We start from the raw sequence: 67,500 nt of genomic DNA on the forward strand, positions 1-67,500 counted from the left end.
ACAGGGTCGCAAGAAGCGTGTGGAAAAACCAAGGCACAAAATAACTGCCCATGAACTGAGAAAAGTCAAGCGTGCAGCTGCCAAGATGCCACTTGCCACCAGTTTGGCCATATTTCAGAGCTGCAACATCACTGGAGTGCCCAAAAGCACAAGGTGGCAATACTCAGAGACATGGCCAAGCTAAGAAAGGCTGAAAGACGACCACCACTGAACAAGACACACAAGCTGAAACGTCAAGACTGGGCCAAGAAATATCTCAAGACTGGTTTTTCTAAGGTTTTATGGACTGATGAAATGAGAGTGAGTCTTGATGGGCCAGATGGATGGGCCCGTGGCTGGATTGGTAAAGGGCAGAGAGCTCCAGTCCGACTCAGACGCCAGCAAGGTGGAGGTGGAGTGCTGGTTTGGGCTGGTATCATCAAAGATGAGCTTGTGGGGCCTTTTCGGGTTGAGGATGGAGTCAAGCTCAACTCCCAGTCCTACTGCCAGTTTCTGGAAGACACCTTCTTCAAGCAGTGGTACAGGAAGAAGTCTGCATCCTTCAAGAAAAACATGATTTTCATGCAGGACAATGCTCCATCACACGCGTCCAAGTACTCCACAGCGTGGCTGGCAAGAAAGGGTATAAAAGAAGAAAAACTAATGGCATGGCCTCCTTGTTCACCTGATCTGAACCCCATTGAGAACCTGTGGTCCATCATCAAATGTGAGATTTACAAGGAGGGAAAACAGTACACCTCTCTGAACAGTGTCTGGGAGGCTGTGGTTGCTGCTGCACGCAATGTTGATGGTGAACAGATCAAAACACTGACAGGATCCATGGATGGCAGGCTTTTGAGTGTCCTTGCAAAGAAAGGTGGCTATATTGGTCACTGATTTGTTTTTGTTTTGTTTCTGAATGTCAGAAATGTATATTTGTGAATGTGGAGATGTTATATTGGTTTCACTGGTAAAAATAAATAAATGGTAAATGGCCTGCATTTGTATAGCGCTTTTCTAATCCATAGGACCCCAAAGTGCTTTACACTACATTCAGTCATTCACCCATTCACACACAGGCAATAGCAAGCTACATTGTAGCCACAGCTGCCCTGGGGCGCACTGACAGAGGCGAGGCTGCCGGACACAGGTGCCACCGGGCCCTCTGACCACCACCAGTAGGCAAACATGGGGTTAGTATCTTGCCCAAGGATATTTGGCATGCAGCCAGGGTGCAGCCTGGGATCGAACCACCGACCTTCTGATTAGTGGCTGACCTGCTCTGCCACCTGAGCTACAGCCACCACAAATAATTGAAATGGGTATATATTTGTATTTTGTTAAGTTGCCTAATAATTATGCACAGTAATAGTCACCTGCACACACAGATATCCCCCTAAAATAGCTAAAACTAAAAACTACTTCCAAAAACATTCAGCTTTGATATTAATGAGTTTTTTTGGGTTCATTGAGAACATGGTTGTTGTTCAATAATAAAATTATTCCTCAAAAACACAACTTGCCCTAATAATTCTGCACTCCCTGTATAACGGTCTGTCTCTCTGTGTTGGCCCTGCGATAGACCTGTCCACCCCGCCTCTGGACTGCTGGGATAGGCTCCACCCACCAGGCAGAGTGACTACAATACCCCATCAGCCTTTTACGGCTGAGAGCTCATCAAGAATGATAAAAAAATAATAAAATCATGCCCATATACTTCACTGTAAATTTACTATTGTTATCATTTATACACAAATAGTCTTCACAGTCTCCTTTTACATCGACAGTCTTGCTGCCTTACGTTTTTGAGGTTGAGATTACCAAAATATGAAAAAAAAATACTATAATACAAAATGCACTGAGAAATATTTCATATTTTATACTTAAATTAGCCATTATTACTTATGTGAGGCAGTATCAGTTTATACTGTAATAAGCATAAGAGGTGAACATGCTATGCTTCAACACATCTGTGAATCATTCAGAAAAATGGAAGAAAATGTTGATGAAAGACTGATATTTATTCTGGTTCTTTAAAAAAAGATGATTTCCTTTAAAAAAGAAAAGAAAACAAACAAAATAACAACAACAAAAAACAATGCCCCTAAGAGTAAAAGTAATGGGGGTTACAGCCAATTCAGGGACTCGTATCAAAGACTTTAAGCATTGAAAATGTATTCACAGAATTAAAATAACATCTGGTTATAATATTATGAGTAAGGGTGTACAACTGTTTTTAATTTTTATTACTTATATTAAAAACTGAGCTTGAACAAAAATGACTGGACATGGCATTTCAGGATATTTGTGCTTAAAAACCCAAACAAAAGTATAGTTGATTTCTAAGGTAAATTGGGGATTAAGATTGTAAGACAAGCTTTTAGAAATAATGTGATAATATATTTTCATACAAAATACACTCGGTTCTTTTTTGGGCACTCAAATGGCACAGGATACTTGGAAAGACCTGCAACAACAACAATGGCTGTTAGGTGTGACAGAGGTGCACCTTAGACAAACTCAAATTCTGTCAACAGCACACTATGTTGTCAAAATATCACAACAGAGTCCACTGATACTACTACCAAAACTATGTTCATATAATAATATTCTTTGTGAAGAATAAACATAGATGACAGGTCAGAAAGATTGTAGGGAACAAGAAAGCAACAATTAAAAGAGCATGACAAGAAGTGTGAATGTGTCCTTGGAAAAAACCCCAGAAACTTTAAGTTTTACAAATAAATTTATGACTAGTTGTGTTTTTCATACACAAATCCATCTTATCCTAATTCAGATATTGTTTTTAAGAAAACGCACCCTCTGCTGTGGCTCTAATGTATGAAAACCTGTCAAAAACACACATATTTGTGTGTGAAAGGTTGAGATGAAAAACTATTATCTCATAATAAAAATCTTAAATCAATAGTCTGGATGACTTGTTACCTTTAAATATTTGTAGGTAAATACAATCACAGTTTTAATTGTAATTTTAGATAAAATACATTGATGTTCCTTTTAATTACAGGGGAATTACGCGTTAGTTGTGGGCTGTATTATAAAGTGTTGCCATGTTTTTACCTTCTGTGATAAGTAGACTGATTTTACATGTACTGAAATGTACTATATAATTGTCATTGTCATCTGAATGAACCATAACTAAACTCATGAAATAAAAGCATTAAAGTAGATCAAAACAATGTATGTAGAGTGATGTGAATCTCTTTCAGTTTTTCCTCCAACTTCTCTGCTAGCCTCAAGATTTAAAACATTAAAAGAGACAGATGTCTTACAGAAATAAAAATCCAGAATCACTTATGACATTCACAAAATCAAAGTCAAATGTCACCAAAGACCAAATAAAAACAACTGAAAAGGATTGAGACCAAATCGGATGTTTTCTTTGTTTTAAACAGCACTTCCTCTGGTAAGACCTGTTTGTGTCCAGGCTTCTGCAGTTACTACCTGGTCAGCAACTCTGAAACATTAAAAAAAGAGAGCAAAGGTTTGACAATAAACAATAACCAATGAACATAATATAATTTCTACATTTTAAAATCGTAATATTGCTTGTAAAACTCCTCACACTAAAGAATACCAATGGCTATAATTAGTTTAAATGTTGAATTGCAGATTCCCCTAAAATGGACTCATTGCAGCCTCTCAGCTGATCATCATACTTTGAGTTAAAATAATTGTTAACATTGTTAAGAGCAAAAATTCTTTATTTTTTGTAAAATTTTTAATATTTAATGTAATACCATTGATAACATATTAGGAGTTACCCAGTAAGGGACACTTCATCATCTGGAGTGCCTGGAAGTTCATCATAACGTTTCTTCACCATATCAAGCTCTGTTGAAACATCTGAAAAACAAATTTGAATTTTTATGAATCAGTAATTTATAAGTTAATTTGAAAAACAGATAAATAGTTACACAGACGAAGTTATCAGGTGCAAGATTGCAAAGATAAAGAGAAAAGGACGGAAGCATTATCAAGCACTTGGAACCGATGTAATTACAGCAAACTGTCCTGTTTACCTGGGAGTGAGCTCCCATCAGTCTTGAATGAACATTCAAAGGATTCCTTCATAGTAGTCTCCAGAATCTCAAGGATGTCTCTCTAATTTAAAAAAAAAAAATTGTATTCACTTATCACAGATCAAATATTGTATTAAAGTCATATTAAATTACATTTAGAAATTTCTCAGACTTCATTTAAAACATAAATGGAAACATAACTTTTTGTATAAGTCTATTCCAGTTAAACACAGAAAAAGCCTTCAGGTGAGCTATAACAAAATACGGTCATAATATTTCTTCATAAAACAGGACAAACCCTTAAACTGCGTAACTTCTCCAACATGGTATTTTTTGCCTGCTCAAACATGTCCTTTTTTGAGTGCACATGGTTCTTAATAGTCTCCCTCATGTTGTACAGCGTGTCTTTTCCACTAAATTCTGCAGCCTCTACAATAAGACAGAAAACTCCAATCAGATTTCTCTTGCTGAATAATGATAAATATAAATATGTGTTTTAGTGCCAAGTTGTGAATAATATTATCTCTTACTCTTGTAGCCTTCTTCCATAATGTTCACAATTGTCTCTGTCAGACTGCTGTAGACTTTTTTCTTCTGTTCCCGGATCATTCTGTTCAGTTTTGCCTTAATTTTTTCTTCCTTAGAGACAAAACATGAAATACAGATGAACGTCGTTTTAAATTACATCAAGCTATAAAACTAATTTTTCATTTTTTCCTTTTACTGTACTTTACTGTTTGAATTGATGTATAGGAAAGTTTCATCTCTTACCTCTGTCTTGAGAAATCTGAGCTGCAGTTCAGTATTTTTGTACTTTTCAATCAGAGAATCAGTGTTAAGAGAAAAAGTCTTGATGACTCCGTTGAATGCTCCACATTCTGAGTCATTTCTAAAACATGTAAACATTGTGGTTATTAATGGCAGAGTTGGCAAGTTTATATTTGAAAATTGTGATATGTTATAAATTACATATCTTGAATAATATTATGTGACTGTTTAGAACTTGTCTTTTCTTACGGGAAGGTCTTTCTGAATTTTTCATCAATGCTGTCGGTCAGACATGAAGCCAGCATCATGTTAAGGTTAATTAGGGTCTTGTTCTTTGGTTTGTGGACGCCACCATTCTTAACAACACACTTCAGTACCCTGTGAAAAGCACCACCCCTCTTTCCCTAAAGCAAAAAAGAAAACAGAATTATTTAAATACATATTACTGTTAAATATGTAATTTTTTTGTAACTAGATTTAAAATACATACGTGATACAAGAAGTTCTTGAGTTTTTCTCCGTATGAACGTTTGGATTTCTCAACGCCATCATTAAGACATTTTTCAAAGGCCGTAATGGTCTCTTCCATTTCTTTGTTGATATTTGCAAGTTGAAGGATCATGTTTCTCTCAAGTTCTGAACACACCTCACCTTTTTTATCATCCTGAAAAATATTTGAAGGAATAAAACTATAAAAAAAAAAATACTTATTATTTCTTATAGATCTATAAACTCCACTTGGCTTTAAGTCACTCTACTGTAAGTAAAACAGAACGGCAAAAATACATGAATCAATTGATCACTTAATAACCTATAAATTAATACATAAAAAAACATAATAAGAAACACAAAGACATTTGATAAATCCCAACACGTAAGAGAATGTTGTTGTGTATCTTTTACTTGAACTTACCACTCCTCCGGAGTTGGCTCCTTGAATCAAAGCAAGAATCCCATAAGCTCCACTCACATAGTTTACTATCTCAGAGTGACAGTCATTGAGATCTTGCAAAAATCCCTGAAGTTTGGGTATTTCTGTTAAGAAGAAATTTCAGTGCCACAGTTTGAAATTACGTACTATAATTCAAATTAAATAATTCTTCTTTCAGTCAGAGCAAACTAAAACAACATGTGCATCAAGACTTCACCTACCAGTCTCTTCTGGACTTAGATGTTTCCCTTTTAGGAACTCTTTGGAGCTCACTGTGAACACTTTGAAACTGTCGTCAGTGAAGTGTTTCTGCGGAAAAATGATTTAATTTTAAAGCATCTTTGCAACTGTGGAGAGTCTGTATTATTTTCTGTCAGCCTATAAAACTCACATTAATCTTGCTTCGCTTGTTGAATTCTTTCCTTACTCCATCCTTGGCTTGCTGGTTTGTCATTACTATTCCATCATGGATATGAGCTCGTGAACTACAAGAAATGAGCATATCTGTACTGTTACCGTCATCACTATTATCATCACCATCACCATCATTAATTTGGGGCAGGCTGGGCGGTTTTGATTTATTCTTGGCCTTTAGGTGAAAATGTGGGAACCAAGCAGAGCTTTGCCTGACTTTTGCACACCTGTAACTCTTTGTTAACACATAGATTGTATTTAAAGACTGGCTGTGGCAATGTTTCTCTGCCTGATGGTGCTGGTACTCCAGTTTGTTGCCTTCTATTTTTAAATGTCTGGTCTGGTTAATATCCTCTCATACTTGCTAACTTGGGTTGTCAGAGCCTCACACCAAAATACTTACCTATTCACTACAGTCTTTCCTTCCAGCCAGTCATTGAGTACTCTCTCCCAAACCACCACCTTAGGGTGGTGCTCTCCACTAAATCACCAGTTCATTGTATACATTTGTTTCATTGGAAATAAACCTATTGAGCTTCAGTTGTGCGAGTCTGCTTTGCGGGTCCAGTCATTTATGATTATATGGCTTTATTTGCTTAATGTATTTATTTTGACTGTTTAAAAAAAACAAACTCGCAAATATGGGAGTTTGCATGGAAAATGTACTTACAGATCATCAGAATCATCAAGAAGATCAGACTTGGTGCAGATAAAGTGAATTTGCTGACATTCGCCACCATTTCCAATCAGACTACTGACACTTTCCAGGATCTCCCAGGCCTCTTTCTCTGATGCTGGTCGATTACTTTCAGTCACAATCCACACAGTAGAACAATCTCCAACTATCTGAAAGGAGAATAACATGTCTCAGTGCTTAATAGAAACATGACTGTTTACAGACAACACAGTATAAGCAAAGAGCAGTAAATGTGAATTACCCCTTTCCACATCTGATCTCTGCTCTTGTTACAGTCGCCATTTCCAGGAAGGTCCACAAGTGTGACATGCTGGAGAAGAGACTTGTTTGGCACCCTGACAGTCACACACTTCACTAGTGGCCAAAACCACTTTTTTCCTTCATTGCCTTCTCCTTGTTTTGAATCACTTCTTGTGTACTTGACACATTTTGCAGAAAGTTCATTAGCCTGCAATAAATAATAAAAGCAGTGCAGTTTAATTTTAATCCTACAGTTTAAGTGCTTTACAAAAACCATTAAAAAGTCCGTGACATAAAAAAAACTTAAAGAAATTGGATCACTAAAAAAAAAATATATATATATTTTTTTAATCATTTTATTTTTTGCTTTTATATTAAACACAGCATGCTTATACAGATTCAACTGAGGACAATTACTACATTTAGCATTTGTGAACTTATAAGTAAAAAAGAAAAAGGAGAAAAAAAGAGGAAGAAAAAATTATAACAACATTAACTAAATAAAGAGTAAAATAAAATAAGAAAATTCGCGCAGAGCGTGAGGCATGAATTATGATCAGTTAATTAAGAATTCTAGAAATGGCTACCAAATCGTACAAAAACTCGCCAGTTTCCCCTTTCTATCAAATATTATCTGTTCCACCCTGGCCACAGACACCGTCTCATTAAGCCACCTTTTAAAACACGGGGCCGAAGAAGACCGCCACTGTAAAAGAATAAGTTTCTTTGCAGTCAGCATTGTAATTATCTGTTTTTGTGAAAAGGAAAAAAGATTTGATTGATGCAAATGATCCAATTATAGCCAGTGTACCATCAAGTGGTACTTTTTTCCTAAATTGGTTTGAAAACCACGTAAAAATCTGGCTCCAAAAAGCTCTAAAGACAGGGAAATGCCAAAATAGATGTGCAAGGGAACCTTCGTCAATTTTCGATTTAAATGATCAGATTGTGTCATGTACAAGCTTCCCCTTGCGTTATATTGGATCAAGACTGAGGAGAAATTCAGGTCATGTGAAACCCTTTTTAAAACAATCAACCATTTGATAGTTTTGAGAAAGTCTCTAATTATCATTCAAAACCAAAATGAAAATAGATTTTTGAATTATTTAAAAGTTTTTATTCTCTATTTAAATAACACTTACTACACTCTTGTTCTCAACAGCAGAAACTACTTCATGTGGGAATTTTGCATAGTTTTCAACCACTTTGCTCAGCAGTTAATTTCTAAAGAGTGATTTAAAAAGGGTAGTGTTACGTTCCCCTAAAAGGGTCCAGGCGGTGAGGGGGAAGCAACAAAAAGTGTCCAGGTCAGAAAAAGGAGTCAAGGAGGCAAAAGGGTTAAGTTAAAGAGTTTTATTAAAGTAGCTCAACTAAAAGAGACGGACAAGCCGCTATCACCATTTAAGAAAAACAAACAAAACTCAGGCGTTGGTCAATAAAGTAAAACGTAAGCCAAAAAGAGAGCAGCTCACTAGCTGAAAACCACCAAAACACAGCTCACTAGCGGCAAACACCACAAACTCTCAGCTCACTAGCTGTAACCACACTACTGGCACTCTGGCCCAGAGCTCACCTTTCCCTGGGCTTAAATACTTTTAATTACTGATGTGAGTCAGCTGTGTAACAGGGAAAGGTGGCACCTCAGGCAGAAGAGGTGGTGGGACACACCCACACAGGCACCTTCAGGAGGAGGCCCTGCTAAGGCCGTAACAGGTAGTTAGGTTAGAACAGGGAACTGATCACTGTTGTGTGAAGAGGTAAAGGTTCTTAGACAGACAGACAGACCACTGGATCTGTTTTTGGTGTTTTGTGTTTTTTGGACTTTTGGATCTATGCTGCATTCTGTTTTCAGAAGTGAGATGTGTTTCCAATTTGTAATCTTTTGTCAATTTGGTCAGTTCCCTTTTGTGTCCAAGATGTCCTAGTTTCACCTGTGTCCCCTTCCCAGCATCCCCAGTGTGTCCCCCTGTCTGTTATAGTAGTAATATGAGTTTGTCTTACTGATTCACATCTCAAAATCTTTCGCCTGGATTGGAGAAATTCTGGAATTTCTCTGAAATATTTGTTCTCCATGAGGTTTTCAGAGGACTTTTCTTTCCATTCTTCTCCATAAAGTGCTGACAGCTTTTCAACAGCATCACGATAATCATCATCGTCTTCCTTGTCCTGATCTTCATTATTGTCAAGAAACTGACAAAATGACCACAACTCATCTTTCCACTCCTACAAAAATAGATGACAAGCCATTTATTGGAGGCATGTACCCAGCCTTAAGCTCCAAGAACTGCACTATAACAAATGATTTAGTTTTAAGTACAAATCAAACTTTGAGAATTCATTTTACCTCCTTTGTGATGAACTCAATTTCTGCCTCATACTTTGTGCTACGTGTGTTGGCTTCCACTTTGATCATGACTGAGGTGCAGGCATTGATGCGTCCTGAGGGTAAAAGATTCTTCTCTTCAATGATGGCATTTATCAAAGAGCTCTTTCCAGCCCCAGTTTTACCAATGACACCAACCAGCTCCCTCTTGTCTGTCTCCAAATCACTGATCTTTTTCCTGTTGAACAAGATTTTAAAGATGGGTTAATTGATTCAGTCATGAAAACATTTTTAAGCATGCTTCAAAAGGTTTAAAAGAGAGTTTTGTTATTTTTAATAGTAATCACTACTAGGCATTTCAGTTTTATAGACTCGCTCCACTAATTGTTTACTGTATGTTGTTTTGATCTACACCTTCTTTTTTGTGTCAGCTAAAGTGAAAATGTTTCCTTCAAGAGTTGGTAGATACCGGGAACAGGAAAAAAAATGTAGCTAAGTCACCAAAACTTCCTAAAAATATCAGTCTTTGTTGGTCTTAACTTGGAAAGTTTTAGTTTACTACCGAATCATTCCGTCATCTATAATTGTGCGGCTGTAAGTCAAAAGTATGATGTAAAAATAACTAAACAAAGAACCAACACGTCAAACAGACTGACACAAGAAACTAACTGGTGACTATTGAACCAAAAGGGTTCATGTTCATGATGGCACTGTTGTCTCACACCACCATTTGGTTGGGGGCCTTTTTGTTTTGAGTTTACGTGTTCTCTCTGTGTTTGCCTCTGTTCTCTCCAGGTACTTTGGCTTTCTCCAACAGTCCAAAGACGTGCAGTTAGTGCATTTAGGTTAATAAATTTTAAATCCTCATCAATGTAGTTACTCATTCCTGTGACTGTATCTTGGTGTAACCAGTGTGACTTCCATAAAGTTTGTTTGGACTGAATCATTTTAATTGTTGTGATCATGTGAATATACTGCTTATTTTTGCGTGTGTCAAGACTCTTGAAAAGGGACCATCTTCTCTGTGTGACTCAATTACACATAACTAGCAGTTTTTGAGGATGTTTTACAGATATTTTCTGCATTTTTGGTTTCTTCAAACACAATCTCTCTTTGATCTGTTTGTGAAACTGTCACATGATCAGGAGTGGAACCAGGCCCATACATTACAAAATATGAAAAAACTTAATACTCACTTTAAGAAATCACTGAGTTTGTCTTGGTCATTTAGTCTGGCATGTACAAATGTCATGATGCTTTTCACATCAGACAGTATGATTGATTCTGTGGACAAAGAAAGGAAAAAACTATTTAAAACAAATACTGTATTTTCGCAACTATAAGGCGCACATAAAAAAGCCTTAGATTTTCTTTAAAAAGTGCGGCGCGCCCTATAGTGCAGTGCGCCCTGTGTGTTGTAAGGACGACGTAGTAGAGAACACCATGAGAACGCTAGAGGGTGAAGTGTGGGCGTTGATCGTATATACACCGGGACAATTGCACATACCTGTATAAAAGGACAGGTATGTGCATTATGTGGAACATCGTTGTTTTAACAACCCTGAAAATGGCAAAGAGACACGCATATGAAGCACAGTTTAAACTGAAGGCCATCAGCTACGCGGAGGAACATGGAAATCGAGCAGCCGCGAGAGAATTTAAGATTAATGAATCGATGGTTCGCAAGTGGAGGAAGCTGGAAAACAAGCTCCGACAGGTCAAGAAGACGCAGCAGAGTTTCCGCGGACATAAGGCGAAGTGGCCCGAGTTGGAGGAAAGACTCGAGCGTTGGATCATCGAGCAAAGAACGAGCGGGAGAAGCGTTTCGACGGTCACCATTCGGCTAAAAGCAGTTTCGCTAGCAGAAGAAATGAAAATTGAACATTTCCGAGGAGGTCCGTCTTGGTGCTTTCGTTTCATGAAACGGTGCCATTTTTCCATCCGGACCAGGACTACGGTAGCGCAGCAACTTCCAGCAGATTATAATGAAAAGCTGGCCATCTTCCGCTCCTACTGCAGCAAACACATCGCCGACAAACACATCCAGCCCAGCCACATCACTAACATGGACGAGGTGCCGCTCACTTTCGACATCCCGGTGAGTCACACTGTGGAGAAGAAGGGGACCAGCACGGTAGCGATACGCACAACGGGGCACGAAAAGTCTTCTTTTACTGTTGTGCTTGGCTGCCATGCTAATGTACAGAAACTGCCACCTATGGTGATTTTTAAGCGAAAGACTTTGCCTAAAGAGAAGTTTCCAGCAGGAATCATCATTAAGGCAAATGAAAAGGGCTGGATGGATGAGGAAATGATGAAAGACTGGCTGAGGGAGGTGTATGTAAGGAGACCAGGTGGTTTTTTCCACGCATCACCATCGCTGTTGATCTGTGACTCTATGCGTGCCCATCTCACAGCCGATGTGAAAAAACAAGTGAAACAAATGAACTGTGAGCTTGCTGTCATTCCGGGAGGCCTGACAAAGGAACTCCAACCGCTGGACATCGGTGTGAACCGGCCGTTCAAAGTAAGGCTGCGAGCGGCCTGGGAGCGATGGATGACCGATGGAGACCACAGTTTCACCAAGAGTGGAAGGCAGCGCCGGGCGAGTTACGCCACAATTTGCGAATGGATTGTAGATGCTTGGGCTAACATGTCTGCTGGCACTGTTGTTCGAGCTTTCGCAAAAGCCGGCATCATTTCCGAGGAGCCGCACGGCACGGAAAGTGACTCTGACAGTGAAGAAAGAAACCTGGCATGTTTGATGGAGATTTAGCGCAGCTGTTCAATTCAGACACAGAGGATGAGGACTTCCATGGGTTTGATTGATGACAATTACCGGTAATAAAAATGTGAGTTCCAAACTCAGTTTTGCTCCCGCTTTATTTTTAAACACGCATAATTGTATGCGCCCTATAATCAGGTGCGCCTTATGTGTGTGTTAAATACAGTAATGGCACACATAACTGAGACTGCGCCTTTTAGTAAGGTGCGTCTTATAGTCGTGAAAATACGGTATTTAGTCTGGCATGTACAAATGTCATGATGCTTTTCACATCAGACAGTATGACTGGTTCTGTTGGCATAAATGTAAAGAACTATTTAGAAGGAATTATAGACTAGAATAACCAGAAAATGTAAATTCTCATGTTTAACAAGAAAGCAAACCTGCGTGAATTAGAGAATATCAGGACCATAATGTGACCACTTACCAATCAACCCTAATATACCATGCAACATGTGACTGTTAAATTTTGACAAAAGCCCAAAGAAAAAGTAACTTCTAGCATCAAAGATGTTGGACAAATTGTGCTGCACAAAGGTTTAACCCTTAAACTGTGACACTGTTTAGTAAGAAACCTAAATACCTTCAGATCCTGGCATAGACAGACGTTGTCGCTTAGCTGGTGACTGCAACCTGATGGTGTCACTTTGAAGGTCTGATTTTCTCTTTCCTGATTGGATAAAAACAACAACAAAAAATAAGAACAAAAAAATGGTTTTCTCTCAGCACTTAAAGTTATTCTTAGTAAAGTTATGTAGATTGCAAAAAATATTTGTGCCTTTAAAACACAGAATAATATGAGATGCAATAAATACGATGCATGTGTCTCACCTGTATCACTTGTGGATGGCAAGACCTGAGGATGAATATGAGTTATACAGGAAATTATTACTATTTGCATTGGCATTGCTCTTTAACAAATTTTAAAGGACACTAACATATAAGTTTTACAATCAACAAACTTAAATGCAGTTATTTTTTATTAACCAGCAGACTGATGAAAAATAAATTACAATAACCTTCTTCTTACTAAATATCAGTGATCCGACGAGATAGTTGTTTTACATAATTAAGTCCCAGTCCCAATGGAGCTTTACTTTGTCTCAGGCAGTTGGCTCATATGTCTGAAATTCAGTATAATCCTTACCTGAACCACATCAGCTGCTTCTTCATGCTCCTGTTCACACTGCAGATAAAAAGTGCAAAGCAGTGTTTAATATTAACCTCTTAAACATGTATTAAAATTGTATTTGTCGTATGGACATTCAATCTGAAGGAAAAAAATGTTTTAAACTGACTTGAAAAGAAATGACTGTTTCCTGATTTGAGTTTTGTTCTTCCTGCCACAATCAAAACAACTCAAATTATATTAGTTAAGAATTAATAAAATTACTCTACAAATAATTACTGCCAGTGAGATGCTGTCAAACACCAGTGGGTCGCTGGTGTTCGCTCTCTGCGGTAAACTATCACTTCTTGTTCCAACACACAGTGATGCTTTTATGTAGCTTATCTGCGTAGCCAATTTAATTAAAAACTTATAACTTACGTCAAGGTGTAATCTTCACACAGTCTGTGTATTCACTCACAGTATTCACTCACTTTGTCTTCAGGGGTTCACTAGCTTAGCTTGGCCATAGCCAACTCATTAGCAGCATGGCCTTTTCACCTGTCCCTCCTGCACTTTCCTGCTCATTGTGTCAGATGTTTAGTTACTCCTCAGCCTCCTTCAGCAATAATGATACTTGCAAAAAATGTAGCCTATCTGCAGCTCTGGAGGCCAGGATCACAGAATTGTAGACTCTGCTTCGAAACCTTAAAAATCCCATAGTTATCCAGGCCTCTTTAGCCCGTGCAGCTAAAGGTAGCGTAGGTCCCGTTAGCTCCCTCTGGGAGATTGTCCTGAGCGGTAGTGATGTTCGATTTGTGAACGAATCGTTCAATACTCGAGAATCACTTTACTGACTCGTGAATCATGATTCACAATCCCAACTGACTCACTGACTCATCCCTGTTGCTGTTAGCAAGCTAATTCCATTAGTAGAAATATATCTAGCTTATAATTAAAATTGTGTGGGGAAAAAACAACAGCCAGTTTCTTAACAAAATCATTTCTGCTCTGAACTGGAAGAAAAAACCTTGAGTAGAAACCTCACATCAAGAAAATAGCTCCTTGGTTCACTGTAGCATCGCTCAGCTAACATGCTAACAGCACATTTGAGTTACTCACCCCCTCCATTCCTGTGCTGAATCATAGCATAAGCGAAACACTCAGGACTCACTAATCCCATTCCTTGCTGCTGAATCGTAGCACTGAATGGTAAAGCTCTGAATGGTTTAGGACCAAAATACATCAGTGACCTCCTGACCCAGTATGAACCTTCCAGATCCCTCAGGTCATCTGGATCCGGTCTTTTATCAGTTCCCAGAGTCAGAACCAGACACGGAGAAGCTGCATTCAGCTTTTCTGCTCCTTATATCTGGAACAAACTCCCAGAAAGCCTCAGATCAGCTGAAACACTCAGTTTATTTAAATCCAGGTTGAAGACTCACCTATTCTCAGCTGCATTTGAATAAAGCACCAAATCCACACTTTTAAGCTTAAATTTCAAAACTTACATTAACTACAGATTTTATCTACTGTTCTGGTTTTATCTGTTTTGATTTTATATACTGTTTTGTTTGTTTGTTTGTTAAGTGGGTTTAGAGCTCTGGGTAGCTCCCCAGCTGGGTCTAGACTGGGTCTAGAGAGTATTTTAAATTCAGGGAATTTAAAATAGAAAGTAGCTCGTCCACAGAAGGACTGGTAGCTCCCCTTACGATAAGGGTTCAGATTGCGCGAACAGGTGTGAATGAATGTGTGTGTTTAGTTAGTTTGTTTGCTTGTTTTAATCAATTTTAAATCATGCTTTTTATTTGTTTTTGTTTCTAATGTCTCTGTAAAGCACTTTGAATCACCTTGTTGTTGAATTGTGCTATACAAATAAATTTGCCTTGCCTTGCCTACCCAGATAGCAAGGAGACATTGAACAGATGTTGATTTTCCATCTGAACCATCAGAATCGTCAGGATTGAAATGTCAACACAAAACCAATGTTGAAACAACATTGAAATACTGATGAAACCTGACACTGACACTGAAATAACATTGATTCACTGTTGTTCTGTCATCGTTGATTGTTGATCTATTTATAGTTGACAAGGTGACAACAATCACGTTGAAAAATCATCAATTTATGGTTGAGCGGGAAATTAAAGCTGCTACCACTTGGACTATTCCTCAGCACCCCTATCACATTGGTATGTCCCTCCAGGTAACCATTGTCTTGTACAGTAGAGCGGGACATTAGATTTACTCTCAGCGGAATTGACCGGAGAAGGCATCAGTTCATGGACTGCACTGGCCTGCACCACGATTAGTATAAGGTAAGAATGAATTACTTTTGTTCTATTCGTTATTTCCATGGTTGCATTTGAATAACAGTAAAAAAAACAAAAACAAAACTTGTTAATGTAAAGTTTCGGATAAAATGTGGGAGCCCGAAATTGTGTCTACTTTCATCTTACAATCCGGCAACAAATAAATTGCACTGCGAACAAAGTCTATCAACAAAGAAAACATTTTCGTTTCATACTTTTCCATTATATTCCCTTATAAAGCTAGCTTTAACGCTTCGAGGGTTCCTTTGTTCTTGCCGTCGCCTCGGCGCTTGACCCAGACTTTCGCTCTGTAGTTGCTTTTTAGCGTAGTACTACAAACAATTGTAAATCTGTGATATATGATTGATAAACGTAAAGGTAACTGTATAAATGTGTTCAATGACTTTGTTACTTTTAATGATTGGTGAGCACCCGCTTCGATTCGCACTCAATTCAAACTTTACGCTGCACGCTCACCTACCTTGCGTTTGCACCTTTTGTCCACACGTAAACTGAGATTTTTAAAGACGCCTGCCAGGGCGGATATTTTCGAAAACTCCGTTTTAGCATTTACGTGTGGACGAGGAAGACGGAGAAAACGCAGCGTCGAAGGTGTGCGCCTATTTTGATGCCACACTGCGCCAAGTTTTTGTCTCGGTGCCATGAATTCCTACAATGGCAGACTTAGACAAAATACTGTTAATTTTATTATCTTCAGTGTTTAAATGCTTACATATACACACGCAGTTGTATGTTTAAAAAAAAAAAAAGAGTTTGTTTTATCGGGTTTGCTTGTAATTGTTGCCTATATACATTTTAAGCTATTATTTATTATTTAGTTCAAGCAATAGATCAAGTTTTGTAGTGACTATGAAATATATTGTAATTATCTGTTTCCTGTTTATCCTAGACAGGGCAAAAAAGGACTCCAAATTTAAAAAAAAGATAAAAATGAAAGACTGGTGCATTGTGCAGTTCAGCACTGGTGGTACAGAAATAGTCCCTAGTTCATGGATAAATGGGGAGAAATTGTCATGGCCTCCATATCTTCCGTGAGACACATTCAGGATCCACGCCACAGTAAAGAGGAGAGTTCATCCTGGTGCAACATGGCTCACCTATGCACCAGTCCGACTTCTAATAAGCCATGGTGGGTATCATCTGGATTGGTGTTGTATAAATGTAACAATAACAAGTTTTTCGTGTCCTAATTTATGTCTGGCCATACATTGTGTTTGTACTTCCAGACACATTTCACGAAGCAGAACCCAGTCTTCAGAAATATCTAAGTGAACACTGTGATACGTCTGACCTTCAGTCCGAAGCTGAAACTCAGACCAGTCATAAAAGAAAGCACAAGTAAAACTTTTTTTATTTCACAAACATATCTTTGATTGCTAAGAATTTATGATCTTGTCTTTTATACATATCTGTGGTGCTTCCATACTGCAATATCACCACATAATATAGTCCAAAAAGTGGAAGCTTGTAAACTTTTTATAAATGCAAAGCCGTGTACACTTGTGCACTTCAAAAATTCCTTGTATACTGTACCTTCTTGCACATCTCCGTTTCCTGTGTGTGTTGTTATAAATCAAACTGTAACTTTAGGAAATAATATTCCAAAAGCACATTTGTAATTATTTTTGACCGTTTTCAACTTTTTTTCTTTAGACCAAATCCCCTGTACACATATAGTGACTCAGAGGATGAGCAGCCCACAAAAAAACGGTTTCCCCAGCCCCCTCGAGTGAAAATACCAGGTAATAAAATACTGTCTGGTGTCTTTGTACATATCTGTGTGTGACACAAGGAAACTTTTGACAAGTTGTCTGTATTCTTAAATACTTAAAAAAAAATTATCTTTTTCTGTCAGACCTGACGAGAGCTGTTAACGAACTCCGTGAGGAGGTCAGAGCCATCCGCAATACCGGCTGCAATGAATCGGTAGATGCTGGGGTACTGCCTCTGGATTTGCCCTTGCACAACATTGAGGAGCTAAACAATGCAGAGGCAGCTCTTCAATCACAAGAGGCAAACAAGGCAATGGTAAGTATATAAAGGTTATGTACACTTTGTAACTATAAAGTGTAATAGCTGTCAGATGTGATTTAAATACATAACAACGGCCTGTTGATTAAACACACAAGCACTTGCATACACATTAAAGACATGAGACACGCTAATTCCATCTCTTAAAATGTGTCTATAGGTGAGATGCTTTGCCTTGATTGGAGGGACCACACTGGAGGTGCGAGTACGCCGTGTAATGGCTTATGCCATTACAAACGAGCTGGCCTCGGTACTAAACTGGGCAGGGAAAAAAACCAAGGACCAGACAAAGCAAAAAAGGGCATTTAAAGATACAGCGCTCTGCAAATGCATATTTGGTAAGTTTTACCGTTTTTTTGCTATATTACTTTGTCCTTCTTAATAACAAGACTTTCATGTCCGGTTAATCTGGAGATGGAGTCTTTGGTCTTTGGCTCGGGTTGTAGTTTGTACAGCCCGAGGACCCCATGTTTATTTTGTTTTAAAGACAGTTAACAAGAGCTTATTCATGTGCTCTAATTCACTTTTTGTGTGTGTGTGTGTGTGTGTGTGTGTGTGTGTGTGTGTGTGTGTGTGTGTGTGTGTATTTTTGTCCTAGATGGCCTGACGCAGCAGTTGGGAGCAAACTCTATGTCCGAGTTTGTCTTTGCACAAGCAGTGCAGAAATGGCTCCGATACGCCCCAGATCGTTTGGGTGGTGCAGGACTCACATCATGCATCCCCATCCCAGAGTAAAAAATTACAAACTTCTGTGAAACATATAAATGTAAATAGGAAACTGTCTTTTAATAAAGTATTTAGCAAACAAAACATGCCTATTGACCTTTTTTTGTTTAGTTTTTTCTCTGTTACATCACATGCAATGCTTTCTTATTTTAGGATATTAATATTGACATGATACATTGTGAGACATTTGTTTTTTGTTTTTTTTTAAAGGGTGTCCAATTTGAGGAATAAGTACAATTATGTGTTTAGGTGGTTTAAGTATTGATGGAAACATGCAGTAGTTTAGTGTTGGTTAAAATACCTATAAAGAGAGGTAGATTTCCAGTCATGATTTAACTGTTGTTTTAATAAAAAGCAACTGTGCGAAAGAGGTGGAAAATCAACACCATAGCTCAACAGTGTTTCAATATCAGAATCTGACATTGTTTCAATGTCAACAGTATTAGAATATATAACGTTGAATCAATGTCAGGTTTCAACATTGATTCAACATCAAAACCTGACGTTGTTTCAACGTTAAAGGGTGCAAGAGTGACGTTAGGTCAACGTCACACTTCAAAGTTGATTCAATGACATCACCTGATATTGACTCAACATTGTTTCAATGTTTCCTTGCTATCTGGGTAGAGTAAGCGAATCACTCAGGACTCACCCCCTCCCTCCTGGCTCACAGCTCAAACGAGTTGAACGAATCACTGACTCACTCACCCCCTCCCTTCCTGTGCTGAATCGTAGCATAGAGGAATCACTCACTCACCCCCTCCCTCCCGATTCGCAGCTTCTTTTTCTTCTTGGTTAGCAACCAACATTAAGGTACATTAGCGCTCGTGCTTCATAAGACACACTCACCCCTCCCTCTCGGTTATCAGCTGTTGAAACTCAGAGCGTGTTACCTTGGAAGAGTCACCTTCACTGAAGACGAAGTCCGATAGTCTGACTGACGCAGTATAACATTCAGTCTACACTTTGTTTTTTTGAAAAGATCATAAGCAGACTTAAGGAAAAAATATATGAACTCAGTTCCACCACTATTAAAAAAATAAAAATGCTCAGACTCGCATTCTGCTGCTGCAATAATGTAAGTTAAATAATTAGAAATTCGCTATTTCACTAAATTATTTAGATAAGAAAATATATATGTGACATGTTTGAGGAAAATACTACTAATAAAAAAAACAGAAAATTCTAAAGGTGTTTTTGTTTTTTTCCACGTGTATGGGGCAAGGGGGCAGTACTACGGTGTTGTTTGCCGGCAGTGCGAGTTAATGATACGAGGAAAAATGGATAGTCGTCGAAGAAGCGATATTTGGATGCATTTTCAAATGAAAAGTGCAACACACGCACAATGCAACATTTGCAAGACAGTTTTGTCTTTTCGAGGGGGAAGTACATCAAATATGAGAAGACATCTCAGTAGCAAGCACCACACAGTTATGCTACAACAACAGCACAGTCAAAACCCAGCTACTAGCATTGGAAAACCTAGCGGCCAGCAGCAGGAGCAACAATCTTCAAAAGCAGCATTATCAACAGCGGTCACATCACCTGTTTATTCCAGCAGCACATCAACAAGTACTCAGCAAGAAAATACAAGCACACACACAGCAGGGCAAGGACAACAATCAGCAAAAAGAATACAGAGGCAGTCTTACATGGGAGCATTTGTGTCAAGGCCCATGATGCCACTTCAGCAGAGCAAGGTTGACCAGGCTCTGGTTAAAATGATTGCCCAAGATTTTCAGCCCTTTTCAATCGTTGATGACAGAGGATTTAGGGAATTCACCAAGGCACTTGATCCTTCATATGTTCTTCCCAGTAGAAGTACAGTATCCAGACAGCTGATGCCCGATTTGTTTCAGAAGATAAGAGCTGATGTTCAGGAAAAAATCAAGACAGCACCTGCTGTGTGCTTAACAACTGACTGCTGGACCTCCAGCACATCAACAAGTTACATGTCTGTTACATGCCACTATGTGGCCGAGTTTAAGCTGCAGTCAAACTTGTTGGACTGTTTTGAATTAAAAGACAACCATACATCTGAAAACCTGGCTAGAGAGCTGGAAAGGATTGCAACTGAATGGGCCATTATGGAAAAGATAGTTGCATGTGTAAGTGATAGTGCAGCCAATGTCAAGAAGGCTGTGGGTGACATTCTGCACTGGAACCATCTAAATTGTTTTGCACACATTTTGAATTTAATTGTCAGAAAGGGAATCCAGCAGTCTCAAATTCAAGAAATTATTAGAAAGGTAAAAGCAATAACTGAATATACACGCCGCAGCACAGTGGCTTCTGCTAAACTGAGAGAGACACAGCAGCAGATGGGAGAGCCCCAACTACGACTGAAGCAAGATGTGCCAACCAGGTGGAATTCCACTTATTACATGCTGAAGCGGATTGCGGAAGTGAAGGATCCCCTCATTTCCACCCTGGCCTTGGTAAATCCACAGCTGCAAACCCTGTCACTTGAAGAGTGGGAGATGGTCAAGAAAACCTGTGAGGTCCTGCAGCCTTTTGAGGAAGTGACTGTGAAACTGAGTGCCAAAAGGTATGTTAAAATAGTGTCATAATACATGTATATATTTCATGTTGTGTCATTACATTTGCCTAAACACATTTTTCAATTCTTTCCCAGATAATAGCATTTAAGATGTTTCTTACAACAGCTTATAATTAAATGTAAACTGTAAAATGGTTTTATATGACAATGTATGCTTAATGCACTGCACTGCAGGGGCTGTAACTGCATTAAAACACATGGAACTATAGTCTTTCCTTTATTTCTCCTCAACAGGTTTGTTACTGGATCAAAAGCCATTTTAATGGCAAGAGGGCTGCAGAGGATTACTGCACATAGACAGAGAAGTCCTTCCATCTATCAGCCAATCTGCAACATGGTAGACATCCTCATGGCAGAAATTGTCAAACGGCTGGGGGGAATCGAACAAGTGAGCCTGCTTGCAGATGCTACACTTTTGGATCCCAGGTTCAAGAAGCATGTATTTTTACATGATAGACATGCAGAAGATGCTGTAACAAGAGTTGTGGGAGCTGCATCAAGGTCCTTAAGACCACTGCCACTGGCAACACCCAGCACAGAGGAAGGAGAGGGTGTCCCACAGGCCAGTACTTCCACTGAGACAGTGCCTGTGATTTGGGCCGATTTTGAGGAGCGGGTTGCATCACTGAGGCCAGGAGTCCAAAACCCCTTCACAGAGGCAATGCTGGAGATTAAAGGATTCCTGTCAGAGCCACTCCTACCCCGAACATCTGACCCCCTGGAGTGGTGGAAGTCCCATACCACTGTCTTCAAAAAAACCTGCGATATTATGAAGACGAGACTCTGCATAGTGGCAACTTCCGTTCCATCAGAGCGGATCTTTTCAAAGGCAGGACAAATAATTACAGACAGGAGGAACCGTCTCAGCCCTGGAAAAGTTGGGGAGCTTATTTTCCTCAATGCCAATCTGTAAGGGACAATTAATTTTGAAGTGGACTAGTACTTTTGAACACAGTAATCTGTGAATTTTATTCATTTTTATTTATATTTTTGATTTTGATTTTGTTGATTCACATTTCATTTTGTATCTGTCAGAAATTTCATTGATATTCTATTGAAATAAAAATAAATGTTCCCTTTACAAATCTTTATTTTTTTGCTCTTTTTTGCTCTATAAAAGAGTTGTTTTTCTTTTTCAATCACTCATCTTAGCAATAGGGTTTACATGAAAAGACAAACAAATTAAGTTTGCATGAAAATGTACATTTTTTGCACACTCCTAGCAACTGACTCAGTGACTCAAATGACTCAAAACACCCGATTCATTTTGGTGAGTGACTCATTCAAACTCGATTAAGTAAAAGGAATCAAATTTACCATCACTATTAGTGATATAGTGGTTGGTGGTTGTAAGGATTTTAAGTCATAGACTGGTCTCTAGGCTTTTGTGACTGGGGCTTTACTTTGACTCAGGTCACTTTAGCGCAGTGGTTCCCAAACCTTTTTTGCTAGGCCCCCTTTGTTTTATTAGAAAAATGGTTGTGAATTAAAAATCAAGAATGTGGCATACTGTTTGTCCGTGATGTGAAGAGCCCAGTGCGTGCTCCCGACGCAGGGAAAACCAATTCTGCAGAGGAGACCTACCTTGGCACTTGTGCAGTCGAAGCCAAAGGGATGATATGCATCACCATATTTTCTAGTCTTTGGCTTGAAAGGTTGGTTTGGAAACATATTTGGTGATGCTTCATCTCCTGCTTTGCATTTGTGTGGATGCCCCGTCAAAAACCTGTCCATTATGCGTTCTATTTTTTTTCCTTTTCATACCGTAGTGTCAAGTGCGCCAATTGGTTGAACGATGCACAGTGACTCCATCTGATGCAAGATGATGTTGTAGGTCTTTGGTGCTGGTCTGACAAATGGTGGACTATGACTGTTCTCACCATTTGTCGCTTCTGTCTATCCGAGATTTTTCTTGGTCTGCCACTTAATTTGAACTGAGCCTGTGGTCTTCCATTTTCTCAACATGTTCCTAACTGTGGAAACAGACAGCTTAAATCTCTGAGACAGCTTTCTGTATCCTTCCCCTAAACCATGATGGTGAACAGTCTTTGTTTTCAGGTCATTTAAGAGTTGTTTTGAGACCCCCATGTTGCTACTCTTCAGAGAAAATTAAAAGAGGAGGGAAACTTACAATTGACCCCCTTAAATGCTCTTTCTCATTATTGGATTCACCTGTGTATATAGGTCAGGGGTCACTGAGCTCACCAAGCCAATTTGACTTCCAATAATTAGTTCTAAAGGTTTTGGAATCAATAAAATGACAACAGCGCCCAAATTTATGTACCTGCCTGATTTTGTTTAAACAATTATTGCACACTTTCTGTAAATCCAATAAACTTCATTTCACTTCTCAAATATCACTGTGTGTGTCTCCTATATGATATATTTAACTGACATTTTTTATTGTAACAACCAACGATTTATACAGGAAAATAATGACTATTAACAAGGTTGCCCAAAGTTTTGCATCCCACTGTATGAATGAAGGAAAGCATGCTGGTTCATTATCTGAATTTCAGTAATTCCTACCTGATCGAAATCAGCTGTTTCTTTATAGTTTTGTTTGCAGAGTAGGTAAAGCTAAGTGCAAAGCTATGTAAAATGTTTACTTAAAAATGTAACTTGCAGTACAGATACTGAAGAGGAGTGTCATGAAACAGTTTTTTATACTTACTTGACCAGAAGTATTGACTGATTCCTTTTGTGGTTGAGTTGTATTTGGCTCTTCCTAACACAATAAAAATATTGCAAATCCAAATCAGCATAAAAGTTAAAGAATTTTTCTGAATAATGCTATCAATGTGTGGGAAGGTGTGGTTTTTGCGGTGTTGTGGTGTGTGCAGGGAGGGGGGCACAATAGGATATTCATGAATGTCCCCACACTAGTGATGTGATTTGGTATCCATCTGATACCTTGTAAACACAGGCCCAGTATCAAAGATTCTGATACAGATACTGATGCTTTTTAATAATTAAGGTGGATGAATCATCAAATTGCTAAGTCTGAATGAATTTTCATGACCTGTTAGTGTTTTGGGAGGTTTTTTTCTTTGGATTATTAATTAAAACCAGGCAAGGACAGAAATAATAAAATGATAAGGCTGTAGCACATCTAGTTGTAGCTTAAATATAGTAACTTTACAGTATCCCTTTTACAGTTAACACAAATGGATAATTGTACTCAAACAAATCCGAGTCGAAATCGGGATATTTGCTTCGATTACAGTAAATGTTGCTATGACACTTGAAAGCATCAGCATTTACACAGACAGCCAGGTTGCCTCTTTGATGAATTCGGGAGTAACAAAGAAACAGAAACTAGTATCCCAAAAAGTTGATTCTGTTCATCTGGACTGTTTTCAGTGGGAGGAATGTTTTGTCACTCATCCAAGTGACTTCTTCAGTCTCAGCTGACTGCAGGTTTCAGCTTCTGATCGTTACGGAGGCGAAGTTAATTGGATCCGCTCTCCCCACCAAGCAAATTCACCTGATCCGGGGAAAACAAATTCTGTCGGGGATAACTACCTTGTCACTGAATTTAAGCTATTATAAATGACTTGTTGACTTAAAATTGGTCAATCATATCTTTTACAAAGAATATCAATTTAGAGATCATTCCTATCACAAAGTAGTAGTGCTGAGATTTCCGGCTCTTTTTAGAGAACCAGCTCTTTTGGCTCCCAACCGGCTCTTCAGGTTGTTTTGTTGCTTTTAATTAATTTATTATTAACAACAATATAAAATTATGCACGAAAGGAATTACTAATGTAAAAAAACAAAACAGAAGTGGTTTTATTTATATATGTTTATATATAAATATATACAGTGGCCTCTAGAGACAAAGCATGTACAAACTCCAAAACACATTTCTAGCGTTAACTGAACTTCAAAAACAGAGCTACCTAGATCACTTAAATTACGCAATTGAAAGCATACGTGTAATTTTTGTGTATTTATACACAAGCACTCATATATATTCAAATAATTAAAAAAAAATGTTCATTTACCTTTTACTACCACACACCAAATCCAGTTGTTGGTACTTGCTGGTTTGTGTAGCCACTAGGTAACAAAAGCTCAACACTGCGCGTTTTGGAGTTTGTACATGCTTCGGGGTTTGTATGTGCTTTGTCTCTAGCAGCCACCGTAAATATACTTTTATTCATTCACTCCACATAAAATGTAATAAATAAATCATATAATACAAAAACCAGCTATTTACATTTCAACTTGGGCCTGCATGAATAAACTTTCTGAATCCTTTATCATCCGCAACTGAAAATAGTTGTGGATTATTACTATACTTTTCTAATGTGACATTGTTGTCCATGGCTCTTTTTCTCTGTCTCCCTCCTGCTCTGTTCCTGTGCTACTGAGAGTGTAACTACCACCCCTCCCCTCTCTTCCCAGCGCAAAGCACAAGGCTCGCGTGCGGAGTGAAGCCTATTTAATCTCAAAAAGCTCCTAAAACAGTCAGTGATCACTGTTGACCTCCCTCGGCTTTTATTACCGCTAATCATTTATTTAAGCTCAGTTTTTAAAACCTTGGGATGTAACTACAGCCCAGCTCATGCAGCAGTATATGAATGACTAACCTCGTATTGTGGATGGATTATCTCAGTTGTTCTCCTGACTGAACTTCTTTATTCTAAAGAAACCCCAAACAAACAACAAAAAAACCTTGGTATGTGCCACTTGATTTAACTCTCTGGTATCTGCATTAATTTCAACACTTTCTGTAGCATTTCTAACTCTACACATCTAAATTCAAATCACTTGGATGAGTGACAAAACGTTTCTCCCACTGAAAACGCTACATTCAGATGAACAGAATCCACCTAACTTCTTGCTAACTTCTAACTCCGTTTAATGTCATAAATTCCGTTTTCATGGATGCCTGGATGTAAACTCAATTGTTACACCTGGTAGAGCAGAACGCTGATCTTTTTATTAAAGATGAAAGACTTTAGACAGTTTTTCAACTCTCAGTAATGCCATAGTGATCGTTTGATATATGGACTTGCAGTGGAGTTTAGGCCCAGACACGGCTAGTGATGTCAGACTTAACGACCGGATAAGGAGCCGGCTCGCATTGTTCACTTCCGTTCGCGACTGACACATCACTACAAAATAGCTGTTGCAATCAATTTTTGGCAAAGTAACTGGTATATAACCGGGATTTTTTTCTTCAAGAGAGAGCTAGTCAAGAGTGCAGCAGAAATAACAAATATAACAGCACCTTTCTATAAACAAAAAGAAATGGATTGATGAAAATATGAGTACAAATACACATAACAAGATACTTAGAAAGCAGACCATTTCTTTATTTGATGTACAACCCCTTTGACTAAAGTCTATTTAATAATATAATTAAAAATATTAGATGTTAAAAAAACAAACAAACATCGAAAGTCACTCTTTGGGAGACACTTACCTCCCCTGGCATCAATATTTCTTCCATGCGGTGATGATGGTCTTCTGGGGAGAGTTCCAGCCCGTCCAGAGGGGGCGGATTCGCAGCGGCCCCAAACTGAGCCAAAAAGTTTTGTAGCACCTGCGTCTGCCGCTCAGTCAGGGCCTGCAGGTCTTGCAGATGACGTTGGTGCTCTGCCGCCTGCTCCTGCTGAAAGGCCGCTATGCTGGCCATCATTTGAGCTAGTGCCTGAGCTGGCTGGAGGTTCTGCGGGTTTGACATGTCGTAGCGGGAAGCTGGGCACCACTGTATCACTCTGTTCCTGATCTCCGTTATGACGCACACACACAAGGAGACAGTTCTGTGTCAGGTTTCAGTAATTCTTTTCATTCAGTTCACACTTCACTTCACACTCTTCAACTCCCACTGGCTCAGCTCTCTCACTCCGCTCTCAGTTCATTCCTTTTCAGGCCCCAGCAGCTACTAAACCAGGGTGTGGCAGTCATCAGCTCTTTCTCCCAGCCTCCCCTGTCACTGTAACCTGAACCTGCTGCTCCACCCCTCACCTGGTGCTAAACCACAAATCACACCCCACCATAAAATGACATATTGAAATTTAATGTAATTAGCGCACCATAATATTTCTAAAACAAATTCACCTGTAAGCATTTACTGTAAGTGACATTTTTCAGATGAAAAGTAACAAATGTGAAAGGATTTAATTAATTAGTGTGAATGCTTGAAAAGCATTCACAGTATTGTTCTTCTAATTAGTGTGAATGCTTGTAAAGAAATTATTTTTTGCAGTGGCACAAATAATTTATGTGGCATCTTCTTTAATGTAGAACACCTGATTGTTATGTAAATAGTTTGAAATGGTTATTTAAAAAAAAAAAAGGTAAATGGCTGCAAATTTGCAGCTAACTTGTGTCATGGTCCTGGGTCGGTGACCCAGTGTTTTGAGTTTTGTGTCATTATTGAATTTTGATTTTGTCATAGTTTATCTTTTCTAGTCTTTCATTTCCTGTGTTCCAGGGTCTGCTGTATTCCCTAGTCAAGTCTGCGTCTGTTATGTTTCCTGTTTTACTTTGGAAGTCTGTCCAATGTCAGTGTCTTTAGTTTCACTTCCCCTGTCCCGTCTTTAGGTTCATGTGTGTCAGCTGTGCTCCCATGTGTGACCACTTCCCTTGATCATCCCTTATGTGTATTTAGTCTCTGTGTTTCATTCAGTCTGTGTCGCGTTGTCTGTGTTCCACGCCGTATGTCATGTCAGGTTTCAAGTCTCTGTGCAGGTCATGGCTCATAATGCTTATTCTTATATTTCACAGTTCCCTCATGTTCTGGCACAGTCTTGTTCATAGCCTCACTGTTGTTAGTTTCTTCCCAATTTAGGTTCCTGTTTAGTTGTTGACCCTGTTCACTTCTCGTTTAGTTTAGTTCATGTACTCCAGCCTCAAATAAAGGCTCGCCTTTTGTTTAAAGTTAATTTGGTCTGCTTATCTGTGTCCGCACCTGGGTCCTCCAAACACTCTCCACACGGTCAGCCACTGCGAACCATTACAACTTGTGCATGGGATTTTAAGATTTACAATTTATATTTGTATTTAAGTTATGAAATATGATTCATTAAACATGTTTGTGGTTGTTACAGCATAAAATATAACTTTTTCTACTCAGATTTTGTTTTTTTTTGTTTGATTTTAGATCAGTTGTGTTAATAGAGTATGTCAAAATTAAAACATAACTGTAAATTCAGACATGTGAGGCTGTACTGAAAAGAATGACACCAAACAAGGCAAAGTAAATAGTTTTTAATGGTGATATGTAGAGGTCAAATTAAAAGTAGTCAAAAATGGTCAATTATACCCGGGACCCCAGAAGGTTAATGATAGGTTTTGTATTGTTGATTGTCATTTATGCTTAGAAACATTTACTCATATATGCTTAGAAGTGTATAATCATTTGTAGATTGAAAGAATGTTTCATCTTAAAGGAGGTCTGTATTAACTCTGTGTAGAAGGAAGTGCATTCATTCCTCTAGAGTGTATCCTTGGTATAAATCACATACTCCCTAGGAGAGTTTATCTTTTCTTGTTGATTTATGGTATAGCAATCACACGTATATCTGTTTAAGTATAAGAGCCTTTTGTTAGATGGACTCAGACACCTGGCACCAGCTTTAGGGAGTCTTCACAGGGTCACATCTTAACCTCACACAGATCTCTCACACACACCCATATACACACACACACACACCCACATACACACACACACACACACACACACACACACACACACACACACACACACACACACACACACAGGCAAGGTACTCTTTGTGTGAATGTAGACGTCATATGTTAATGAACCTATGCATATTCATGTAACCTCAATAAAAGAACAGTGGTACGGGAGAACGGACGAGAGCAACCGGGTCAGGCGAGGGAACGGCGCCTCTTCGGTCTCTCCCGTGCGCGAGAAACATGAAGAACTTTGCCTACTTCGTGTCTTGCTTTGCGGTGTAATTATATTGTCTTCAACGTTCCAGCGGATAGGTACAAGCTACAAACCTATCAGTTAAAAACTTTCTTTTAAAGTAATGCAATAGTTACTTTTCCTAGTAATTAATTACGTTTAGAAACTCAGTTACTAACTCGATTACTTTTTGAAAAATAACTAGTAACTATAATTAATAACTTTTTCAAAGTAACTTGCCCAACACTGGTGACAAATAAAGGTTGTTTGTTTTGTTTGCTTGTTAAAAATACACCATTATTCGCCATGCCACATGCTGTGAGTTGGGTACTGACTTCACAAAGAATTTTACCAGTACTGTGTTAGTGTTGAGAATATTATGTGTTTTTAGTAAATATCTGAATACAACTATTATTCAATATTTCTCCCACAAGATTGATCAGTATGTGATTTTTAAAATTTTTTAAATTATGCACTTTGACATCTTAATTCACTTACCGATTGTCTGAAGGATCAGACTTGGTGCAGATAAAGTGAATTTGCTCACACTGACCACCATTTCCAATGAGGCCATGTGCACTTTTTAGAATCTCCCAGGCCTCATTCTCTGATGCTGCCAGAGTAATTTCAGCCACAATCCACACAGTAGAACAATCTCCAACAATCTGAAATAAATTATAGCACGTCAATTATAAATAATTAATACAAAAGATGTTAAAACAACACCAGAAAAACAACAAGAAGTTGATGTGAAAAATTACTTGTCTCCACATTTCGTTCCTGCTCTTGTTGCGATCGCCATTTCCAGGAAGGTCCACAAGTGTGACATGATCAAGAAAATCATTGTCTGGCACTTTGACAGTCACACACTTCACAAGTGGCCAGTACCACCTCTTTACTTCTTCTGTCTCATTTGACTCACTTCTTGTATATCTCACAAATTCTTCAGACAACCCTTCAGCCTGCAAAAAACAACAACAACAACAAGATAAATATAAGCCAATTGAATGTATGTGCCCATAACAAAGATTTTAATGATTGCATGAAAAAGAAGATGGGAAATTAAAATAAGACATCCTATCTCAAAAATCTGAAATGAAAACCAGGAAAATAAATCCAAAGTAATTCGATTTTTTTATTTAAAAAAGAAAGAAAGAAAGAAGAAAGAAAGAAAGAAAGAAAGAAAGAAAGAAAGAAAGAAAGAAAGAAAGAAAGAAAGAAAGAAAGAAAATAAACCTTTTTTATATTTTACTGTGGATCACAGTAAGTGGCCTGGTTCTTATATAGTGATTTCTTGTACTGCATGTAAACATTTGAAGCACTTTATAAAACTTGCCTCATTACCCCAAGCACTTTTTTCTGGGTATGTTATTTCTAGCTAACACTTACAAACATTCATTCTCTGATGGATGCATCAAAGATCAACTGGGGGTTTGTAGATATTTGGCATGCTGACTTGAGGGAGCCAGGGATTAAACCCCCAACCCTCCGATTAGTAGGTGACCTGCTCGACCTTCTGAGCAGGAGTTTTACAAATGTGAAACTCTTCAACACCTCCACAAAGAAAATTGCAAGCTCCATAGTAACAGGATAATCAGACAGCAACAGGATAGTAAACCATAAAATTTTAACCACCACAATTTCACTTGTTTTTTTGTTTCTTGTTTGATGGATGTCAAACATTCTGGAAATGAGGCACATCTACATATTGCCGACATATATCTGCTCAGCAATAAACTGCAGCAACATCTGCTTCACCAGTGCTTTGATTCTGTCTGCACTTTCCATTAGGGTGGCATTACACAGCGTGGACATCTTCCTGCTGCAAAGGTGCAGCATCAGGGAAGCTTAATGCTGCTTGGGTAACTATTGACTGCTCACTATGTGATGTTCATAAGCCACACACTGCTATGTATCTCACCCAAACTGTGGTCTAATACAGTGGTCCCCAACCCCCGGGCCTCGGACTGGTACCGGTCCGTGAGTCGTTTGGTACCGGACCGCGAGAGTTGAGGCTCAGGTGTGAAATGTATGGTTTTCAGCGTTATTTTGTTATCGTTTTTATCGTTAACTCGGTTTTCCTGGGTCTTTTCACGTGTGTTATGAATGAATCTTCTTTTTTTCGGTACCGGTACTAGTTTTATTTTGTTGTATTTATCCGCAACACCTTAAAGGCCGGTCCATGAAAATATTGTCGGGCATAAACCGGTCCGTGGTGCAAAAAAGGTTGGGGACCGCTGGTCTAATATATGCTTTAAACTGCAAGTATTCCTTTGTTCTAGAAGAAGAACCAGATTTTATTTTGGTCTGTATTACTGCAGACTTACTGAGTCACTTTCCAAAATTTTTATCTTGGGCTTCAGAAACTCTGGAATATCTCTGAAATATTTGTTGTCCATGAGGCTGAGAGTTGATTTTTCTTTCCACTCTTCTCCATACAGCGCTGATAACTTTCCATCATGGTCAAGACAATCATCATTACCACCACCATCATCATCATCATCATGATCTTCAAGAGCCTGTTTTAGGGACTGCACCTCATTTTCCCAATCCTAAAAAATAAATAAATTATATCTTAATTTTAGTAAAGCAGTTTTCTAACACATTACTTTACTTCAAGAATCACCATATTCATATTTCATTCTACCTCTTTTGTAATGAACTCGATGTGTGCCTCATACTTTGATCCATTGGTAGCCTCCACCTTTATCATTACTGAGGTACATGCACTGACACTTGCAGAAGGCAACAGGCCCTCCTTATTTATGATGGCATTGATTAAAGAGCTCTTTCCAGCCCCAGTTCTACCAAAGACACCAACCAGGTGTCTCCTTTCTGTCTCCAAATCTTTGATTTGATCCCTGTTGAAAGAGATTAAATATGGATTAACTGACCCATTCTCAGAAACATCAAACTGAAAATGCAGTAAAATCAGAAAGATTTGTTTTTTTTTAAATGTGTTGAAAAAAATCGCCTTACTACTGGAACAAACTACACAGCTCCATGTTGAGCTCTGACCGAGTTTAAATCTTTAGTTTAATGTAAAGGTGGATATGTAAAGCCAGCTCATATACACGTACTATAACGTTTGTGCCTTTATTTTGGTAACTTCCTTTGCAAACGGAAGTGAATGTTGTAACGGTAACTAGCTTGATGTACAAAAGACGCAAGAAAACGGTAAACTACTGGTAACGGAGAAAAAAGAGAAAAACACGGCTAAACTGTATAAAAATGAATGGTTCTAGCTACAGTCGACAGGGAACAAGGTATGCAATCTACATAATTTAATTTGAGCAATCGGAAATGTATAATTTGTATTGTATAGTTTAATAGAAAGCACCATAATCATTAGTTAAACTAATGTAATGAACTGTTAAAATGATGTTATATGTATAGCATGCAATTGTTTTCTTTGTTTGTCTAGCTCTTACGTTGGTTCGTTGTCTCATACACAGCAAGCAGTAATAAAAGTCATTCAACAACCATCAGTTCTGGCCTTCTCAGTTCGACTGGATGCCACAATCTTTATTATACCCAATATCAGCAAAATGTTCCTCCTGTGGAGGTATGTAACAACGACAGGAGAGGTCTCAGTGTCTCACTCCAACAACTTTATTAACTGACAGAACTTCACATATAGTCAGCGCCAAAATCTCCACCCCCACACTTCCTTTCAACTTGTGTGTGAGTGGAGCCACCTGGTGGTCCGCCACACATACCCCCCCTTGAACACACAGTCAGGTCTCCATTCAGTCCAGGACCCTGGGTCTAAGCAAACGACCCGCACGACTGAACCTGGGAGGGAGAGAACAGGCAGAGGAAGGTCCATCCTGTGAACGAGGCTGGTGAAGGCGAGCAGGAAAGGCAGGAGGAGGCTCAAACGTTGGTGGTCCGGGGGTAGTCCTGGGGGGAAAACCAGAGACTGTCAACCCCAGCGCAGGAGGTCGGCCACGGCGAGGGGCCTGGGCCGGCACTACATCACTGTCTGGAAGAACATGTGCTGGTTTAAGTCTGTCAACACACACAGTCTCCCTTCGACCCCCAAAATCCAAAACAAAATGTTTCTGGCCCGGTTCAATAACCCTGAACGGGCCGTCATACAGCGGCTGCAGCGGTGTCCTGTGGGCATCGTGCCTGACAAAAACAAACTTAGCAGTCTCTAAAGTCTTTGGAACAAAGGTGTCAGGCACGCAATGGTGCACCGGACCAGGAACCCGAAGCGAGTGCAAAAGCGGGGTGAGAGAGAGCACCGATGGATCGAAGCAGGGAGGAGGATTTTCAGGCAAGAATTCTCCAGGCATGCGGAGGGGCTGACCAAACACTAGCTCAGCTGGGGAAGCGCCGAGATCCTCCTTAACCGCAGAGCGCAGCCCAAGCAAAACCCACGGGAGGCGGTCAACCCAATTGCCATCCTTTAAGGAGGCGCGAAAGGCAGCCTTCAGCGACCGGTGGAACCGTTCACACATCCCATTAGCCTGCGGGTTGTATGCGGTTGTGCGGTGGACTTTAGCCCCCAGTCCATCAGCCATGGCCGACCAAAGCTCGGAAATGAACTGGGGGCCTCTGTCTGACGTAATGTCCGCGGGTGGGCCGAAACGCGAGACCCAGGTCGACAAAAACGCCTTGGCCACCACTGCTGCGGTAGTGGACGCCAGGGGGACTGCCTCCGGCCACCTGGTGGTCCGGTCAACAACAGTCAAAAGGTGCGTAAAACCTTGTGACTGGGGCAAGGGACCCACCAGATCGACATGCACATGATCGAAACGTTTGCCGGGTATGAAGAACGGCTCCAGGGGCGCCTTGGTGTGTTTATGAACCTTCGCGCGCTGGCAGGGAATGCACGCCGACGCCCATTCCTTAACAGATTTGCGAAGGCCTGGCCAAACAAATTTAGAGCTGACCAGTTTAACAGAGGCCCGGACCCCTGGATGAGAGAGAGCATGTACCGAGTCAAAAACTTGACGACGCCAGGAAGCGGGAACCACAGGGCGAGGGCGGCCGGTGGAAACGTCACAGACGAGGAGGGGACCACCGTCCTGCACGGGTCTGTCCTCCAGTATGAGGCCCGTCTGGGTGGATTTAAGCGCGAGGATGTCAGGGTCACCGCTCTGATCGGCAGCCATGGCGGAGTAGTCTATGCCGAGAAAGACGGGAGAAACCAGCGCACGGGACAAACAGTCAGCCACATGATTGGATTTACCAGCCACGTGCCGAATGTCCGTGGTAAACTCAGAAATGGCTGCCAACTGGCGCTGCTGGCGTGCACTCCATGGATCGGAAACCTTGGACATGGCAAACGTCAAGGGTTTGTGGTCCACGTATGCGGTAAAGTGACGACCCTCGAGAAAAAACCGGAAATGACGAGACGCCAGGTGGAGCGCCAGTAGCTCCCTGTCAAAAACGCTGTAATTGCGTTCGCTGTCACGTAGCGTACGGCTGAAAAAGGCGAGCGGTTGCCAGACACCCGAGATTCGCTGTTCCAGCACCGCACCCACCGCTGTGTCCGACGCATCAGTGGTCAACGCAATCGGCGCTGAGGGGGATGGGTGGGCCAGAAGGGCAGCATTAGCTAACGCTGACTTAGCATCAGAAAACGCTTGGATGCTGTCCGGAAACCAGTCAACGGGGTCATTAGCTTTTTTACCCTTTAACGCCCCATAAAGGGGCTTCAGCAGATGTGCCGCTCTGGGGAGAAAACGGTTGTAAAAATTCACCATCCCCAAAAATTCCTGCAGTGCCTTAACAGTCGTGGGACGCGGAAATTCCGAAACAGCTCGGACTTTGTCAGGCAACGGAACCGCGCCCTCGGCGGAAACACGGTGCCCAAGGAAATCGAGAACGGGCAACCCAAACTGGCATTTGCTCCAACTTACTTTCTACCCCCCCCCCCCCCCCTTCCTAACCTTTATTTTTTCTTAAAATGTTACATTTTCTCAGATTAAGAACTTGATATGTTTTTGTTTTCTGTTGTCAATAAAATATTAGAGTAAGAGATTTCATGAATGTTGGTTTTTTTTTTCCATTTTCATTTTACAGACTGTCCCAACTTCCTTGGAAATGGTTGGAAGAGCGTCCAACAAAAATAGGAAATCTTTATTACTCACTTTAGGAAAGCGCTGAGCTTGTCACGGCCATGTAGTCTTTCACTGACACGTCTCATTATGTCTTTGACATCAGACAGTATTTCTGTTTCTGTCAGAGGGAAAGTAAAAAACTAGTAAGTAGGAACCTGGAACCAGTGTAACGCAAATATGGTCCACTGATATGTACCTGACTGTGATCCTGCTGCAGAGTTGTATTGTCGTTTAGGAGATGGTTGCCATTCGACGAACTCACTCTGAAAAAGTTCTGACTTTCTTTTTCCTTTTTGGATTTAAACAAAATGATAAAATTAAAAAATATATATCTATGAATATTGAAACTTCTGATTATGGTGTATTTTAGATGTTGCAAAAATAATACTGTGAAAATAAATAAATAAATTAGATGTATTAAAATGAGAGTGAAATACATTTTTCTCACCTTTTTCACTTATGGATGGCAAATCCTGTGGAAGCATATAAATATTCAACTTTCACATGAAGTTAAATTATTATAAATTGTACATGTATGCATAATTGAATTTATAGAAGAAATCATTGCTCCTGTACAGAAACAATTTGTTCTTTAACAAACTGTCAAAAACATTCACATGCACTTTTTAAAATGCACACACTTATATTTACATATATTCTCAACTAGCACAGTGATTAAAAAAAAAAAGGAAAACTTTTGCATTCTTGCCTCTCAGTAAACATGATCCCATGAGTCAATGTTTCTGCCTAATTCAGCACCAGTGACACAGACCTAGAGATCAGTTGGTGACCATCCCATCCCTGGCAACCACCAGCTGTTAGGGTAAAGTGTGTATTCCAACATCAGGCAACTACATCAGTTGTTTAGTGGTTGGTGGAGGTTGTAAGAACTTTAAGTCGCAGGGTGGTCAGGCTTGTGTGACTGGGGCCTTCACTTTATATAGTTGGGAAAACTTGGGATTTACTTACCTGGATGATTGAGCATGTATCAAGACAGAAACTAATATCAATCTCATTATGCTCCTATTTATCAATATCAAAACAAACTTTGGCATCTATATTTTGGTTTGATCCGCCCACCACCAGGGCCATGCAGAGCTGTTTAAAGGGGCGGGTGCTCAAAGTTAAAAACAGGCACATAGAGCCAGGCTGAACAACAACACACATTCTTTAAGAATCTAATACAGAATCGCATCATACTATATCACTGTTTTACCTGATGGGGTACAATGTTGCTGTTGAGGAGTTTCTGCTGATCCTGCTCCTGATAGTGCAGGAGGAACGGGCTGTGTTGAGCTGCTCCTGGAGACTGTAAAAAGTCCATAGGAGAGATGGTAGCTGATTAAACAAGTGCTATGAGATAATAATAAAAAGATTGGTGAAAGTGCCATGTCAGCAACCATAAGGCAACAAAACTGTGAGAAACAAACTAGACTATGAATCACTCTTTGCCTCTCTTCTTCCGCCCATCTCCTCATCTCATTTATCACTCTCCACTTGCTGTCCATCTGAGGCACAATTTACTATTGCAATAAACTATTATTTAATTATCCACACTTAAAAACTCATCCATCTATTCTATAATAAAACAATAAGAGAAAAATGTTATAGAACCAAAACATTGCAGGTGTGTTTATCATTGTTTTATGCTGGAATACCTCTGCAATGCAACAACTGGTACATGTGTTCTTGTGACCTGTGCTGTTTTTTTTTTATTCCAGCCAGAGAGGGATCCTCTGCGTTTAGCCTCAAAAAGCTCCCTTTGTCACTGTTTCCTTACAGGGCATGTCTGGACAATGTCATATCATGAGTAAAAATGATTTAAAAAATCTATATGCATAAAATATGCACACATACATACAGGTACACAGGCACATACAGTGATATTTTATACCTTCTCCAGAATACTGCATATATCCTACTATGGCCACATGTTTGCATCATGGTCCTGATCAAGAATCCTTATTGTTTATTCCTAGCGCTCTAATAATAAAGTAATTAAAATTAAAAAAAATTAAGTAATAAATATATAATAAAGTATTTATGATGATTCAGTTTGTTTGACTATCTACTCTGTGCAGGCAGAAAGCCTATTAAATGCTTAAACTGTAGAGATACAATAATGTTGCTGCTGTAAAATCAGCATTTTGTCATATTTGAAATATAAATCTAATATATTCCGTTTAATATCTTTTCTTTAAAACAGTGTTTTTCCATAATACTGTAATTATAATGAACCATAATTATGTGGACATGCATATTAGATAGTTTTTAGTGAAATATAAGCCCTCCAGAAAGGCAGGGAAACGCCCTGTAACTTACTTTAATACAAAACACGTTCCCTAAAACGGTGGACAGAGCTACAGACCCGTGACAGCGTTACCCAGTTAGCTGGTGGCTAAAACCAACACTACTTGTGCAGTTATTAAAAGGACAGGTAATGTTTGTCTCGCTGTTACACACACAGCACGCTCATTTGTTTCAATTCGTCAGTTGTCACAAGACAGTTTACCAACGTGTATAAAATAAGCTAATACTGCTGTGTGCTGTAGACTAAAGAATACGCTGTACACCTACTTACTGGCTTTTGTTGCATCAGTCTCCTACAGCTCTGCACCGCTCAGACAGCAAAAAATGCACGTGCTCTTTGCGAGTTCGTTCCCGGTTCGTAACCAGCGCGCTCTGCCATCAAGGGCGATCATTGGTTAATGGTAGTCATGTGACTGATGGAAACCACATCCTGTTACTTAGCAAAACTATGATTAATAGTTAAATATTATTGTTGAGGGGAACAGACAGGACTCCACACGCACACAAAAATAAACAAAAAATAGTAATAAAAATAAAAACTAAATAAAAATTATTCTGGCAAACCGTCAGGCGTCTCAGGAGGGGAAAGCGGTGCTCTACCTGCACTGTGTATAGTGCTGGCGGAGCGCTGTTGACGTCGACTGAGAAAATTGTCAGGCGGTGGAAGGAATACTTCGAGGACCTCCTTAATCCCACTGACACGTCTTCCGAGGAGGAAGCAGAGTCTGGGGATGAGGGGAATGACCCGCCAATTTCCGGGGGCGAGGTCACTGAGGCAGTTAAACAACTCCTTGGTGGCAGAGCCCCTGGTGTTTTTTTTTTTTTTTTTTTTTTAAATGACATCAGAAACAGCAGTATGCGACATTACGTGATGGCAGAGCTTCAGTTCATCCTTTGTCATTTTTTTTTTTTTTTTTTTTTTTTTTAATAAATAGGACAGGGGGAATGAATGAGAGAGAGAGGGGGAGAGAAAGAAAGAAAACCCAAGGGGAGAAGAGACGGTGAGAAGGGGGGGGAAGAGAGACAAAAAAAAAACAAAAACTCCTGGGTCACCTGTATGGAGAAAAAACAAACAAACAAACAAACAAACAAACAAACAGAGGAGACAGCAAACAACAAAGAGCAACATAATAATAGAGAAAACAAAGCACCATCACAATAAACTAGCTAGTCATAGATATCAGTATTTACTAAGTAATAAACGATATTGTGCAGCACGCAAGATAGACAGCGCACAGTGTGCTTTGAGGCAGCAGCCAAGAAAGCTTTAGTCCGCGTCTGTGAATACCCATGTGTGCATACCTGTGTGGATCAGCATGCTTGCATTCCAAAGGTTTCTCCATGTAATGATCTGCTAGGGAGTGTGGGGGGGCCACAGCCCCATCCTCCAGGGTGTGAAGCGGGTATGGAGGAGATCAAAACTCCAGACATCCAGAGGCCCCCAGAACACAAGAGACCATGGAAGACCAACAGAGGGGCAGCCGCGCCACTGTTCCAGTAAGAGCTGAGGAGAGTCCCAGATGAGGGCTCACTCAGCAGCCGCGGAGCAGAAGCCAGGGGGGGTTGCAGTGACGCGCCCGTGAGCTCCGCCGGCCCCCAGCTGCGCCTGAGTGACCGAGCCCTAGGCCGAGAGGCCGGGGGCACCCCACCTCCAAAGGGGCCCGAGCGAGCCCCAGGCCCCAGGCCCCGACAAGCGGCCGCCAAGGAGTGAGCCGGTGTGTACCCGGACGCCCACCCCCAGACACAAAGAACCACCAACACACCGACACCTGAGGGAGTCCGCCACCGGCAGGGGAAGTGGTGGTGGGTGGAGATAGGCCTCCAAACCTTGGAGGGCCTGAGGTGTCCCCAGAGAGGTGGCGTCTGATACCCAACCTGACATATAGACACAGACATACAGGCACACACAGACACAAACATCCATTCCCACCCTCATGCTCTCATATGCACTCACTCCACACTCAACCAACGTGGAGACAGACATAAAGAGACGCTGTACACACAATCACACTCCCCAAGCGTACTCTACAAACCGGGTCTAGGTACCCTTGCCCCTGGAGGGGGGAATTGCACCCAGACCCAGGTGGTGTTACCCTTTTCCCTGCGGTGGGGAGAGGCAGACCACCCCGACTCCGCAGCAGCAGGGAGGCCCCACACCCCAGACCGCAGTCGGACGGCCAACTCCTCCTACTAGCCCCCCCGCTCCAGCAGGCCGCAGAGAATGGGGGTGGGAGAAGACTCCAAACCTCCCTCCACCCGCTCATTGTAGTGTTGATGCATATGTGTTCTAAGGTGCAATTAAAACCCAGGAGGGCATGGAGCTACCTGCCAAGGAGCAGCAGGTAAGCGCATGGTCCCTCCTGCTAGCCCTCAATGACTAAGTGTATTTAAAATTGAGAGGTGGGCAACGACGTCAGGGGTGAGGTATACACCCTGATGGTGATTTGGAGCCCCTGGTGTTGATGAGGTCCGCCCCGAGTTCCTGAAGGCTCTGGACGTTGTAGGGCTGTCCTGGTTGACACGCCTTTGCAATGTTGCGTGGAGATCAGGGGCAGTACCTGTGGACTGGCAGACCGGGGTGGTGGTCCCTATCTTTAAGAAGGGGGACCGGAGGGTGTGTTCCAACTACAGGGGGATCACACTCCTCAGCCTCCCTGGGAAAGTCTATGCCAGGGTGCTGGAAAGGAGAGTTCGTCCGCTAGTCGAACCTCGGATACAGGAGGAACAATGCGGTTTTCGTCCTGGTCGTGGAACACTGGACCAGCTCTTTATCCTCTCGAGGATACTTGAGGGTGCATGGGAGTTTGCCCAACCAGTCTACATGTGTTTTGTGGACTTGGAGAAGGCATTCGACTGTGTCCCTCGGGGTGTCCTGTGGGAGGTGCTGCGGGAGTATGGGGTGTCTGGCCCATTGCTACAGGCCATTCGATCCCTATACAACCGTTGCAAGAGCTTGGTTCGCATTGCCGGCAATAAGTCGGACTCGTTCCCGGTGGGTGATGGGCTCCGCCAGGGCTGCCCTTTGTCTCCGGTTCTGTTCATAATTTTTATGGACAGGATTTCTAGGTGCAGCCAAGGGGCGGAGGGCTTTCGCTTTGGTGGCCTCAGAATCTCATCTCTGATTTTTGCGGATGATGTGGTTCTGTTGGCTTCATCGGGTGAGGGCCTCCAGCTCGCACTGGAGCGGTTCGCAGCCGAGTGTGAAGCAGCGGGAATGAGGATCAGCACCTCCAAATCAGGCCATGGTTCTCAGCCGGAAAAGGGTGGAGTGCCCACTCCGGGTCGGGGATGAGTTCCTGCCCCAAGTGGAGGAGTTCAAGTATCTCGGGGTCTTGTTCGCGAGTGATGGGAGAAGGGAGCCGGAGATCGACAGACGGATTGGGGCTGCAGCTGCAGTAATGCGGACGCTGCACCGGTCCGTCGTGGTGAAGAGGGAGCTGAGTGTAAAAGCGAAGCTCTCAATTTACCGGTCGATCTACGTCCCTACCCTCACCTATGGCCACGAGCTGTGGGTAGTGACCGAAAGAACGAGATCGCGGATACAAGCGGCAGAAATGAGCTTCCTCCGAAGGGTGGCTGGCCTCTCCCTTAGAGATAGGGTGAGAAGTTCGGCCATCCGGGAGGGGCTCAGAGTAGAGCCGCTGCTGCTCCACATCGAAAGGAGTCAGCTGAGGTGGTTCGGGCATCTGACAAGGATGCCCCCTGGGCGCCTGCTGGGTGAGGTGTTCGAGGCATGTCCCACCGGGAGGAGGCCCCGGGGCAGACCCAGGACACGCTGGAGAGATTATATCTCTCGGCTGGCCTGGGAACGCCTTGGTATTCCCCCGGATAAGCTGGAGGAGGTGGCTGGGGAGAGGGAGGTCTGGGCCTCTTTGCTTAGGCTGCTGCCCCCGCGACCCGGCCTCGGATAAAGCAGATGAAAATGGATGGATGGATGGATGGTACACTTCAACTGTGAGAGACAGAATGTGGAAAAAAAAAAAAAATCCATGAATTCACATGGTAGGATTTGTAAAGAATTTATCCGTAAATCAGGGTGGCAAATAAGTATTTGGTCACCTCAAACATGGAAAATCTCTGGCTCTCACAGACCTGTAACGTCTTCTGTAAGACGCTTTTCTGTCCCCCCACTCGTTACCTGTATGAATGGCACCTGTTTGAACTCATCAGCTGTATAAAAGACACCTGTCCACAGCCTCAAACAGTCAGACTCCAAACTCTGCCATGGCCATCTACAATAGGCAAGCAGCTTGGTGTGAAAAAAAATCAACTGTGGGAGCAATCATCAGAAAATGGAAGAAATACAAGACCACTGATAATCTCCCACGATCTGGGGCTCCACGCAAGATCTCATCCCGTGGGGTCAAAATGATCATGAGAACGGTGAGCAAAGATCCCAGAACCACACGGGGGGACCTGGTGAATGACCTGCAGAGAGCTGGGACCAAAGTAACAAAGGTCACCATCAGTAACACACTAAAACGGCAGGGAATCAAATCCCGCAGTGCCAGACGTGTTCCGCTGCTGAAGCCAGTGCATGTCCAGGCCCGTCTGAAGTTTGCCAGAGAGCACATGGATGATACAGCAGAGGATTGGGAGAATGTCATGTGGTCAGATGAAACCAAAGTAGAACTTTTTGGTATAAACTCAACTCGTCGTGTTTGGAGGACGAAGAATACTGAGTTGCATCCCAAGAACACCACACCTACTGTGAAGCATGGGGGTGGGAACATCATGCTATGGGGCTGTTTTTCTGCCAAGGGGACAGGACGACTGATCCGTGTTAAGGACAGAATGAATGGGGCCATGTATCGTGAGATTTTGAGCCAAAACCTCCTTCCATGAGTGAGAACTTTGAAGATGAAACGCGGCTGGGTCTTCCAACATGACAATGATCCAAAACACACCGCCCGGGCAACAAAGGAGTGGCTCCGTAAGAAGCATTTGAAAGTCCTGGAGTGGCCTAGCCAGTCTCCAGACCTCAACCCCATAGAAAATCTGTGGTGGGAGTTGAAAGTCCGTGTGGCTCGGCGACAGCCCCAAAACATCACTGCTCTTGAGAAGATCTGCATGGAGGAATGGGCCAAAATACCAGCTACTGTGTGTGCAAACCTGGTAAAGACCTATAGTAAACGTTGGACCTCTGTTATTGCCAACAAAGGTTATGTTACAAAGTATTGAGTTGTATTTTTGTTATTGACCAAATACTTATTTGCCACCCTGATTTACGAATAAATTCTTTACAAATCCTACCATGTGAATTCATGGATTTTTTTTTCACATTCTGTCTCTCACAGTTGACGTGTACCTCTGGTGCAAATTACTGACCTCTGTCATCATTTTAGGTGGGGGAACTTGCACAATCGGTGGCTGACTAAATACTTTTTTGCCCCACTGTATGTATCTTATTTACACCCTGAGCTGTTTCCTGTTGTTTTCGTTATAAGGCCCATGATCATGAGTTTCACATCCTGTACCAAATTTACCATATGCAGTTACAAGCAGAAAACTTCTTTTAATACCCTATGATTTGCACATTTATTAACTTCTGGATTACTATGTATGTATTATATTACTATGTACTATATCTATCTATCTAAAACACCCAGCACGCCCCTGCGGGCGGTTTATCCTTCAAGCTCAGGTCCTCTACCAGACGCCTGGGAGCTTGAGGGTCCTGCGCAGTATCTTAGCTGTTCCCAGGACTGTGCTCTTCTGGACAGAGATCTCCAATGTTGTTCCCGGGATCTGCTGGAGCCACTCGCCTAGCTTGGGAGTCACCGCACCTAGTGCTCCGATTACCACGGGGACCACTGTTACCTTCACCCTCCACATCCTCTCGAGCTCTTCTCTGAGCCCTTGGTATTTCTCCAGCTTCTCGTGTTCCTTCTTCCTGATGTTGCTGTCGTTCAGAACCGCTACATCAATCACGGCGGCTGTCTTCTTCTGTTTGACTACCACCACTATGTCCGGTTGGTTAGCCACCACCATTTTGTCCGTCTGTATCTGGAAGTCCCACAGGATCTTAGCTCGGTCATTCTCCACCACCCTTGGGGGCATCTCCCATTTTGACCTCGGGACTTCCAGGTTATACTCGGCACAGATGTTCCTGTACACTATGCCGCCCACTTGGTTATGGCGTTCCATGTATGCCTTGCCTGCTAGCATCTTGCACCCTGCTGTTATGTGCTGGATTGTCTCTGGGGCATCTTTACACAGCCTGCACCTGGGGTCTTGCCTGGTGTAATAGACCCCAGCCTCTATGGATCTTGTACTCAGAGCTTGTTCTTGTGCTGCCATGATTAGTGCCTCTGTGCTGTCTTTCAGTCCAGCTACTGGTAGGATTTCTGGATATCAGCCACCTCCTCTATCTGCCGGTGGTACATACCGTGCAGGGCCCTGTCCTTCCATGATGGTTCCTCGTCTCCCTCCTCTTCCTTGGGTTTCTGCTGCCTGAGGTATTCACTGAGCACTCGGTCAGTTGGGGCCATCTTCCCAATGTATTCTTGGATGTTCGTTGTCTCATCCTGGACTGTGGTGCTGACACTCACCAGTCCCCGGCCCCCTTCCTTCCGCTAAGCGTACAGCCTCAGGGTGCTGGACTTGGGGTGAAACCCTCCATGCATGGTAAGGAGCTTTCTTGTCTTTATGTCAGTGGCTTCTATCTCCTCCTTTGGCCAGCCTATTACCCCACCAGGGTACCTGATCACGGGCAGGGCGTAGGTGTTGATGGCCCGGATCTTGTTCTTACCGTTCAGCTGACTCCTCAGGACTTGCCTGACCCTCTGCAGGTACTTGGTGGTTGCAGCCTTTCTAGCGGCCTCTTCATCGTTCCCATTTGCCTGCGGGATCCCCAGGTGCTTGTAACTGTCCTCTATGTCTGCAATGTTGCCTTCTGGTAGTTCAATTGATGTCTCGTCTCGTTCACTCTTGGCATACAGCTTGATGTCATCCATGTACAGGAGGTGGCTGACAACTGCTCCGTTCCGTAGTCGGTATCCGTAGCCAGTCTTGTTAATGATCTCACTGAGGGGGTTCAGGCCTATGCAGAACAGCAGTGGGGACAGAGCATCTCCTTGGTAGATCCCGCACTTGATGGTGACTTGTGCTATGGGCTTGGAGTTGGCCTCTAGTGTTGTACGCCACATCCCCATTAAGTTCCTGATGAAGGCTCTTAGGGTCCTGTTGATCTTGTACGATTCTAAGCATTCCAGTATCCAGCTGTGGGGCATTGAGTCATAGGCCTTCTTGTAATCAATCCAGGCAGTGCACAGGTTGGTCAGTCTGGTCTTGCAGTCTCGGCTGACTGTTCTGTCTACCAGTAGCTGGTGTTTTGCGCCTCTGGTATTCTTGCCAATCCCTTTCTGTGCCCCATTCATGTATTGACCCATGTGCCTGTTCATCTTAGCCGATATGATGCCTGACAGGAGCTTCCATGTAGTACTGAGGCAGGTTATTGGTCGGTAGTTGGATGGGACCGGTCCCTTCTTGGGGTCCTTGGGGATCAGGACCGTTCGACCTTCGGTTAGCCATTCCGGGTGTCTCTCGTTCACTAGCAGCTGGTTCATTTGTGCTGCCAGACGCTCGTGGAGTGCAGTCAGCTTCTTTAGCCAGTAGGCGTGAACCATGTCGGGCCCTGGTGCTGTCCAACTCTTCATACTGGAGACCCTTTCTTGGATATCTGCCACTGTGATGGTTACTGGACCCTGTTCAGGGAGGTCGCTATGGTCTGCCCTCAAATCCACTAGCCACTGAGCATTGCCGTTATGGGTTGCGTCCTTCTCCCATATGCTCTTCCAGTATTGCTCCGTCTCCAGCCTTGGTGGTGCTGTTCTCTTATTATTGTTCCCTTGCCACAGAGTACACCTTTGCTGGTTCTGTGGAGAACAGCTGGTTTATTCTCCCTTCTATCTCTCTGGTGTACCTCCTCAAGCGGCTGGCCAAGGCTGTAAGTCTTTGCTTGGCAGTTTCCAAGGCCTCAGGTATGGACAGTTTGCTGTATTTCTTATGCACCTTCTTTGCCGCACCTTTCTGCAACTCCGTTAGTTGGCTAACCTCCCTCCGTGCTACTTTGATCTTGCCCTCTAGCCTCCTTCTCCATGGAGGGTACTGCCCCTTGTGGCTGTTCAACTTGTAGCCAAGCATCTCATCTGATCACTGCTGCCGTATTGTAGATCAGCTTGTTAGTGTCGGTAATCGTGGTTGTAGGTATCGTCCGTAGTGCTGCATTAACATCATCTAGCAGACCTTCTGAGGGTACTTCACGTAATCTTGGTAACCGGCTACGGGGGATCCAGGTTTCAAGCTTGGCCATGATCCTATTTTTCAGGTCAGTTCCTCTCGCACTCAACGATCCTTCTCCTATCGCACTTGCCCTATCGGGCTATGTACCCAATCTCGGGTAGGGGTGATGATATCTCCCCCCTGACCTGGCGTCCTGACTCCTCTTTGCCGTAGCATTTATGTTGTACCTCGTCAATCTCTAGCTGTGATAGCAGTTCCTTCTTTAGTTAGTTAGTTGTGCAATGGATCACGGTTGATCCAAAATCCGAACCGATCCCATTCCACGGTTCGGTACGCAAGTGAGCCGAAGATTCGAAAAACAAAAAAAAAGTATGTGTATGGTACGCATGGTCAGTCTGTCAAGAGGTAGTGGTCTGCGCTAGCGTTCCAAGTAGCGGAGTAGAGGAGTTTGCGGCATTTAAGCAGCCATTTGCTGCCCAGTCCGACCGGGCTAAAGGCTAATGGGGTGTTTAGCTGCAGACGGGAGGCCATATTCCGTTGTGCAAAACAAAGGGTTTAAACTGTGGCGAATGTGCTTGAGCCATGCTATGATATCTCGTTGCGCGTCCACTTCCATGTGACAAGATCGTTCCAAGCATGTATGAGCAGGAAAACTTTAAATTTATGGCTGAACTGTCCCAGGCATCTTCTGTTGCTCTAACTACAAATGGGTGAACCTCCACGGCAACGGAAAGCCACGTGACCGTGACCACTCGTTGTATCACAGCAGAGTGGTACATACAAAGCCCTGCACTGCCCTATAGATTACATTAGCTTAGATTAAACTTTATTTATCCCTCGGGTGGGTTCCTCCGGGAAATTCAGTTTCCAGTTGCACAGCACTGACAGAATGTGAGCAGAAATATACCATATATACACACACATATAAATACAGAAAATACAAAAGGGATAAATAGAATAAATAGGAATAAGAATATACAAGGGAACGGCACATTTCAAGTATTGTGAGTCTATTACACCGTTGGTTATTAACAAAAACTATTGCACAGTGAAAAGGCACTACAGCTTACTTGTTCCCCCCTCCGTTGTCCCCGTTTCCCCTCCCTCTCCCCTCCAGCGAGGAGTTAAACAGTTTGATGGCGTGTGGGACAAAGGACTTTTTAAGTCTGTTGGTTCTTGTCTTTGGGAGAAGCAACCTGTCACTGAACAGACTCCTCTGGTTGTTTATGGCCATGTGCAGAGGCTGTCCAGCATGGTCCATAATGTCCATATTGCACCTTAATTTGTTTTTATATAAGTGCGTGGAATTAGTCTTCAGCTGAATGTTTTTTAATAGGCAAAAAATACTTAAATAAGTAAATGGTGAGTCGAAGTTTTGTCTTTTTTTTTCTATTTTTACTGATCCAATCCGTGACTGAAAACCGTGATCCAATCCGAACCGTGAGATTTTTGATCCGTTGCACCACTACTCGACACCACCGAACAGAGGCAGCAATATAACATAGCTAACATTAACAGTGCAGTGAATCCTGCTTGTGTCGTCATATTCAGGACTGCAAACCGAGCAGCATCACTGACTTTCAGCTTGTTGTGTTTGTGGATATATGACTGACTTTAATTATCCACAAAATCATCACATTCTCTGTAAAATTAAGGTCGACTATTGTATTATTAGATTTTAAAGGCTTTAAAAGCAAGTAAAAGCTGAACGTACAAACATCGCTAATGGCAAATAACTTTGCCGACATGTGGCCAACAGTAATGTTTTCATGTTCCTCATTATTAAACATTTGCACATAAATAAGTGACATAATATTCAGTACTTACTTTTCACAGTTTACTCTTCGGCCGCTCCGCTTCTGCCGTCTGCGGCAGAATTATCCACACCGACTGCCGCGCTATGAATTGTGGGATATATGGGACCACGAAGTCTACACTGCCACAGCCTTAAAATTCAGGGAAATGAAGGACGCATTTGAGGGCAGCATTTCGAGCAGCTTTTGAATTGGGACAGCCTTCGGCGCACCACTGTGACATAATTGGCCTTGAAATGCAGCCTTTAAGGCTGCAGACCCTGAATTGGGATACAGCCATTGTCACGGCTGCCGAGGCGAGCTGTGTGGTGTTGGAGGGAGAAAGGACCCAAAACGCAGGTAGTAGATGATAATGCCTGTGATGTTTATTTACACAGTGGCGTAGTGGCAAAACAGGCAAAGAGGGATAACAAAACTAAAGAAACCTAAACTGGGAAAACTAAATAACCAACCTGAGATGATACCAAACAGGGTGAGCGGCAGAGCGCCGCAGACAAGGCACAGGACACCATGGAACACAGACGAACCAGCAACAAGCAGAAGAACACACAGGGCTTAATTACACACAGCAGTAATCAGGGGATGAGAGACAGGAGGGCAACACACCTGGGAGAAATCAGAGCCGACGGGACAGGGGAAACGTAAACAGAACACACTCACATGAGACGAGGACCTTCAGAATAAAACAGGAAACTCAGACACAGAGAACCAGACAAGGCACTGAACTAAACAGACAGATTCACAAACAGACAGTGTGACACCATAGACAGACAGAACACAGAAGTGGGACCAGGTGAGGCACAGAACAAAAACCTAACAAATGGCAAATCATAACAGAATACATACTCAGAATAAACAAAAGCATAAAGAAACACAAAACACTGAGTCAGTAGACTCAGGACCATAACAGATATGCCATGCCATCGCATAAACAGTGGCATCATTGCCAGACGTGCCCCACACCTGGTTGACATACACTGTGCCATGACACTGGTCAGTCAGAAGTGCCAGCTTGATGCCAGATTTGGGCCAGACCTGTTTTCTATGGGCCTGGGCCACATATCCACACCACAATCTAGCCCAGGGGTGGGCATTGGGCAATCTCAGTCCACGAGGGCCGGTGTCTCTGCAGGTTTTAGATCTCACCTTGGGTCAACACACCTGAATCACATGATTAGTTCATGCATGTATGTGTGTTGCGTAAAATTTTCACTATGTAATAAATGTCCCCTACAACCACTAAGAGGTCGCATGTACACATAAACACTGCAGTACCAGACTGGGGTCAGACAGTGACTCAGTTTTCTTTTGGATAACCAGGTTTCATATTTGCATAAGGAAATATGCAAATGTTGTGACATGCAAATATAAAGTACAAATGATTTGGGAACATGATGTCCTCCATCCCCTCTTTCCAACCACATTTATGCAAATGTTCTCTGCCACCACTGCACACACCCCAAATATTTTCACTGTGATCCTCTTTTCTTTGATTTTTTGCTCCCTGTTAGAATTTCTGGATGCAGTTAAAATGATATTGTGTGATGAAATTGTGCAAAAAGAAACTGACTTATCATAGTGTCTGAAGGAAAGATTTAAAAAACATTTGACATAACAAGTGTTATGTCATCTTTGGACATGCTTTTCACATCAAGTTAACTGGAGTTTAGTTTGTTAATGATGATGTGGTTATCATATGCATCAGATTTTTAATCTGACGTGAATTTACCTTGCCTATTGCCCTATGGTAGCTGGGATAGGCTTCACCCTTCATGACCTTGATACGGATAAGCAGAAAAGGATGGTGAACTTATGACATGCTGAGGAGGTAATTTAACCATTTAAATCAACTGTGATGGATCAAGGACACATTTAAAACCTGCAGGACACCGGACCTTGAGGACTGGAGTTCGACACCTGTGTACTAAAGCAACAGCTATTGCATGACTCTGTAAAATGAAACTTTCCTGTTTTATGTTAACCTAAGTCAGTCACCAAACTTCCAGTCTGTGAAATACTGTGGGGTTTTTTTTTTTTTTTACTTCTGTATACAAAAAAAATAAATTCTTGAACACTTCCACCACAATTGTCACTTTTTGTTCCTTATTTGGTGGGTGCCAAACAATTTGAATGGAAATTCCCAGGCAGCACACTAACATTTTGCCAACATATATTGGCTCAGCAAGACACTGGGCCAACATCTACTTCACCAGTGCTTTGTCTCTGTCTGTGCTTTCCAAGTAGGGAGGCATTAAGATAGCGTGGACATGATCTTCCTACTGAAAAGATACAGTGTCGGCATAGCTTACTGCTGCTTTGGTGACTATCTACTGCTCTCTATGTGATGTTTATAAGTCACACACTGATCTTCCTTGTATCTCACCCAAACCGAGGTCAAATGTTCTATGTTCTAGCAGATGAAGAAGTGAAGGATTATCTATAAAATCACTTCAAAAATACTTTTCTAAACGAGTTCCTCATTGATGTATGAGTTGAATGCGTGTTCGCTTTTGTTTAAAATAACTCTGTAACTTTTAAATTTTAGCACATTTCCATTTGGTTACACATTTTGTGCAGTAAGTATAAAAAAATGCAAGTGCTAACAGATCATATAAGTATCAATATTTGTAGCCATCACTGATGCATAGAAAAAATTTATCTTTAAATGTCTCTATCCATTCACTGAGTTTCCATTCAGTCAGTGTGTTTTGCTATCCATGATCAAGAATAGAAACTGAAAGATAAATTGTAATTTCTAAAAAGCCATAACTACTCTATATATTAGACATTTCAGCTCTTTAAATTGAAGGGGAACAGCAGTTACATAGACACACAGATCATAAATTAAGATTTTACAGTGTGCTCAGCTCTTTTTAAAGGTAATACAGCAACTGGTCAGTTATGGAGGGTGATGTTAGCAGGCAAAAAGAGAAGTCCAAAAATGAGCAGATTATGAAGAAAACTAGATTCAGATTAAAGAAAAAAAAAAAGCTAGACATGTATGGCTCTGATGGTGCAAAAGACTGTCTGACAGAAATTCATTCTCATGTCCTTTTTCATTAACAACACACATGATTGACAAAACAGAAAAACAAGCTCTGACTTCCAAAGCTATGTTTAGATAAATAGGCATAGTCAAAACATGCTTGTGTTATACTCTGTGATGAATAAACATGTAATAATATATGTTACAAAATAACCTTTTTCCAAATGACAGAAAAAAGTGTCATGTTCTTAATGGAATGATAACAAGACTGAGTGACTTTCAGTTTCTCATGAAAAGAAAATGAAACTGAACTAAAGATTAAATCCTGCCACCTTTCCATTTCCATTTTGTTTTCATACACAAATAATGTAATTTGCATTAACCAAATTCTTTCTTGTATGTATGATTAACCTCTGTTTCAGTCCTCTTCTTTAGACATGACAACGATCACAAGACACAAACGAAGCAGGGAGAGCAGTCCACAACTAAACCACTAAAAGGCCTGGATGTGTTTTACAATCTGTAGGCTTATATTTTTTAAGTGAGGTTGTGGTATATTTTTAAAAAAAAATGTGTTTATGTAGAAGTAACCTTTTCTGGAAGAATAACACAAGAACAAGGCCTCTCACAATTTGCACATTTACTCTTTTATTGAACAGTATACCATATCAAATACATGCACACGTTTAGATTTAGAGCAGATTGAACTAAAGAAAACAAATAACATAAAATGCTGTAAATAGTTGAATGATGTCATTTTGATCCTGGTTTAATACTTCTTCTTAGAAATAATTCTTCTATTTTGCAACATTTCTCTTTTGGATATTGATATGAACCGTCATCGTACAATAGGCAAATATTTATCCTGAATGTTAATTCAGGACAAATGACAAATGAATAAAAACTTAAAACCTTAAAAAAAAAATTAAAAATGCTAAAACTTTTATAACTGTTCTACTTGGACACTATTTATACTTAAACCCTACTGACTTTGGTAAGAGTATTGTAACAACATTGGTAAATGTAGAGCAGTTGTTGAAAAGGACGATAAATGTTAAACTATCATCTTCTTTCAGCTGCTTCTGTTTAGTTATATGACCTGCAATTTCAAGTTTAAAACATGATGTGCAATCCAGTGGCGTGTCCAGCGGGGTGGCCTGGGGGGGCACAGGCCACTTCAATCATGAAACTGATCAATGATCAGCTGATCGTCTTTTCTCTCTTGTTTGTTTATCGCCCACTTTGCGCCAGAAAGAGGAAACCAGCAGATGTCGCGCTAAACAACAGCAGCACGTTTAAGCTTGATCAGCTGTTGTTAGAATTTATTTAATATTAATTTCTAGTATCAGCTGATGTTTGCTGGAGCCAAAGCTATAAACCTGCTGGTCATGATATCGGTTTGGATATGTGGTGAGAGGGAAACATGAAGATGAAACCAGGAGATGTCCTTACTGAATCATCAGAGCTGAACAGGTGATGGAGAAACAGGTTTACCTTTTAGGTGACATGAATGAGTTGAAGGGAAGTTATGAACTGTTTCTGAGAGACAAATAACACCAGGATCCTTTTCTAAATAGCTGACAGCTGGTAACTGTGCAGGGGTGGATCTAAAGTTTTGCCAGGGGGCCAGGTAGGGCATAAACAGGGAAAGGTGGGGCACAAAGAAATACTTTTCTTTCTTATTCTCATTTAAAATATCTAGTTTTTATTAAATAATTATCTGAACTTATCTGACGTAAAATGTATAGAAACCATACATATACCAACAAGACAGTGTACATCACTGACACAACAGCATTTGTTTTCATTCAAAGTCTTTATGGCTTTAATACCTGGTGGGCCGGTCTCTAGTCAAAATGCCCAATTTTATGTCCCAGTCCAGCCCTGCAGGTTAATACTGGCAGTGTCACCATGCCAGCTGACTGTATTTCATCATCAGCCAGTGTTGTTCTTGATCAATATTACCAAAGTTTACCATAAGGCAGCATATAAAGTATTTACTTGCTTTCAGGTTTTATTCAAATGTTAGTCTTATCAGTTGTTTCCCCACTTTTTTCCTGTTTCAAAATCAAACACCAGTTTGTGAGAAGATTATCTTCTTTTTTTAACAGGCAGATAAAGTTTTACATTGGAATTGGCTAATTTGTCAATTTTTTGTTACAAATGTTTGTATTTTAATATTCAAAAATGTTTTTGCCCAAAACATATGTGCACTATATGTCAGTAAAAATACTATGCAAATATTGCTGACCTTGAATGCTGAGTAAACACTGACAAAGCACTGATTGTATCTCTTGTACTTTATCAACACAGTATCTAAAAACTTTGCACCATAGTGGTTAAAATCTCATTGTAATAAGAGTTAAAAGTGCATTCAGTTATTAGGTTTATAGGATTATTGAATTATGGTTAACGGTTGGTAGAATTTTTTTTAAACATTATCTGCCAATTACATCTGCCACCCTTCTCCAAATCTGTGCCCCTACCTGGCCCCCCCCCCAACAAAACTTTTCTAGACAAGCCACTGATTGTGTGGACTGATAACAGCCGAAGCGGGTGAATAAAGTCACCCAGTCGCTAGCTGTGCCATTACCCAGCATACACCACTCCCTTCATAAATGCAATAAACGATACAAAAGTAATAGCCTATAATTAATTTATCTGCTGTATCTGCTGTTTCTTAGGTAGTTGTTTACATTATATAATTTATTGTGTTCTGTATATGTCACTGCAATGTGATTTTGGAAATATATATACGGACAACAGGCTCTTCCGCGGCAATCTCTTGTTGTCAAGAAGCAACATTTAGGGAACTCTATAGTATTCAATGAGAGGACCCTGCACGTCAATTCTCAACGCGAGGGGGGTCGATAAGTGAAGCAGAGGGAGCCTGACCATGCGTCACACATTTGACGAGTTGGGAGTGAGAACGTGTTGCAATTAAAGGAGTTGAACTGACTAACAAATCTCAGTCACCTAAACTAAGACGAAAGTTTAGACAACATGTGATTTTTCATTAAGATAACAATTGGTTGTGTTACAAGAACAAACTCTATTTCTTGACTTAAATTAAAAATTTAAGGCAGCCCTATTTTTAAGTTGAAACAACAAGTTATATTTTACAGTGTAGGAAGGCAGCAATCCAAATACAAAAAATTACTGTTGATATCCCAGAATAGGACAAGTTCAAATCATTTGCACACATAATGACTCGTTTGCACGCATGATAAATGGTGTTGGTGGAGCAAGACGTCATTGGTTTTGAGGAAAATTAGGCCACGTCTAGTCAAACTAGTGTGCAAATCACTTGTATGTACTCCAGGATATCTACAGCAGCTTTTTGTCTATCCAAATAAGAAACTTCTTTATTCTAAAAAAAACCAAACAAACAAAAAACAACCTTGGTGTGTGCCACTTGTGCCACAACTCTCTGGTATCTGCATTAATTTCAACACTTTCTGTAGCATTTCTAACTCTACACATCTAAATTCAAATCACTTGGATGAGTGACAAAACGTTTCTCCCACTGAAAACGCTACATTCAGATGAACAGAATCCACCTTTTGGAATTTTCCTACCTGGATGACTCAGCATGCATCAAGACAACTCTGTTGTGACTTAATGTCACACTGAAGGGGTTTATTATTGTCATGTCCAGGAAATAAAGTGTTTCAATCACCTATATGGTCACAGGGGTATAAAACCAAGCGCCTAGACATTTAGACTTATCCTACAAACATTTATGAGACCAGATCACCTTTGTGATGAACTGACTTTGAGACCTATCCCCTCCATCATAGACACACACTGCAGTACCAGTCTCTGTGGCCAGACAGTGGCTCAGAGTTTTTGTTTAGGATAACCAGGTGTGGCATTAACCCGACGACGTTCAAAACACTCGTTAACACCTTTTATTGCACACTTTTTTCACACTGTTGCCGTTCAGCTTTCCAGCTGCCAGCCACACACCACCACCAACAATAATAATAATAATAATAATAATAATAATAATAATAATAATAATAGCAAAGAGAGCACAGACTTTAAGCCGGCGAGGCATAATTGACAATGCCACTGCAGGTGCATCCATCACCCCTGCAGCAGCACCGCAGACCACGCCCTGTTATACCAGGTTTCATATTTGCATGGGCAAACAGCTTCTTTGATTCCCTGAAATATGAAGTACAAATGATTTGGGAACATGATGTCCTCCATCTCCTTTTTCCAGCCACATTAAAGCCAATGTCCTGTTCCACCCACTGCACACACCCAAAGCAAACAACCTCGTGCAAACAGAACACACCATATTTAGTCAGAAGAAAAATACTTAAAGCTTAAACCACTTGCTGAACACAGGCCATCTGATTGCCTGATATCATACCAATAATCTCAATCTAATATTCTCTATCAGTCAATATTTTCTTTGTAATCCTCCTTTTCTCTATTTTTTTGCTCCATGTTATCGTTTCTGTTGAGAGAATTCACCTTTTGGGACCTTCATTTAGAAACTCCATTTTGTGTTTACTTGTATTATTTTTTTGTCTAATGTTTTTATTTGTTTGCTGTTCTGAAACACTGAAGGGTGACAAACACAAAAAAGTAAGAAATCGGGAAGGGGGAGCACTTTTTCACACCACGACATGTTGGTCTTGCAATGCAAATTTTTAATGGCTTTAGGGTAAAAAAATCTTATGTAAAAAATAATATATTTGCTTGCACTTTGGATTTATTGAACAGTATACAATATCAAAATGTCAGTATAAAACCAAGCATTTATGAAACAAACAAACAACAAACATTTATAAAGCCTGATCACCTTTGTGATGAACTGACTTTGAGACTGTGAGCCTATCCCCTCCATCACTGAGAGAGGTCACATGTACAGATGCACGCTGCAGTACCAGACTCTGTGGCCAGACAGCAGCTCAGAGTTTTTCTTTAGGATAGCCAGGTGTGGTATTAATGACCGACCAGACCACGTTCAAAACAGTCGTTAACACCTTTTATTGCACACTTTTTTCACACGGTTGCCATTCAGCTTTCCAGCTGCCAGCCACACACCACCACCAACAATAATAATAATAGCATAGAGAGCACAGACTTTAAGCCGACGAGGCATAATTGACTATGCCACTGCAGGTGCATCGATCAACCTTGCAGCAGCACCGCAGACCAGGCCCTGGTACACCAGGTTTCATATTTGCATGGGCAAACAGCTTCTTTGATTCCCTGAAACATGAAGTACAAATGATTTGGGAACATGTCCTCCATCTCCTTTTCTAATGAGCTATAATAATTGATAAATCGCCAAGAGAGCTTATATAAATCCTCGCTGTGAAGGAGATATTATTACAGTAGTATAATAATCAAAACATATCTGTGGCTTTAACAGTTTATTGTGCCAAAAAAAATGAAAAAATGAAAGAACACTTATAATTAACATTTAAATGCTCTATGCCACAAGCCTAGTTTTGATAACCTTATTCTTCAACGTGGTCTAAGGAGCTTGGAAAGAAAAGCGTCTGGACTTCTTGAGTTGCTTGAAGACGTTTCACCTCTCATCCGAGAAGCTTCTTCATTTCAGTTGTTTTAGATTTTGCTGTCAGATTATAAATTTACCTTAAGTTGGTTTAGTGTCTGTTATTTACTCATCTTAGGCATTGTGTCTTTGGTTAAGTGTCAAGTCTTTGTGAAAATCATATTTAAATTTAGTTAAATATTTTGAGCAGAACGAAATGTACCCCTAAATACATGAAAAGTAAAAGCTGTGATCTTAAGGATGGTACCTCATCATTCTGTTGGTGGGTTAGACAAGTATATTTCTTTACTGTGTGTGTGTGTGTGTGTGTGTGTGTGTGTGTGTGTGTGTGTGTGTGTGTGTGTGTGTGTGTGTGTGTGTGTGTGTTTTAATCAGGTCAGTTGTCTCAGTGTTTGAGACAACTGACCTGATTGTGTTGTGTTATGTTCCCCATGCCACATCCTTGCGGTGAACAATGCTGCATCATACTTGATTACCTCCCCATATCAGATTACTTTGCTGAAATTTCACTCTTTTTCTCATGCTTCTCAAATAGCAGTTTATCTGTACTGCCGCACATATTTCCATTCCATTCCCTCCCCCCCACCCCCACCCTCTCTCTCTGTTTCATTCCCTGAATCTTTCTTTGTGTGTCAGTCTGTGTGCAGGCAGCAGCAGGACAGCTTCAGTGCAGACAGACGTTCCACGCTCCCTGCAGAATCATAGCCCATCAATCATGTTAACATGTTAACTAGTGGGATTTATTTTATTCAGCAGAAAAAAACAGTGAGGATCCCATTACAGAGAGTGGCCTAAGGGCAGAATGTGTATGTGTGTGTATGTGTGTAAATGTCTGAGTTGGGGGGAGACCCTCTGGGGAAGACCCCTTTCTCTTCTAGTGCAACATCCAATCTCTCTCAGTGGCACAGTGTGAGAAATAACGATATGTAACGAAGATGTAATGAACAAAAGTCAGTTGTTTTGCTTTGTTTTTTTTTTTTTAAAAAGTCACTGAGTTGTTGTCAAAATTGCAATCTACTGCAGCGGATTTCCAATATTCACCTAAAAAAGGAAACTTATATTCAAATCACTGGTTCCTTGTTATCGAGAGAAGTTAGAGTGTTAGCAGCAACTTACATGTGCGCATTGGAGGCCTGCTCAGATGCGACCAGAGATTTACACTCCACTGCTCACTTTCAGAGTGTAAATAGGATTAGCAAATAATACCAGGTGTTCAAGTTACCACACCTGACAGCATATGACAGGTTTAGTTTTGCCTGAATCGCAGAGGCATGTATTACAGTCTGGCTGGGATGCACACACTGACTGTGGTTTTGCTTGAATTTGCTCTCTGTGCATGCTCACGGGTGATGGGCAACGTAGGTATAAGTATGCAGTAAAGGTGATGCTGATATAAGAATGAGCAGAATGTCATAGATATGCCCATAAAAGTTTGTATTTTAAATGTCCTTTCTTCTTCTTTCAGTCTTCTGACACATCAAATTTGATGGAAAATAAACATGTTAATGTATATTCTGTGTGTGCATGTGTGTCTCCACATGTATGTTTTCATACATGCCTGAGTGCAAAGTGTGGCTAATTAAACGGCTTGTTGCCATTTTCATTTCCACGCCTAAGTGTTTTTGTATTTGTGCATGTGACCGAGCTTTTTGTATCTCCGTGGGTGATATAAGTTTAGGGCTGTTTGATTGTTTCACCACCTGTGCCCGACATGTCTGCAGATTGGTACCTCCCACCCTGACACTCACATCAAACACGGCTCAAGTTTCCTGAGCTGTCTTTTGTGTGGAGCGTGTTAAGCAATTTTTAAAGTGGCCCTTTCTGGTTTCTCCTCCAGGGCTGAGGGGGCACACTCCCTCTGGCTCGCTCTAACTTTCTCTCAGTTTTGTTTTCCCTTTGTCAATTGCAGCTTCTCTCAATGTATCTACCCATCTTTTCTGTGTGTGTGAGGAATGAACACAGTGAAGAGAAAAAGAAGAATTTATTTTAGAAAGTTTTCTAATAAAAAAAAAGTTTCCTTGAATCTTCAGTGGCTACAATAAGATGCATTTGGATTTTAGCAGTTAGTTCTCTGCATTCCACAGATGGTTCAAATACTCATATCTCACTTCTCATTAAGTATTTAGCTGGCATCCTATTTGCATAGCTGAGAACAGAGGGGAGAAACGTGTAGATGTGTATGAGGTGGCTAACGAAGTGGCCTGGAGATTGCATGGATGGATTCTTGCCAAGCAACGCCCCACCTGCTTGCACCCGCCACTTACTCCCAGTCGTGACTGCCCCCAACCCCCTAGCTCATTGAGTGTGCCCACCCTAAGCTCACAAATTCTGCTCCCTTTGACAATGGTTAGGTCAGCCTAGATAAAGCACGTCCATTAGAGGCAATCGAGCCGGCAGGACAGAGTGACAGAGACAGACAGGAGGGCAAAACAGGAGGGGAAGGAGTAGGAAGGCTTTGACAAATACCAAAGGTGGCCATAACTCTGCTTGTCTTCCTGGGAAATTTTTGCACGCTTTTTTTTCCTTAGAGCTTGATAAGTGTCTCTGAATTAAATGGGTTTTAATTAGCAGTCATTAAGAAGTTCATTAGCATATTGCCTGGCTGTTTGGCTGTTTCGATGGGGATGATGGCGCTGCTCTCCGGGGCTCGCTCTGTCTTTTTACCGTGGCAGTAGTGCGTTTGGGTTTAAAGGAGAGGAAGCAGACATTTAAAGAGAGAGTGTGGATTTAAAAAGGAGAGAAAGCACAAGAGAGGGAAAAATCTGATCTGGACACTTTGCACTTGTTTCTAATTTTTTCTGACCTTTCTCACCTCCTCTCATTCTGCACCTTTTTCTCTCTCACTTCTGCATCCTCCCCATTTTGCCCACATCTCTCTCTCACTGTCAGTGGTTACTTTGTGGTTATGTGGTGATGGAAGCTGATAGCTGGCAGTTGAAGGCTGTTCTGTAGGGCTTAAGAAGAATCCATCTGTGACTGTGTGGTTGCAGTTTAGTCAGATGGTGCAGACTGGCCTGCTGAGGTGGCGTTACAGAACGATACTCGAGATGAAAGCACAGGACATGGACAACAAAAGCCATGATAGTAGCACAGTTATAGAAGCAGATAGTATTTGGTGGCTAGGCTGTTGTTCTTACACTGCTTGAGAAATTGTGTTGAAATGTAGCATGGTTAAGCAAGACAAGTGACTGTGTGTGTGTGTGTGTGTGTGTGTGTGTGTGTGTGTGTGTGTGTGTGTGTGTGTGTGTGTGTGTGTGTGTGTGTGTGTGTGTGTGTGTGTGTGAGGGTGTTTTATGGAGAGGCACATGGAGATAAAAAAAAAGCTTCTTATTTGTTTCTTTACTTTATGGTTGTGGTTCACTCATGTCATAACTGCTGCTGTGTTTCTTTAATTCATTACTGTAAAATTGTATACAAAAGTACACACAATATTTAGTCTTATTTACTTATTATTAGTCCTATTTTTAGAGTTTTTTCAGTTTAAAATAATGATATAAAGAATATATAAATAAATACACCAATTGTGCTCACCTTGATAAAAGCTTTGGTCACATTCTCACACAGATAACCAGACCTATCAGCATGCACCAATATCTTTTAGGAGAATGATTAGAGTTTGGAAATGAGGAAATGCGCTGGCTTCCCTCACATGAAGACATGTACAAATTAACCTGCCTTTAATCTCTCTTTCTCACTGCTGAACATACATGAATGCAAAGACATACTGAGCAAGATAAGTATTGTGAAAGGAATATATTTGCTGTGATTTGAATTGCATATGTGAGTACTGTGAGAGATCAATAGCTCCAGTTTCCCCTCCAAATCACCTATCCCGCATCCTCCTCTTCTTTCTTTACCTCTTTAAATCAGGCTTTTCAGCTCTGTTTCGATCTTTACCTTTATTTACGCTATCGTTTCCTTATTTGTGCATTACTCTTTCCTTTTTAATCTCCCCCATCTTGCCTTGTTTTCTTTTCCTCCCCCTTTTCTATCCCTCATTTCTTACTGACATCATTCCTTGCCTGTGTTGTAATGCGTAATGTTCTAAAGTTGGCTCAGCCCATGGCAGACTGCTGCCAATACAGACTGATTAGCTATAAATCTTGCCTCAGTGACCAGTTACCTTACAGAGATCAGACAGACAGAAAGACACATATGAGAGGAGGCTGAGCGAGTGTGTTTGTGTTATGCTGTGTGTGGGTACAGCCAACCTAGATCTGTCCGACTTACCGAGCCTTATTAATACAGCAATGACTGATACTCTCACTTTCAATCCATCGTGCACCCAGTTTAAATATTAAGCTATAACCAAAAGCCAGGCCGATGACCTGAGCTTTTCCTGTTCTCGAGCCTGTTTGAATGGGAAACACTTGTGCTCATAATCTTTTGACTAATCCCACAGGAATGTGTCTGTGTGTTTGCGTGTGTGTGTCTTTACTCTCTTTGCTCTTCTTTCACCTGCTAGCGCACAATCAGCTCTGTCAACATCATTAGCTGAGGCGGTTTTCACATCAAAGTTAACAACAAGCTAACATTTTGTACATCGAGAGAGTTTAACCGGACATTATTGGGACTATTGCTTAAAGATGTTTGATGTGTTGCTGGTTGTTTTATGAGATTTTGTGAGTTAAATGATTAATTCATCTATCTAAATGAGTAAGGGGTCCATAAATATTCCTGATCTCTGAAATATTCTCTAATTCATTAAAATGCTCAATTTGAAATGTGAAGTGTCTGACACATCTTTGGATTGTGGGAGGAAGGTGGAGTCTTCAGAGGGAAACCCCTGTGAAAATGGGAAGAGTGTCCAAACTTCACACAGAAATGGCCAGCACTCAAATTATGTGCAATTGGAGATTGACCTATATGGAAGATTTCCCTAAGTAGCTCTGCAAAATCACAAGAATGCACAAAACACCCAGCCCTTTTCATAAACCTTTAAACACTAGTGCAGATTATATTTGGCTCCTGCCTCTTAATTTTGGAACATAATTGATTTATTTTCTGTTGAGACAAGGGAGGCAGTGATGAGAACTATGAGCAGACAGCTTGACCTTGGCAGTCGGACTCCACAGCTTTGCTCTGTTGAGTGCAGAGAATGGTCTTAAGCTACTCCCACAAGTGGTGCGATTGTCGAACGGACAGACAAGGAATCTGAATTATTTTCTACTTTTATCAGACCTTCCATGTGTACTACACCACGTCCTTTAGCTATTTGCTCTTAACAATGCCTTCCTGCACATGACCATCTGAGAAGACTTTTCCTTTTTTTTTGCTTTTTTTATGCAAGGATGATTAGGCCATTATCACACTCTCTATTGATATACTTATCAATCCTCATGATACATGTTTTCTTGTTACTGCTAGTGCATACACATTGAAAATTATTACTATATCAGCAGCTTCAGGTGCAAGAGGGCACAACCGGATTCTATAACTATTTTGGAATAGCTTTTTCACTTCCTGTTAACTCGAGAACGTTTAATCATATTTGATGGATTTTATCAGTGAGGAGATCAAACTGATCAAATCCTTGTTTTAACTTACAGTGTTTTTACTGCTGTGTATTCCCACTGTGACGACCCACTGCACCCTGCCTTCCTTTTGGCTCATGTGTGTCTTGTTTGCAGGCATTGAAGAGGCGGAGTTCCCATTTACAATCAGTGACACTGGCAACACCTGGGCCAGTGTGCCAGGACACTATACAAAAAGCCTTTAGGGCAAAGCCCTGCCCATCGTCTATCATGTCGGCCGGCCTTGTGGGATTTTGAACAGCTGTAGCTGCTTCTTGTTCTTCGATAAGCCAGGTCCGAGCCAGCTCCAATCAGCCAGAAAAGTTATCGTGGTTCCGAATTGGTAGATGTCCTTCAAAATCCTCCATTGAGACTGTCAAATTCAAATTTTATTTGTCACATACACAGTCATACACAATACGATATGCAGTGAAATGCAACTGCTCGTGACCTAAAATAAAAGACTATGAATAGGATAGAAAATACATATGAAAATTAAAATGAAGGGTAAATTTAACTAGGAAAGAATAAAATAAAATATAAAAATTAAAGTTAAAAATAAAATAACTGTACACAAAATACACAATATAGAAAATATAAAAGAATATATGAAGAAATATAGAACATTAAGAGCAGCTGTACGAGTAATAAATGGTAATGAAAGAAATGTAATGTCCAGGGTTGTGCAATCCACATATTTAAGTGTCTTGTGCAGTGCAAATATGCTTAAAAGTGATTTATTTAAGTGAGTGATTTGATTTGATGACCACGCAGTGTAGTTGTGCAGTGGCCACTAGTGTAAACAAATGTCCAGTGTGTGTGTAAAAACCATATGTGTGGGTCAGTACTGTGTGGTGGTGTGATTGAGAGACCGTATCGCCTGCGGGAAGAAGCTCCTCCTCAGTCTCTCTGTGTTGGTCTTCAGGGAGCGGAATCGGTTTCCTGACCTCAACAGAGAGAACAGTCTGTTGTTGGGATGGCTGAGGTCCTTCACGATCTTCCTGGCCTTGGTCCAGCACCGCCTGCTGTAGATTGAGTGCAGGTCAGGGAGCTCGGAGCGGATGGTGCGCTCAGCTGATCGCACAACCCTCTGTAGAGCTCGTCTGTCCTGCATGGTGCTGTTCCCGAACCAGGTTAAGATGTTCCCTGTCAGGATGCTCTCTATGGTGCAGGAGTAAAAGTTCCTGAGCACCTTGGAGGGCAGTCGGAAGTCTCCCAAGTGTCTGAGGTGGTAGAGACGCTGTCGGGCCTTTTTCACCACAGTGTTGATGGATCTGCCGCTTTGACCAAGGTCAGAGCCACATCACCAGGCTCCTGATTGGTTGTCGCGGCACGTTTTGACGCTGGAGTTCAGATTTTTCCAACTCAAGCGGTAGACGTGAAACACGCGTATGCACAAAATGCAACACAAAAACTGACGCGCGTGGTTTTATTCGCGAGCCAAACGCGCCAGACGCGTACACTGACGCCCGTTTCTCACGTTTTCGTGATGCAAATCTGCTTCCAAATTTTCGCGGGACACGCAATCGCGTGTCATCGCGCTTTTTCCATTGACTTTACATGTAAACCTGACGCTCTGGCCGCCTCTATCGCGTTCAGTGTGAACACACGGTTAGAGTGTGGAAAACCTCTAAACCTCAGGCTTAAAATGACCAACAGTCTCCTTTAAAAAGGACATAGTCACAGGCTCAAACCTGTCAAGGACAGCAAAGCAGGAAGCAGAGACTGAGGGGTCATGAGCACAAGGCAAGATTTGAGCCCTTGTGGAGGAGACCTTCTCAATAAAAAAAAAAGTAAAACATTTTCACAGGCTTCAGACGAGGGCTTGATACAGTCGATATGTGGTGCACTAAGAACAGAGTTAATAGTTAAAACACACGGGTTGTGACAATTTGACAGAATAATGTCAGATAAGTGTTTCTTTTGGCATCTTTTACAGTTTTTTGATATTGAAGCCAACAGTCCTTTAGCATCTCGAATGACACTTGTAGTTGGTCCTTTTCCCACTTGCATTCAGCTTGACGGTACTCACATCTGACAGCTTGGGTCATGTCGTTCAACCAGGGCTCAGATTTAGCTTTAGGCAGTTTGGTTTTTAATGGAGCGACAGTGTCCAAAGCAGTCCAACAGGTGGAATAAAACCATGAGCTCAGTTCCTCAGTCTGGCTGCATAAAAACTATGGGATTGTACAGTTCTGGTTAAAAACTGTTGAAAACCCAGGAGCAGCATGAGGTTTAACTGAGGTACAGGCAAGAGGAACTTCAAACATTACAGGACTGTGGTCAGAAAACACAGCATCACGAATCTCTACGTTAAAAACATAAAAACTATGAGTTAAAACAGGATCAAGTATGTGTCCACGTTCATGTGTGGGACCAGTCAAACATTGCACCAGATTAAAAGAATAAATTTAAAAAGCTCTTTGCCATGGGCATATCAGGACAACACACATGAATATTAAAATCCCCAACAATAAGAACACAATCATATTTTGGCATGTATTCAGCCAAGAAGTCATTCACAAAGCCCTTATTTTATTTTGGAGCAGCCCAGCTGAAACACAGACAGTTTAAAGCTGGTGAATGACGGTGTTGATAGCTGCTTACATTTAAAATGACTTTAAAAATCGTAGCTATTCCTCCTCCTTGGCCCAACGTACGCAGGGAATTAAAGTAGCAGCAATTGTTATTGATCTATAAGGAAGAATATTATTTTTCTGTATTTGATTCTTTTAGTAATTTAAATTATTTTAAATTATTTCATTTAATTTGTATCTATATATTAGCTTAAATTGAAATGGATAAATGAACAACTGTTTACTGGAAATAGTTTTGGTGATTTGCAGTATTATATTGTGAAACTGACTCTAAAATTTGATTCATATATTTTACAATTTCAAAACTTAAATTTTTATATTTTAATGAGTGAAGAGGGGAAAAGCTATCAAAAGAATGTGAAATTAAACTAAATTATAATAATATTGAGGAAATCTTTCATAGGTAACTTTCCAAGTCAAAGTTTTGTGAACAAAGGGCTATCTTATCACACTGCAGTTGCCCAGGAGATACACAGGAGAAGGAAGGGGGACTCCCAGCAGTTGACAGCAGTGGCCGTATGTGTATATAGTGTTTAGTTTTAGTTTAAAATGCATATCTCAGATTGTAATTTAGTGTTAGCTGAAGCTTGCAACCTGTAAGTAGTTTTTATCAAGCAGCTTAGTTTTAGGGCAAGTAAAGGACAAGAACAAGGTTTGAAAAACATTTTCATCTTACAAAAACACTTAAATCAAGGTTTATTGAACTGTATACAAAATCAAATGTTTGCATGCATATACAGATTAGAAACAACAAAAAATAAAATTATAAACTAGTAGCTGAAGTAGAAGCTGATAGTAATGCTGGTGTATTATTATTCATGACACCCAAAGAAACCAATGTAATGCAGGAAAAAAATTCTGATTCTGAAATTGCAATAAAAAATATTGTGCTATATAAGGCTCAAAGATAAAACTGAAAAACATATCCATAAACTAATGGCTCTCATTTCAATGAACTAAGACTTAACACATGCAATTAAAACATTAGAATATACTATAAGATGCTAAAATGTGAAGCAGAAATAAATCAATGTCTTCTTCTGATTATCCAAATCAGGCTTGCCAGGGATATAAGTTCTAGTTTAGTAAAAGCAATATTTATGTAATTAAACACAAAACAGGTAATCAAAGCTGATTAATTTAAGTATTACAAAAATAATAATACCATTTTTATTTTTACCCAGCTACTGTTGTAACATTTCTTCATCTTGACCACCTTGAAGTTGATTATAATGTGTTGTCAAAGTCTCAAGATACTCTGAAACATCTAAAACAACAAAGTGATTTTATTAATAATACATACAGGATTCCTAGTACTCAACATGAAAGATTTACTTTATATTCTGTTTACCTGGGAGTGAGTAGGCAGCAGTCTTCAGTGAGAATTCAATGGCTTCCTTCATGATTTTCTGGAGCGTGTACAGCATGACTTTCTAATTTAACATAAGAGCATTTATTAGTTTTCACAGTGCCAAATTATGAGTTAAAAAAAAGACTTGAATTACTGATTACATGTTTGTTTAGAGTGAGAATTATTAAAGTGCTGAAAGTAGCCTTTTTCAGTTTAAACTCTTCTATTGGAGTCCTAATTGTAACGCCCAGTACAAATTTAACAGCCACCTCACTAATGTTTTAAAAAAACAAAAAACAACAAATAGAAGAACTTGGTTTACATTCTCCTTAGACGGGGCAATAGTACTGATTCTGATATATATGTATTACAGAAATATAAAAGAAGCCTTTATGTGAACGAAGAACATTTTGCAAGATAACCTTAGACTATGTTTTTTTCTAATTTTCTATTTTGAACAAGTTTGATTCTTTTTTCAGTTTATGCTATTTGTATATGTACAGCACTTTGGGAACCCTGGTTTAATTTAAAGTGCTTTATAAATAAAGGTGGTATGGTATGTTATATAATGTGACAAACCTTCAATGCATCCATCTTCATCAACATGGTCTTTTTTGCCTCCTCATACATTTTCTTATTTGAGTATACATGTCTCTCAATAGTCTTCCTCATGTTTTCCAGTGCTCCATCTCCCTCAATTTTTTTTGCTTCTACAAGAAGACACAAGGTTTTGCAACAAAAAAGAACCCAAAACTTTTTATGCATAATTGCGATGAATGCCTACATTCACAATAAATGCAAATGTGTCAACTTACCAATGTAACATTTTGTCATGTTTTCCTTAACTGTCTCTGTTAGACTGGTGTAGATTTTCTTCTTCTGCTTCAGGATGAATTTCTCCATTTGAGCCTTCATTTTGTCCTCCTTAGAAATAGGAAACATTGGTAAAAATGTATTAAAAAAAACAAAACAAGAGATCAGGGTAATAGAGATGATTCTATTTTTTTCTCCAAAAGTTAATTAGAGCAGAACATATTAATATTTACACATTCTATTTTTTTGTGTAAATATTAATCTTGATGGTAATGGAATCATAAACAGGAGAATTTACAATTAGACAGTGTACCTGTGTCTGAAGAAATATCAGCTGTAGTTCGACATCATTGTATTTTTGAATCAGTGAATTGGTGCCAAGTGAAAACCTGCTTATGACTCCTTTGAATGATCCACATTTAATGTCATTTCTGAAAAATGTGTTTCAGAATAATAGTGTTGATGGCAGCATTGACAAGTGAATAATGTGTATAATGTATATGAGAGAGAGAAAGAGAGAGAGAAAAACACTTAATATGATAACACTTTATTATTTATTCTGTTTATTCTTACGGGAAGGTCTCTCTGAACTTTTTATCAATGCTGTCAGTCAGGCATGAAGCCAACATCATGTTGAGGTCTATTTGTTCCCCGCATTTTGTTGTGTGGATGCCGTCCTTCTTAACTACAGCCACTAGTATGCTGAAAAAACTGGGCTCTTTCTAAAACAAATCAGGAAAACATTTTTAAACGCATGCTCATAAAGAGTGCAAAATCTGCTGCTTTGATTTAATTATAATTAAGATACATACACGATCCAAAAAGGTCTTCAGTTTTTTTTCAGAGGTTATGAAATTTTTAATCCCTTCTGCGAGACACTGTTCAAAGTCCTTGGTTGCTTCTTCAACTGCTGTTTTTACTGTATTAAGTTGTTCCCTCATGTTTTTCTCAAGGACTTTACATACATCATCTGCTTTTCCAACACCCTGAAATAAAAAACATATATATATATACACATATACATATATATACATACATATATATATATACATATATATACATACACACACACATACTTTTTTTAATATATTTTTTATTTTACATATTTTTTTTTAGGTGTCAGAGTTATGCAGACATTTCAAGTTATACATTTTGTCATTATTACACTGAATAAAAATATAAACGCAACACTTTTGCTTTTGCTCCCATTTTTCATGAGCTGAACTCAAACATCTGAAAATTGTTCTTTATACACAAAAGACCCATGATTCTCAAATATTGTTTTCAAATCTTTATAAATCTGTGTTAGTGAGCACTTTTCCTTTACCAAGATAATGCATCCCACCTCACAGGCGTGGTATATCAAGGGGCTGATTAGACAGCATGAATAATGTACAGGTGTGCCTTAGACTGCCCACAATAAAAAGCCACTC

General features: G+C 40.7%; 3 protein-coding genes and 1 long non-coding RNA gene across 7 annotated transcripts in view; 1 reads left to right on the forward strand and 3 right to left on the reverse strand.

Annotated features, from left to right (window-relative positions):
* Positions 1 to 2,706: 2,706 nt before the first annotated feature.
* On the reverse strand, positions 2,707 to 26,799 carry LOC113020760 (nuclear GTPase SLIP-GC-like). 4 transcript variants are annotated; one of them, XM_026164977.1, is made up of 22 exons: positions 26,373 to 26,799; positions 23,613 to 23,666; positions 13,328 to 13,366; positions 13,012 to 13,036; positions 12,764 to 12,850; positions 12,415 to 12,471; positions 10,592 to 10,622; positions 9,417 to 9,633; positions 9,074 to 9,295; positions 7,074 to 7,280; positions 6,806 to 6,981; positions 6,113 to 6,206; positions 5,943 to 6,030; positions 5,704 to 5,825; positions 5,281 to 5,454; positions 5,040 to 5,194; positions 4,794 to 4,911; positions 4,553 to 4,661; positions 4,321 to 4,451; positions 4,023 to 4,104; positions 3,765 to 3,846; positions 2,707 to 3,457 (listed from the first exon to the last, which is right to left on the reverse strand). In XM_026164977.1, the coding sequence occupies exons 1-22, from the start codon at positions 26,631 to 26,633 to the stop codon at positions 3,388 to 3,390; spliced, it is 2,601 nt and encodes an 866-aa protein (XP_026020762.1). In that variant the 5' UTR covers positions 26,634 to 26,799; the 3' UTR covers positions 2,707 to 3,387. The 4 variants fall into 4 exon arrangements, with proteins under 4 accessions (XP_026020762.1, XP_026020761.1, XP_026020763.1 ...); XM_026164976.1 differs by lacking the exon at positions 12,415 to 12,471 and having other exon boundaries at positions 10,592 to 10,679; positions 26,373 to 26,798; XM_026164980.1 differs by lacking the exon at positions 12,415 to 12,471 and having other exon boundaries at positions 3,408 to 3,457; positions 3,741 to 3,846; positions 10,592 to 10,679; positions 26,373 to 26,798.
* Positions 16,453 to 17,357, forward strand: LOC113020777 (uncharacterized). The gene is made up of 3 exons (XR_003272226.1): positions 16,453 to 16,750; positions 16,848 to 16,959; positions 17,275 to 17,357. It is a non-coding gene; the product is annotated as an uncharacterized LOC113020777 (long non-coding RNA).
* Positions 26,800 to 29,297: 2,498 nt separating the features above from the next.
* Positions 29,298 to 36,642, reverse strand: LOC113020772 (nuclear GTPase SLIP-GC-like). Its single transcript, XM_026164996.1, has 8 exons — positions 36,117 to 36,642; positions 35,349 to 35,373; positions 35,097 to 35,189; positions 34,931 to 35,018; positions 31,474 to 31,687; positions 31,154 to 31,378; positions 29,588 to 29,788; positions 29,298 to 29,491 (listed from the first exon to the last, which is right to left on the reverse strand). Exons 1-8 carry the CDS (start codon positions 36,222 to 36,224, stop codon positions 29,321 to 29,323), a joined length of 1,125 nt encoding a protein of 374 aa, XP_026020781.1. The 5' UTR covers positions 36,225 to 36,642; the 3' UTR covers positions 29,298 to 29,320.
* Positions 36,643 to 64,567: 27,925 nt separating this feature from the next.
* Positions 64,568 to 67,500, reverse strand: part of LOC113021533 (nuclear GTPase SLIP-GC-like) — a 23,242-nt gene continuing 20,309 nt past the window's right edge. The window contains exons 7-13 of the mRNA XM_026166292.1: positions 66,880 to 67,053; positions 66,641 to 66,789; positions 66,381 to 66,498; positions 66,070 to 66,178; positions 65,834 to 65,964; positions 65,255 to 65,336; positions 64,568 to 65,170 (exon numbers count right to left, since the gene is read on the reverse strand). Coding sequence (XP_026022077.1) covers positions 65,088 to 65,170; positions 65,255 to 65,336; positions 65,834 to 65,964; positions 66,070 to 66,178; positions 66,381 to 66,498; positions 66,641 to 66,789; positions 66,880 to 67,053 — 846 coding nt within the window. The 3' untranslated portion in view covers positions 64,568 to 65,087. The remainder of the gene's footprint in view (positions 65,171 to 65,254; positions 65,337 to 65,833; positions 65,965 to 66,069; positions 66,179 to 66,380; positions 66,499 to 66,640; positions 66,790 to 66,879; positions 67,054 to 67,500) is intronic.

The sequence above is a fragment of the Astatotilapia calliptera genome, chromosome 4, assembly GCF_900246225.1.
Source record: "Astatotilapia calliptera chromosome 4, fAstCal1.2, whole genome shotgun sequence".
In the NCBI taxonomy this organism is placed as follows: domain Eukaryota; kingdom Metazoa; phylum Chordata; class Actinopteri; order Cichliformes; family Cichlidae; genus Astatotilapia; species Astatotilapia calliptera.

Coding starts and splice junctions, on each gene's coding strand:
- LOC113020760 (XM_026164977.1), bottom strand. CDS start 26,633: ATGTCAAACCCGCAGAACCTCCAGCCAGCTCAGGCACTAGCTCAAATG. Junction 13,367..23,612: donor CAGTCAATACTTCTGGTCAA/GTAAGTATAAAA, acceptor TTTTATCTGCAG/TGTGAACAGGAGCATGAAGA. Junction 3,847..4,022: donor TGATGGGAGCTCACTCCCAG/GTAAACAGGACA, acceptor TTTGTTTTTCAG/ATGTTTCAACAGAGCTTGAT.
- LOC113020772 (XM_026164996.1), bottom strand. CDS start 36,224: ATGGACTTTTTACAGTCTCCAGGAGCAGCTCAACACAGCCCGTTCCTC. Junction 35,374..36,116: donor GCAACATTGTACCCCATCAG/GTAAAACAGTGA, acceptor ATGCTTCCACAG/GATTTGCCATCCATAAGTGA. Junction 35,019..35,096: donor TGCAGCAGGATCACAGTCAG/GTACATATCAGT, acceptor TCCCTCTGACAG/AAACAGAAATACTGTCTGAT.